General features: G+C 44.2%; 1 protein-coding gene across 1 annotated transcript; it reads right to left on the reverse strand.

Moving 5' to 3' along the window:
* Positions 1-10,051: 10,051 nt before the first annotated feature.
* On the reverse strand, positions 10,052-58,869 carry AUG2 (HAUS augmin-like complex subunit). The gene is made up of 6 exons (XM_087398503.1): positions 58,553-58,869; positions 58,238-58,372; positions 49,330-49,434; positions 41,338-41,406; positions 17,053-17,166; positions 10,052-10,934 (listed from the first exon to the last, which is right to left on the reverse strand). The coding sequence occupies exons 1-6, from the start codon at positions 58,685-58,687 to the stop codon at positions 10,560-10,562; spliced, it is 933 nt and encodes a 310-aa protein (XP_087254629.1). The 5' UTR covers positions 58,688-58,869; the 3' UTR covers positions 10,052-10,559.
* Between the last annotated feature and the right edge of the window lie 13,220 nt (positions 58,870-72,089).

Below are 72,089 nucleotides of genomic sequence, written 5' to 3' on the forward strand. Positions count from 1 at the left end.
CAGGTTTTGGAAAAGTAGAACAAGGTTATTGAGGAGAAGACTCAATAGTTTCAAGACGTATTAACCACTCGCAGCACTATGATACAAGATGTGAAAATTGGCTAAATAATTGGAAGAGTGATATTTCTTAGCCAATTAGACCAAATCATGGATCAGAATACATAATTTTGTACTCAAATTTTGATGCTCCAAAAGAAGGTGACTACCTTAGAAGTAGTGGAAAGTCAAATGAAATCTATTGATGATGATACAATTGAGGTGGAGGGAAGGCTTGTTAGCTCTCAAGAATGACGATATGCAACAACAACTGAATATATATATATATATATGAAAGATATGTGGCAATAGATTAAGGGTAAGTTGATCGAGACTTTGGCTCATCCTTTTGGAGATTATTTAAGCACTGAGGATTTAGTCAAAGTCACAATGAAGCAGGGGAAATTAAAAGCATTACAAAAAGAACTTTATGAGGTGAAGGTTACTAAATTTGTGCTTTGCTTTGCATCACTTTCAGAGCTGGGAGAGTCTTTTATATAGAACATGATCGAAAAACTTCACGAGAGCAATAGACTCTGAGTTGAAGTTGAAGTTTCTGATCCTACTGATCAATTATCTTGAAATATTTCACAATGCTTTAAATTCCCTCTGTGTTTTTAAACACAGCATGTCATCAGTTCAAGCTTAAATTCTACTTTTCTTCTTTTCCATAATTAGCATATTTTAAATAAATCTTGGTTATAGAAGCTTCTTTTGGGAAAATTGTAAACATCTATGTATGGGAGTAGTTTGGATCTTGGTATTATACCAAGGTCTTCACTCTATTAATCGCATAGTCTTAAAGTCTCACAGATGTTGACTCGTGAAGGGGGCTTACTTTTAGTCCATTGGAAGTCTATTAACCACACTCACTAGTGGGTTCAAGTTAGAAAATTTTCCAAAATTCCTATCCACCAGGTGTGCCATTGATACATAGTAAAATATATGCATATATGTTTAGCTCATAATCCAAATGCATATATAAATCTACGAGCATGATTTTTTAGTGAGCTTTTTGTCATAATCTTCTTACAAAAGTTAAAAAAAATTGTGAGGTTTTTTTACGTCCCCCTTCTACACATACAAATCCAAAGACATCTTATTGGTACATCTAATGAAATTTTGATAAATGTTGATATTACTTTTTTAAAACATAAATCTCAATGCACCATAACCATTACTAAGACTCCTAAGTAGTGTATAATGCTTTTAGAAACGAGGATTAAGATATAGATTAGCAACAAAATTCTCATTAAATTAAAAATTTCCCTTTAATAGGTTTGGTACACCCTTGATCCAGTACGGCTATGATTAGATCATCAACATATAGGGGTTGGTACACCCTTAATCCAATACGAGTATGATTAGATCATTAACATATAGGGGTTGGTACACCCTTAATCTAGTACGAGTATGATTAGATCATCAACATATATGATAATGAAGGCTATGGATGAGCTCTCTTAATGTGAGCTTAATGCAATGATGTATTCAATGAACTTGATGCCTCTAATGAAGACCTCAATGTTTCAATGCGAAATTATTACAAAATGGAATAAAAATCTAGTAATCATCAACCAAAACCTTTGGAGGCTGTAATTTCTTTGAAACAAATCAAAACTTTTTAAATATGCCTAATTTGGCATTTTTGACACCTTAAATGAGCTTAGAAGGACCAAAAGCCCTAAAATATCTCTAGGATTTAACGAGACACCAATTTTTGGGTGCATCTCTTCATTCCTCGAATGTATATTCATATGGATGCATATACATATTATGGTTAAGGAGAGAGGGAAGTTGTGTGTGTCAAAATATTATCTTGTTGTATGAGAGATCTAATGAAGGATGTTGTATCTAAATTTCATAATGAATGTATTTGCTATTTTGATCCTATGCTTTGCTCTATTCATAATAACAATTATGCAATCTATTTTCTTTTTGTTGCGCCTACATGCTACGATCGGTATTAAGTTTGTAATAGCAATGAGAGTAGTGAGGATTCTATGTTATATTGCAATCTTCATATTAGTTTGGGTGTCTAAATAAACCCTTAAACACACAAGAGTGCAAAAGAGCGCATCTTTCTACCAAGCATTGTGCACTCACACCGAATGCCGAGTACTAGGTACACCAATCAATCAAGGCATAAGGGAAAAAGACCATCAATAGCCATATTTGACAATGCCAAAGGAACCAACACAACTGTAGCCATTGGAATAAGAAGATGAAAAATACCTCCTTTGATGAGCTACCTTAGGAGGAGCTATGAGGACTTTGCTCACAATTTGGCACCTGGCACAAATTGTACTCCCATGTACATCCCCTTATTTTTCCATGATGGAGGGTTGATGGATCGTCTATGCTTGTCCATGCTTTGGCATCTCTTGGGTTCAAATACAACACCATAGGTTTGTATCCACCTGCCAAGCAACACTACATGCTTCTATGTAACTTGCACACATTAAATAGATGGCTATACTCTTCCACATTTACATGGAGAGAGAAGGGGATGGGAAAGCTATAATTATCAATAAACAAGCCATCAAGATTATTCTTCCATCTGCAATTACTTATCTAGCTACAAAGCACTTCAATGAATCCCAAACCTCGGGATATGCATGCATCAAATGCTCCCCCCTTGACTCTAGGCAACTATTCCATCCCTTTGAATTTTTCTAGCTTGTGTCCCATGGTCTACAACTTCACCTTTTTTTTGGTTACTCATTCCTTTCCTTCTTCCACACTTATCTTTTGTTTTTCTCCTTTTCCATTTCTCTTGCACTTTCCCTGCTTGTTTTTTAACCTCATCAGTGTAGGCTTTCTCCCCCATTAGTGCCACCTTTTGGCTTAAAAACTTTCAATGTTTGCAACTAGAGCAAAGGAGATTTTTTTGACTTGCATCAAAGCATCATACATGGTATTTCTTGATAGGGCTTGCGATTAGAAGAGGTGATCTATTGTTCAAAAAATATTGGATACAAATCTTACAAGGGTGTGTGGTGTGTCCCATCCCACACTCTTTCAAGACTTGGTGGTCATTGAACATCACTTCGGTACTTGGATATCCCCCTCCAATAATCTAGAGGAAATATATTGCCCCAAATATGGCTCTAGGATGTAGAACCACACAAGCAATGTGTGAGAAGGAACAAACCTTGCAAGAGTGTGTGGTGGGTCCCAATACTCACTTGCAAGGTTTGTTGCCCATCAAGCATCGCTCATGTGCATACAAAGACATCAAAAAAAATTTCCTATATGATTCCTTTTAGTGGTGAGGCTTATATTGAAGGTTCGAGTGTTGTGTCTTTTGATCTAGGTGGGTGCGTGGAGGTAGCTGCAAGTTCGAGCTCTGTCTATTTGTAGGTTGTTAGTGAGGTGGTTGGCAGTGATGTCTCTAGTGTAGAGGTTGCATGTGTGCTCCAAACTCTTGGATCAGTGATAACGATGGGTGACTTACCCTCTAAAAGGAGCCCCCATGCAAAGGTGGGATCTCCCCCTTGAAAAGACCTAGTCACCTCATCCATTCGATGTGATAGAAAAGCTCGTCTCTTCCAATGAGTCACTCGGTGTAGCATTTGCTATGCCTCAGTCCTCGTAAGACACCCCAAAACCTACTCCCATATGACATAGGATCGCATCTCTTGGCACTCATCATCGAACCATGGGTTTTAAGGTATCTTTCTTGTTGTGGAGCGTGAGGTAGGTCGGGATTTGGGGGAAGATCTGACTGCAGCATCCTGAACCACTAGAGTGTCTGAGGCATGGGCAAGGTCTGTATGGTCCCGAAGAGAGTCTGGTAATTGACGGGCCAAGTGACTCATGTATACCTTAACAAGGGCATGGTCAAAGTCAGTCAATGTAGAAGTAAGAAAACCTTTCAGAGCTAAAGGAATTTTTAAAGATATATGGCATTTGCTCAGTTGTAGAACAAAGCAAATCGGCTTCTTCTAAAAGTACTTTTATTCGATGGAGTGATGATGCGTCTCAATTTAGTTGGTACGAGCATGAAGCAAACATAGGGTTCTACCAAATATAGGCTGATCATGTTGTCACAGTATATGGGGGTGGAAGGTCCGATCACACGTATCAAACTCTGATAACAATTTTTGAAACCATAAAACCTCACAAGTTGTATTGGTGATTCTTGAATATGCCTTTATATAAGACAAAGCCATTGTGGTTGTGTCTTGCTTTGCCAAAACATAGCTACACATAGTAGAGAAAACATGATGGAACTAGTAGATCTCTTGCCATCAACAATGCCAGCGCAACTACAAAGGCCGAAAGCGGAAGCGTGGAGTTACTATCATACTTCAACTCATATTCCATAGCATCCTTCACATATCTGTGAACTCTAGGCTCCTATGAGGTGTGTCTTCCTCGGTTTATGCATCGAATAGATCAGAGTAGGTACTACATAACCAAGAGACAGTTTGCTAATGGTAGAACAAATGACGATTGAGGCACTTCTAAAAGACTCCAAGGGCATTGGAGTAGGCACAGCTACAATAGTAGGTTGATCATAGTAGCTATTGTTCTCATCGATTATAACATGTTTGGAAAGAAGAATTGCCTCGTAGTCAGGTCTCATTCTAGCCATTGATGAGAACACACCTTTTGTCTTAGCATCTAGCGTCCATCTCAACTGATTCGGAATATGAGCATAAGCAACCCAAAATTCCTAAGATGAGAAGTTATAGGTTATTTATCTGTAAAAGCCTCCTCAAGTGTAACATTCCATAAAGTAGTAGTTGGAGATCTATTCAGGAGATACACTACCGTGTTACATGCTTCAGCCCAATGACAATGTAAGAAAGCAATTCAAGAAAGGATTTGAAAATATGGAAGTATTCAAAGGCTTCAATTTTTCTTGCATAAAATAAATCTATGTCTATTTGTAGAAATCATTAGTTAAATAGAATATAATACCATTTTTTGTTAAATGATTGATGTGAATCTTTGTCCAAAATATTTGTAGGCACCGATCAAAGGACTATAGTCTAGCATTCAAAGTTTGGAAAGGGATGTTGATGTTGTTTGCCCATATAGGATGATTCACATACTTGATGATCATCCTGCAAAGGAGGTAGTCCAGTCATGATGTTGTCAATACAGCATGATTCACGGACTTGATGATGATTCTGCGAAGAGTCACTATGTTGTCCAAGCGAGGAACTCCAGAAAAAGAACAATGTCCAGCAAACCAATACAAGCATAACTGGAATTGATTTGTTCCAAGAGGGATGAATTGAGGTCAAAGATTGAGTTGTTAAAAAAATTGCTTCAATTAAATGCTCAAATCTTTGTGCCACAAAATGATGACTCCATGAATGTTTCCGTGAGATGATGACTACACGAATGTTGCTATGAGATGATTGTTTGATGTCCAACTTGAATAATTTTGGGTCCAAGATATAACTATAAATATTGAGGCTTTGTTGAAATGGAAGAGGAAATTGAGAAAACACATCCAGAATGGAAACTTGAAACACATGACGTTCGAAATGAAAGTTGCACAATGGGTTTGGTCTATGTCCAAAATTAGGAAAGGGAAATCTGGAAGGTCCAAAAGAAATGTCTAGAAGGAAGATTTGAAAAACAATGATTGAGAAGTATAGAATCTGAAGTTCAAGAGCTTTTTGGAGATCTAGAGCAAAACTTGTTTGAAATCTGCAGCTCGGTATTGATTTGGACACTGCAGTTGGGAAAGGATCAAAGAAACAATGTGGGAAGGGATATGGATTGTTGATGTAGGGTCCATTATCCATAATGGAATCCGAGATCAAGGATCTAGATTGTTGAAAATCTTGGTATCTAGATGTTGCCAAAGTCCAAGGAGTCTAGTATCCAAGAGTATTAACATGTCCATTGGGATCTAGGTGTGTTGTCGTGGAAGCCAAGATCCAAAGGCTCTATCATGAAAGTCGAGATGCTTTGATGTGGATCAAGGTTCAAGTGCACTGTGTCATTTATGAAACTCAACATGTTGACATGGCAACTGAATCTAAGCTGCCAAGGTATTGGTATCTCGATGCTAGAATTTGAGGTTGTGGAATGTTGGCATGCCACCTCAGAAGCACTGAGTGTTAGGGTCCACTAGACAGAGAACACTAAAATCCTACACTTTTTGAGGTCCCCCCACAAAGTGGAGGGACTCAAGAGGTTCCCCCACAAATTGTAGATACCCAAGAGTTCCCCCCAAAAAGTGGAGGGACTCTTATCCAAGAGATCTCCTACAAAAGAGGTCTCACCCTTGAGGTTCCTAAGAAATGTGGAGAGACCAACATGTATAAATCTCTCTCAATGGAATGAAACTCCCACTCTTTGGGGTTTAGTATTCAAGTTTACTATGTTGTTCATGTGCCTGATCTCCTTGGGTCCATGCTCCCTCAACACTATCGCGTGATAGCGTGCTCTAACCTTGCAATCGCCCATTACCCCCCCCGTTCCCCCTGTTGGCTTTTGTTTGGAAGCACACAATAGTTTGCAAGCACAAAAACAATTCTCCTCCAGTCTCTCAATCCCGAAGATACTACACTCACATGAAATGATGCATAAAATGATGATACAAACTGTAGCTCAATTGAATAGTATTGTAGGAAACTGAATATATTAAGGTGACTCTGAGTTGAGAACAATCTACCATACAAAACTCTGTTGTGACGACTAAAGGCAGCGCATCTCTACGGAGCTCGTTGCTGCCCTTTACAAAGACATGAATCTGATCTATAGACTCTATATTGACCTCGAACAGTTGCTCTCAAACATGACTAAGAACTGCCTCAAATCCTTACACCGACTCTCATGGACAAAAGGAAGGAGCTCTTTGCTATCCATAGATTTGTAGGAGTCATGCACTGCCTCTGGAACAATCCATGCACCGCCTCTGGAACAATCCATGCACCGCCTCTGGAACAAGCCATGCACTGCCTTGCCACGTTCAGAACAGCCACATGTAAGCCATGCATTAGATAACGCCTCGGCCAACCAATCACGAATGAGTCTATTACATGGGCCAATCATGTCCACACTACTACGTCAAGGAGTACAAGCACGTGCCATAAGAAAATCTCCATGAGGGTTTTTTTTTCCAATGATCTCCCAATGAGGCTTTTGCCAACACCTCCTCCTCCTCCTCTTCCTCCTCCTCCTCCCTTCTCCTCCATCCTTCTCCTCCTCCTCCTCCATCCTTCTCCTCCTCCCTTCTCTTCCCTCCACCTCCTCCTTCCTCCCTCGATCCTCCTTTTCAACCCTTTACCCCCTTGAAGTCATGAAGGAGACTAGCTCTCCACTCCTCAATCTTGGACTTCTCCTGAACCCTGCCACCCTCTCTGAACCCTAAAACTCCTAGTTAGCTCTCTCGCACGACACATGTGGGTACGAATTCAGCCACCTAGTGCACGCCCAATTTTCTTTGCAGTATGCTACTTCCCTAAAGATACATCATCGTACGCACATGAGGTTGCCACTGAGGATCATAGCCCGTACGAGATGATATTTGATGATATCTTGGAGTTGTCCAGACAGGGGGAAATCCTACTTTTGGGTGACTTCAATGTACAAGGGATAGACATATGTGCTTACTTGACTTTGAGGCTGATCACCTCAGAGTGCCGAAGATAGATCCCACAGAGCTTGGCATTATGAGGCGATCAGATGATGCACCAAGTGTTACTACATATAGTTGACATCTACTAGATATGGGAGCAATTCACAATCTGATTATATACATTAGTCTTCTTAGACGGCCATTGTCAGGGAGGCTCATCTACTTCCCACATGGAGGAGGATCCAATCAAGTGGAATACCTTTTGGGATCGCCAACTTTTGTGTCACATATACATGATATCACTATGCCCACCCCCCCTAGGTGTTGACCATTCCTATCTGACTTTCAACATCTCAACCCCCATGCTAGCCACTGGGCAAGGCCTACCAACCTCCACTCAACTCCATGTACAGGATCTGTTAGAACCTCTTGCAAGTTAAGGGAAAGAGCAATGGGATGATAGGTTGCTAGTTTCCATTTAGTTTCCAACCCATTTTGTCGTGATTTCTAGTTTTAGCCCATACTCATGTAGCATGGTGACTTCCAACTTTTTGCCTTTATTTCAAATTTTTTGCTTTGCTCTCCACCCTCGTGTGTAAGTGCAATTTAAAGAGGGGACTGAGATTACAAATTGTATGTAGTATAGGATTTATAATCCCTTATCCATTTCTTTGTATATAGTCCCATTTGTCGGTTCACTTCGTCAGTACAACGTATGGTATACTCCTACGTATTTCTCACTGTCCCACCAAATCCTAAACATTTTAGAGGTGTGTCTCCTTTACACCACTGATATAGTCAACCACAGACTCGTGAGCTTTTTGTCCTATTCCCTGCACTTCCTCCTCTTTAGCTCCTCTAGTTTCTTACGAGTGCCTAATTAAAGCTCCCAATTTCATCCAATGCAAGTAACACTAAGGGAAACTTAGCCATGAAATGGCTATCCTTCTCACCATGAGATCTTTCATATGAAGGATGATGATACAATGAATTTTTATGTCTCAAGTGAAGGGAAACTAAAGAAAATAACCTCATTCAAAGTTCAAGCCAAAATGGGAGTAATACTTTCCAAACAATAACAAGAAACTCTGTTTACCTCATGGTCTTTGGTACTCTCAATATGAAACTTCAATATCACATCTCATTTTCAAGAGACTCAAGGGAAACTATGAACCATGTAGAGATATGGGATTGGATAATCAATGACACCATATAATATTTGAGCATGCTTAATCCATCCATATTGGTTCGTGATGAGTGAAGAAGACTCTCTTCGAAGTTGAACCAAACTTATTTAGAGTTACTACACACAAAAAGTGTATCAATTCTTCTCAAGTCTTGGTACTGTAGCCTTTGGTTACCAAAAATCAAAGACCAAATACCTATCCTAGAAAGCCCTTGAGAACCTATTGGGGAAGTGCCTGTAGAAAAAGGACTTTCAATCCTCATCATATGAGCCATTTTGGGGAGCACATGTATTATTGATTTCAACATGTGGGAAGGATTTCCATGCTGCTATATGTGAAATCTATGTGGTGGAGGCAAGTTTGGCTTCAAGAGAGGGGAGGTCAAAAATCTACTAGGATGGTGTAGATTAGAATTTCAGAGCTCCTCCGGGTCATAAGGAGATTTAGATCTCATGGGATTGATGTGTTTGGGCAAAAAGATGTTCTGTAGATATAGGAAAAGCAAGGTATGTGTGGTTGGCTAGCGGAAAGGCTAAGCCTGAAATGGCTATGAATAAATGGCCAAATACAACCTTGGATTCTCCTATTGATTGAGTGGCACTCTATGCCAATGTCTTCTACCTTTATGTCATAGCATGATAGAACTTGAATCAGAGTCAATTACTCGGCCATTATTTTTTGCAGAAGCCTTCTAAAGAACTTTACCACGAAAGGAAAACTATGCACTAGTCCAAGAAAAAGACGAGGAATTAGGATCTTCTTAACCTAATAAAGCACATCATGATATGTATGAGTATGAGAGTGTGATATCCTTGGGAGTGCCACATTTCATCACCTTAATGATCTGCCATAGGTCGCAACGTATTTGGCCCATTCAGCACCTTAATGATCTGCCATAGGTCTGAAAGACATTCCCTACTCTCTACCCCTCAAAAAGAAAACTCACACATCTATCTGCGAAATATGGATAGCCTCTGTTGAGATTTTGCTGAGTTTTGTACGCTTAAACTAGTAGATCTTTGGCTTCACAGCTGCAATACAGAAATCAGTGCCAATGATCATTCACAACTTCATACCTCTAGCAGAATTTTTTTTGGATAACGTAGTGACAACTTCAAAAAACTGAGCGTTTTACTTTGGCTCAAATTTAGTCTAGAATGTAGACGTTAGAGTTAGTCATATACTGCGAAATTTCAAAAAGCGTATAAAGGTTCATTCATAATTTTGGCAACATAAACTTACCTAATCATAAGAATAATCTGTTTATGTAATCCAAACTTGAGTATTTTTCCTTTAAATTCCCAACCATGTATCCGTGTGCATCCAAAACCCATCGGGAACCAGTGTATTCTCTAATGTGAAGGACGAAATCTCACAATTGATGTATTCAATTAAGGTGGTCGGCTGAGATCTGAACCAAACATGTTGACACGAGACTGCACTGCATTGTATTTGGCAGTTGGAAGCAGGGCTGAATGCATGTCATCAAAGACGGAAATAGATACATGGATGGGTATAATTTCACACGAAGTGTGCATCACCAATATTACATTGAATTACTTCCATTCTGATGAGCTCCACATTAAAAGCCCCAAGATGATCTGTAATTAACTGTAGCACCTCAACAACTAGGCAGCCATCCTTACTTGGATCCCCCAAAACCACCTCATCTCATTTTATAAATGGTACATAATCCTGCAAGGAGGGATTTACAAATGCTTATTTAGCGTAAAAAGGAGCTCCAAATCTGACCTGTTTTGGAAACCAGGGGGCATTATTTGAGATCTCTATCCAGGCCACGAAAGACGCCTTTGCCTAATATCCTCTATAGACTCAGACTGCCCCAGATCAGAGAGAGAGCCACACCAGTCAGAACCTTCAACGGAAAGCTCCATTTGATCTGACCTCTTTCTACTGCGAATTATCAGGTCATCTGAGTTGGGTTCTTCTAGAACATAATTTCCTTGGTTCCAAGATGGTGGGGTAGCACAATCTGAATCTCCTCTATCTGAAGCCCATGACGTATCTTTAGCAGGTGTTGTAGGATACGTGGAGCGAACACGCATCTTTTGCAAGGATGCTACAGACTGACGCATCGCTGAAAGCCCCTCAAAATAGCGGGTACATGATGCAAGGGCCACTGGTATTGGTCGCAGTAGCTCCTAAAATCCAAACAGTGTCAAGGAAAACTGTTAAAAGCATATTAATGACGCTGTCTGTTCCATAAATGAGACAAGTCACAAGATGTCCCCTGTAATCGTCTCGTAACTCAAAACCCCACACACACACACCTGCCCCTAGGCAGCCCACATTCACGAATGGAAATTGCACATTTATATATCACTCCCTTGAGGGGGAGAGCTCATTCATGTTTGATAGAAACAAGAGATTATAAGAACTGATTATCATTCACTGAGCTGTGTCTGCATGAGTCATCAAAATTTAGGTGAGTCATGCAAATGGAACCATCAACAGTGTTGCACATCCTAAACAGGATTCTGGAAGAGATTCAAATTTCATATTCCTTTGCAAAGATACAATCAATATCCCAAGGGACTTTGACAAAACAACCGTTTCTTCAGTAAGGTGTGGCAACAGGTAGCTCACCCAGAATTTCGGGGATGCTGGTAACCAAACAACATGCAACTGAGAGTAACATAGTACAACCATATTCTACACAAAATGGAATATTCTTTGGAACGAGCCAGTTTCTGTACCCAAGACTAAACAAGCACAATTTTTCAATGTAATATCTCCCTATTACCAAACATTCAGTCAGGCATGGATCAAACTTTGGAATCAATTGAAAAAACCTCTTATTAGCGAAAAATGAAATCCTTTGTGGATGACTACAAGGTCAAATGCCCGCAATGCTAGCTTAATAAGAGCTAATGGCATGTTAACTCCACTTAGGTTCCCAATGAACAATAGAAAAGTGTATATATATGGATTTTGTAGTTGGACTACAGAGGAGCTCTTGCGGTTATCCATGCACAAAGTGTGGAGGCACTTCTTATATGGTGCCAGATTTGAGTATGTACTATGTATTAATCATCATCGCTGAGATCCACTTCCCTGAGGGATCTGAATTTTGCCATGTGGAGAGGAATCACCAATTGGGTAGGATTTCAAAAGTGATACACATTTCCATTGCGAAAACATCATCAAATTTATACATCAGTTGTGATGAGCTTTACAAAATTTGATTGTTTCTTTACAAAGACCTTGCAACAAGTCCAGGTTGGGAGCTCACTACACCCGCTAAAAATGTTAACCCATATAGATGCTGCGATGAGCACAACAGTACAACCACGTTCCAAAACAGACTGGATTTTTTTTTTTGTTTAGAAATGGTACAGTTTGTGTACCAGCGGTAAATGATATCTAGTGCTACGTGTTATTTGAAGCATGATATTCCTACTGCTGGACATCCAGGCACTACGATTGGCAAAAAAAAAAATCCTTCGTGGAGAATTACTTTTCCAAATGTCAACACTGCTAGCTTAAAAAGGCTGGAATGTCTTAGAGTTGGTGGCCCTTTACTCAAACCTAGATCAACAGAACATAGAAAGCACACATACACATGTTGGAAACATGAGTGATGACCTAACGATTTAGTTCATTAACCCACCCTTGGGGTCATTTGGTTAGCATTATTAATAGTTCCAATAGTACCAATAAAGTGGTAGTTAGACATTACGTGCTAAGGTAGGCCACCCATGACATTATGTCATTGACAGGTGGTTAGAGATGGCCCCTTGTCAAATGCCACTACATCACAGGTCTAACTCATGTGGCTTTGCTACATGTCACGCAGGAAACACTTACGAGGCTAGCCAATCAGAAGTCAATATTGAATGCATGCATGTCTCAGTGCATCTGCATTTTCTAGTGTATGCATCTCTCCCTTGCAAGCTTGTGAAGAGGGATTTCTGACCTTTAGCTCAGAACCGTTTGCAGATGTCCTGTGCAGCAGAGACCTGTTGGAGAAGACCTCTGTAATTGCAGATAAGAAATTTAAGAAGACCTATGCAGAAACCATAGTAGTGATTCTGCAAGCTGCAGCGATGACTATCTGCAAACTGGAATCTATATCAAGCCCATGTGCACGAAAAGTGTGGAGACGACTGGAAAATGGAGCAGTTTTAGGTAGGAGCAGGTCGAGAAGACCTGAAACAGCAAAGAAAGCAGCCTACAACCATGTGCAGATCACCCAGGGCTGCAAAAGTACCAGCGATGGCAATCTTCACTTGTAGCCCTCTATGTAGGATACAGTTTTCCTGCTGTTGTATGGGTGTGGATGCTCAGTTAGTAGCTCCACCCTTCCAGCTGGATTTGTATCTGGGTTTTTTCAGTCTCATAGACCCATCAGTCTTTAATAAACTTTCTTTCTTTCTTTCTTTCCAAGGCAAAGCTTGTTTCAGTGTCTCCATACTTTCTCTTCTTGACCAAGAAAATGAAAACCAATAGCCTAACTCAATACACTTCTTACCGCAAGTACCCATTGAGAAAGGCTGTTTGATATCCAACTGATGTACTTTCCAACCAAAATGAGCTGCCAATGAGACAAAATACCTAAAGGTGGTCATCTTAATATGGGGGCGGGCAAAGGTTTCATTATAGTCTATCTCCCTCTGCTAAGAATAGCCCTTGGCACACACCTTGCCTTGTAGTTGTCAATGGTACCATAAGATCTTTTAATCTTGTACACCCACTTTGTCCCAATAGCTTCTTTCCTATGGGCAAATCCACCAATTCTCATGTATTGTTCTTCATGATAAAATCCTACTCTACCTACATGAGCCTCATCCACTGCTCATTGTCTGGAGCATCCCCAAAAATGCTTAATTCTTCTGTATCATACAGTGAACTCATCCAATGTGAAATAACAAAGTTTGCTCTCCTTCAGCCGACCCTTGTCCTACTGGAGAGAGAAGCTGAAAGCCTTCTGTCTTGCAGAATCTGTAACAGCCATCTAGGGGCTATTCTAGCTTCCTGTGAAGCAGCCCTCTATTCTCTGACAACCTCTTGCACATCCTCATGTGTGATCTGATCTAAGCATCCAAAGGCTAAAGTGCATCAACATGTGCAGTGGTCTAAGTTTTCCGTAAAAATTACATCTCTACCTATAATAATCCTCCTTTTCTCAGGATTGTAAAGACGGTGAGCCATGATCTCACTGCTGTAGCCAACAAAATGCATTTGGTTGCCTTATCATTCAGCTTGCTTCTCAACTGACTACGCATATGTGCATACCCTGAGGTAGTCCACCTTGGGTTTTCTGTTGTACCAATCCTGAAAGGAAGTCACAGTTTTAAGGGACTTGGTTGGGCATCTACTCAAAACATGTGCTGCACGTATCATTTCCTCCAACCAAAATCTGTGTGGCAACCTCTTCCCTTTGATCATGCATCTGGCCATTTCCATCAGAGACTTGTTCTTCCTCTCAGCAACATCATTTTGCTGAGGTGTCTAAGGGGATGTACACTGATGTACAATCCCTCTTTCCTTCAAGAATTCTTTGAAGGCATCTAACATGTATTTCCCCCCGTCTATTCTCAAAGTGTGCACTTTGCATCCAGACTCATTCTCAACCATAGCTGCAAACTACTTGAACCACTAAAAGACATCAGATTTTTCTTTCAAAGGACACACCCATGAAACTCTTAAAAAATCATCTATGAACTTAACAAAATATAGATGCTGTCCTCATGGGACCACATCACTGTGTATGCGCTGCAATTTTCTATCAACTCTAACAGATTCATCTCTAGGAAAGGCATTCATGTGCATCTTTCCAAATATGCACCCTTCAGACATGTCTAGGAGTCATCTCCAACGAAGGCATATCATGTATCCCATGTCTCTGCAACAACTGCAAACTGCCATAGTTTAAACACATGGCCAAACCTTCTGTGCCCTAATTCTGCAACAAATCAAAATAAATAGTCTGCAGAACAAAAATAACTGAAAGCAGCAACCAACGGAAAATTCAACACCTGGATACCTTTCCCGCAACTGCAGTTTGGAAACTTTCACGGATCACAGCCGAACTCCACAAGCACAAAGCTTCAAATCTCAAAGTTGGACTGCTACTGGTCGATGTAGACCACGATCTCGAGCAAACGAGTTGCTGGAAATTACTGTTGAAGTCCTCAAACAAGCAAGGACAGACTTCCAGAAGCAAATCAGAAGGAGTCCACACCTCTAACGGAAGCTGCAGTAGGCCATTTTTGACTGCAGGGGCCCAAAAACTCCCTTCAAGTGGCTAGAAGCAAGTAGCCGTAGGTCATTTTTGTCCATCAGTAGGGGCCAAAAAACTCCTTTCTGGTGGCTAAAGCAAGCAACAAACTGTCCGAAGAAGCGGAGCGGCCTGTTGTATTCCAAGGCAAACGGGACACCCATGGGCTGTAGGAAGACCAAAACGTGCCACAAATGTCGTAAACCAACACGCAAAATCTGGGCGATGGCTTGTAGAAGCACCAGGAGGGCCGCAATAGGCTGAAAACCTGCGAGCTTGAGATGCAATTTTTTTATACCTGCGAGTAGTGCAACACAGATATCTCACACTAAGGCTGAATTTCGACCTACATTTTGATCGAAGGTTGTAGAGGACTGCAAGCGCTACATTTTTTGTTTCTACTTCGTCTTGATCCGTCAAAAGATATCGCCTCTGCAAGAAGTTACAACAATTGACCTACTGCAAGATGATGGTCGACAAGCCCTCTTTCTGACTTCTCTGTCCCTAGAAGGCAGCAGGCGATGCAACAAAGCTCCCTCGCAATAATAGCGGCAGGTAGCAATAGGATGGAAGGGTAGAAGCAGGATCTGCGAATCTGATACCACCGATAGGACACCTAGAGGAGAGGACTAAGAGCATGCATCTAACCACCCAACCACGCATTATACAGGCGCTCCAACTATTCTTGCCCACCACGCTAATCCGGGTCATCTAACATAGCTAATCCCCTGTGCACCACAAGTGTGGACACTACTTGAGTGCCACCACCGTGGGACCTCAAGCCTAGCAAGCCTAACTAAGATGATTCCCACTGAACCCCAACTAATGTGCAACTATTACGACCATGCTAACACAACTCGAGCCTTTACGACCGTAATCCCTTTATATATCCATTATCGGTCTTGCTCTCACCTTAATTCCCAGAATCACCGTTGTCGTAACACTAACCTTCCAAGGCTAGACTCCGCTGAACCTAGTCTCACACCTATCATTGTGTGGGAGTGTGGCTGACAAAGTGACCCACACCACCTTCCCTATCATAAAAGGAATGTATAGCTTTCTGCACCACTTGAATGTTCTTTGGGGAGAAAGGAGGAGAGAAAGAAATATTCATTGACATCTGCTGAAGGCCAAAAGACTACGAGACCAAGGAAAGAAAACTGAATACAACATGAGATTAGACCCCCCCATGGGGCAACTAGGAGTAGCATACCTCCCAAAAACACATGCATAGAACCTGCTTTAATTGATGCCATTAAAGCAGTTAACAAAAAGGAAATACTAAGGCATTTGATCCTGAAAACAGAAGGCAGCATCTGTAGTGAATTCACATGGATCCACATGCACTTTGAGAAGCATTGGATGAAATGAATATTAGTCTTTCTTGAAAAAGAAGGGTGCCTAAGTTAGGGGACAGTTCAAAAGCATCTCAAAGAGAGAGAATCCACATGGGATCCACATAAACTAGAGAGGAGTCTGGTAAACATGGGAGGACATGGGAGGAATCAAGTGGAATTATAGAGGAATAAGTGAAAAGAAATAAATCTCCTTAAAATTTCAATGGAATTCATTAAAGATGGAGAGGAAACAAAATGTCTCCAGATCCGAGGCCTAGCCTTCAACCTGATCACCCTAAACATAAACACAGGTGATCAATTATGCTCTCCAGGTTGACTATCAAAACATCTACACTCTCTGCCACCTTCTTTTTCTTTTTTCCACAGAGTCTCTGTCACCTAACCCAAAAACATTTTAGCAATTAAATTAAAGAGATATTTCACTCATGTTGTCCTTTGGTCTCCCTGAATGACTCCAAGAAATTTTGGTTTGCCTTGTATAGAACTCCAAATTCTGTTTCACAATGCTTTCATGTATTAACATTACTCTTAGGGGCGTAGGCCTATGCTCACAGCTCCATAATCCCAAAAATAATCACAGAAAAACAAGTCGCCCATTAAATCCACATGAAATCCCCTCAAAGAAAGGAACTCTGACCTCCAAAAAAATTTACCAGCATTACCAAAGGGTTTGTCACTCACCCCCCACACTGCAGGCGGGTGTTTGAATCCCTGAGTCCATTGAAAATCAGAAATAGCTGCATTTAAAGCCCCATAATCACCAGCTGCCTTGAGTAAAAGCTCTGAAAATTGTTTCTGAAGAAAAAATCAGAAAGCAAATACACAGTAAGAATGGTCTTGTTTGCAAGGCACAGCACAAAATGGCAAAAGATGTATTAACGAAATCTGGAGAACATGAAGCATGTGGACATCAAACAAGATGAAACTTGTTTAATGTTGACCAAAGTAGACATTAAGTACCAGTAATATTATCACAAAAGTGTGTGCCTTCAAGCTTTCATCATATCAGCATATTACTGTTAGTCACCCACTACTCAAGCAGTGAAAAGTCATTCCCATCAGCCAACATGGAACCTGTCATACTCAAGCTTTTTCCCTGTGCGGTGCCTTATTAATAAATACCATTGACAAAAAGAGACCCCAAAGCAGAGCAACCGGTTGTACAGAACAGAAGAAAGCAGACCAACCAGTTTTACAGAACAGAAGAAGTTAGTTACTTGATCACCAAAACCACCAATATTTTTTCCACCTATTTGTTTATCGAACATAAAACTATATCAGTTTTGCAGAACATGAGCAGTTTAGTTTCATAAGTACCAAAAACTCTTGTCCAACATTTGTGATACTCTGTATAACAGAACACTGTCACCACCATCTTATCTCCAAATTCTCACTTGAAGTGTACAAGCACAGTCTCAGTGGAAGAATAAAACAGCATAAATGAAACCACTGGAGTTATGTGCTTGCATAATGTGCAACCAAGCAAGACAACCGCTTCCCAAGACAGCCAATGTCAAGAGAAGTGCTACCTTTAAGTCGTTCACTCCCGTGAAGCGAAAGAACAGGAAGCTAAGGAGATGGAGTCACCAAGACATCAAGAGCCATCCCAATGGGCAGAGCGAAAGACAACCTTTCCAGATCGTACATGAGAACTTCAGAGTTTGGTACAATGGTTGACGACCCTGAGTCCAGCTCATGCTCCCAAGAGACTATGAGCTTAAGAAGGCCTAGCCAACCTGGTAGATATTTCCCTGATGGGACATCCAGCATTTCATGAGGCGGAGGGAACCCGCACTGGAAGGCCATGAGGATTGAGATGGAATCCTACTCACAACAATACTTCGGATCTAGTGGCAAGGCTGTATGGCAGAATGTTATAAGTATCAAATGGATCTTCAAGCTTAAGTACAAGTCCAACTAGGTGCGGAGGATCCATCAGGTATCCCCTTAGGGGCTGGTGGCTTGGCTGAGGGAGGGAAGGCACGCTTTCTCCATTGCATTGACCTCACTGTCCTATCTCATCGTGCAGGTCACTAGTCAGCACAATGAGGCCTCCTCTCCAACTCCATGGCGCATAGAGAAGGAGTTTAGGAGATGATTTCCAGCATCTAGGCTTGGCACATCTGGGTGGCCTGATGCATCCTTGTCATGGGGGAGCAGAAAACCCAACCTATGGTCCTCCTTGTTAGTATTTGCCTAGTATTTGCATGATATCATCCAAGGACTCTAGGAGACTGCCAAAAAGCATGAGCCTTTCTACAAGGCTTGGCCTATAGGTATTTTTTATATTCTAATTTATCACAGATCGAGGTATCAATTGGTTGTACTCCCCTTTGGCTGTTGGCACCCAAGATGTAGGAGTCCCCCCTTTGATGCATGCCTTGCCTCTAGCATAGACACTGTCATACGGTGTAGGCAACATACACAACACTTGACCTCTAGGCAATGCATAAACTCATCTAAAAAAGATTTCAATTGGATACATTCTTTGATTCTTTCTCAACAGAGATGTCAAATGTGAACTTGGCTTCTTCACTGAAGCAATTCTTCTCCATATGCCCGATTTTGTTACACTTGCAGCACCTTAGCTTTCCTTTGTTCCAGCAATTCTTGTCCTTGTGGCTCATCTTGCCACAGTCGTGCATCAAATCAAGTCCTTGTTGCTGTAGAACGTAGTCTCTGATGGTCGTACATACACAAGTTCATTCTTTTCCTTCATCTCACTTTCTTACTCTGACAATGCAGCTTCTACTTTGTGTACTTTCATCTTGGGAACATTTTTCGAAGTCATTACAACTCGTTCATACCCACTATCCCGTGAGTCTACACTATTTGGCAATACAGCACATGCTTTGTCTTTCCCCACAATAGCAAGATGAGTTTCAAGATCTTGAACATATTGAGTGGTGCAGTCATGCTCTCACTTACTTTCAACTCAAGCTTATAGACCTGCATTAACAAGTTGATCTTAGAGTTCTTGGCCTAAGATCCAAACAGTCGATCAAGCTCCATCAATGCCTCCTTTGCTTCCCTTATGCCAGAGATATAGTTAAGTACACCATTGTGCAACCAATTTGCAAATTATTTCAAGTGCCTTGTTATTACGCTTCTTCCATTCTGCATCCTTCTCCTTATCTTTGTCTCCAACACTAGGTTCACTTGCCTCAAATAGATCCCACAAATTTTTTCACATTAAATGATACATGGTTTTCATTTTCCAAGTATGGAAGCCTTCTCCATTCAACTTGGAGATGTTCAACACATCGACATCATTCATTTTGGGAAGGTCTTACCTCTTGGCGACTAGCTCAAGGGTAGTATCTATCCCATAGAAAAACATCGCCACACCCGACAAATGCATATTGCTACATAGGAACTCCAAAAAACCTTACTTCTTTTCATGATAGTAACAAGTCCTAGGTCTTACTTTCTTGATTCTACGCTTGACACTTACCTTGACACGATTGGAGGACTTACAATATGAGGGCATCTGTCACAATGCTTCAAAATAATAGTTATTAATGGATGGTCCAAAAAAAAAGAACTCACCTTCAAATGGCCAATAGAGAAAATATGAAGTCAATTCTAAAGTTGGTTAGCTTAAGAACCTAAAGAGTCCTTTTCCAAACCTTAGAAATCAAAACATTGCAAAGCAGGAGAAAAGATGATGCTGTTGCTGCAATTGATGCCAAGGGAGCAAAACTTGATAACTAGAGACAGAGTGCAGGTCTGCTTCGAAAGAACAGTATCAAAAATACGAACTAAATGAAGGCAACAGTTATGAAGAGGGTTGTCATAGCTGGATGCAGCAGGCCATATTCTTCAGATGAAGCTATATTGCACAAAAGGATGCAGTCAATCAAATGCACCTAATAAAGTTTTGGCTCCATGGAGCATCATTGTCCTATTCATGTGACATATATGTTGGTTGCACTGGATCCCTCACTTGCAGACCCTTGGAATATGTATGCAAAAGAGTAATGGGTCTTTGGGAGACCATATTGTTCACAGGACTAATGGCCTATACTGTAAGAAAAGTACCATTGTGCCCACCTGAGGTTGCAATAGAGAAAGTGCAAAGGTATCTTAAGATATTGAAGCTAGCACTGACAGTAGAACAGGGTTCCTCATGAGGTCCGTGTTGAAGTTGTGGATGTGGGTGTGCACAAGAGGTATCCTTTGAGTTTTCAAAGTATATTCTAAGCTTTAAAGTAAAGAATGGAATAGGCTTCTCTAACCCCAATATGTGCACTTTTTAATGGGTCTTTCAAGCATCAATTCAGTTCTCGGGTTACATGAAAGTCTTGGTGACAAGAATTTATCCTGCGAGAGGAGATGTATAATAAGTCACAATCTAGTGCTCAGCAACATTTTGTGGGTCCTAGCAATAGAAAGAGGTCAAACAAGCTTTGAAAATGAATATGATGGTGGTAGTGGTTGGCTTAAAGAAGATACAACACGAGCTTTAAGGTTGAGAAGAATGCTTGATGACTTTCTTTTTTTGCAAATTGCATTTCTTCATCTATAGACTAACATGCTAGCTAATTGGTTGATCAGTATACAGCAACCGTACACAAGCAAGAGATAGAGAACTATGCACAGACGTAGCCCCCAATAGCAGCAAAAGGATAGGTTTGCTTCAGAGCAGCGAAGGAGATGACCGCCTAAGACAAATGAGAGAGTGAATTTGCAGAAAACAATGGGACGAAGAGGCTTTGATACCGCATGTACAAATCTAAGGTGGATCAAATAAGAACAACATGACAAGAAGGGGAGTATGGACCACTGACCCGACTGATATCTTTCTATTAGAGAGTGCCTCCATATATAGGCAAAGAGACATTATCCATCTAGTATACATGTCACTATCACATTCATCTTATCTTCTCCATCCGACCATCACCTATTCCTCTTGCTCTCATCCATCGCATATTTTCCTCTCCTTACCACTCTTCTACTATAGCACTGTGTGCATACAATATGCCTTTAGCATCACATTTCCAACAAAGTTTTCTCAGCATATAGGGCTTTCTAGACAGCCACCTTTGTCTCGAAACATGACAGCTTTCCTAATTTTGCAGGAAAGCTGTAATGTTTTGAGACAAATATTCAGCTTCCACATTACAATATTCAGCTTCTATAGCGTGTCGCCCTGCTCGTAAGGTGTAATTCCAGCACCGTGTCTACAATGCTGAGCTGATTCAGTTGAATACTGCTCTTCACAAGAGTCGTCAAGCAAGATAGTGATTGTAACTTCCTCCTCCATTGCTATTTCAATTCATTTGCTGTGCAGTATTACCATCCACAAGCTCAATTTTGAGCACAAATTTGATGCCTGTTTAAGAAAGCAAAAACCAAATGTTGACCATCAATGTGATGCTTCTACAGGTCAAGAACTAAGCCTTGCATCTACCCATGTTCAATTAACGCTATTCTGAAATTGCACACAGGCAATTGCTGGAGCTGCCCACATAAAATAAGAGTAATAAGTGGAGTGCCCGCTTGCAGTGAAGAAGATATATCAAACTGCACAATCAGAAGCCCATGACGTCACCTAGCATAGGAAAGGTGGTATCTCAAGTTTAATATGCATTTTGCTATTATACCGTTGTTGATAGAGCGACGTAGCTCACGCTGTAGTCACTTCTAGGCTACTATGAAGCTGATGAACTCTCTCCACTAAGTATTGCTATCTATAACTCTTCTACAACATATCATTTAGTGGAAGCTTTGCCTTGCTCTACAATCTCAAAGGTATTGATCGCTTGCTTGAGTTCTTCATTGTCAAAGCTTGGATGAGATGCCCTATAAACCTGATTTCAATTTACCACAAGAGCCTGAATACAGATTCCAAAGGCTTTTCTCTTGTTCAATTGTGAACTTTAGATTATGCTTCAATCATGTTGGGTTTGAGTACGCTTAAAAAAGGTTTCGAGATGCAAGAAATGGTCATCTTCATCCTTTGATTGAAAGACTAATCCAAGAAGCTGCAAGTTCGTTGAAGAAAAAGTCATCATGTCATGTATTCCGCATATAGGTTCTCTGCCTTGGTTTTTACCTGAAATGAATGTATCCATTTATGATGTTTTGATGTGTGACCTTGGTGAGTCACGTGATTGCATAGGCAAGATAAATCATGGTCATTCAAGGAGGTCAAGAAGCACCATGAAGTTCATGATGATATATTGGCATGACCATAAAAAGCCTATGTTGAGGTGCACACGCTGAGGCATATATATTGGACGTTGGGGCCTTGGAGAGCCCATGTGGAGTTGCCGAGGTGTGACATGTGAGTGGCCACGAGAGTCACATATTGTGAGTATATGGTTGGGTGCACTGCCCGAATAAAAGTTTCAAAATCAATGTAACTTTCTATATGATAGGTGTGCTGACTAGAGGGCATATGTTGTGTAAGTTGCCTACACCCTATGACACTATATGTGCTAGAGGCAAGATAGGCACTCAGGGAGGGGAGGGGGAAGGGGGGGAGGGGAGCTACATCTTCAGTGACATAGCACTGGATAATATGCTAGGCTGGCACCAAGAGAGGAGTGTAACATGCAACGATAATCTGATCGTGTAATTCACAGCAAGACCTTCTTTAAACCTTTAGCGAGGAATTAGTGTTGTTTACCATAGAGAGATAAAGGAGATGAGGGTAGAGAGAAAGTAGAGTCGACAACCGACTGGGTCCTTGTACCCCCTGAGGGGCCCCTCCCTCAATCAGGTGAGAATTTGCTTTATACTTGGAGAACTGAGAAATACAAAGATCACTCTTCAAGAGAGCACGAAAAACGCACTTCTGAAGAGCTCATTGTGCACACGTATAGCAGACCCAAAGACCTGAGAGGCAACGCCGACCCATACGGAGACCTTGATGCTGTCCACACTGACGATGTAGGACGCTTCTGCAAGGCAAGGGAGAGGCTTGTGCTGTCCACTGGACTGCAGGGTTACTGCGTGAGTGAGAGAGTGAAAGCTAGGAGTGATAGATCCTATGAGACAGCTGAGAGAGGACTGAAATAAAGAGCTGAGAATGAGCTGTGTAAAACTGTAAAAGATAACTGAAAAGAGCTGCTGAAACAGACCCCAAACCTTACTCCATTCGCTGTCCCGACTCCCCGTCTGATGTGCTGCGTAACACCGTTCCCAGAGGGCTGAACTGATGCCAAGGGCTGAGGCTAGTCAGAGGCCACTGGGGGTGAGTGTCAGCCTGTTCAGAGGGGGCTGACGAGGAGCTGTAGGAGGCCAAAGTGCTGGAAGAACTGAATTACGTAGCTCGGGCCTGACTGTCCCTGGACAAGGGCTCACAAAGGGGTCACAGCATACGACAAAAACTCCTATAGGGAACTATTACGCACTTGTCGATGTAGCCACAATCTCACTTTGCACCTAAGTGCAGGGGTACATGTGACATTCCCTCCTTAACTTGGTGGTAGGTTCATTGCTTCCAAGTAGTCCGCCAATATCTGGGGAAACTCTTGGGAAAAATATTCGTCCAACCACACTGCTTCATGGGTACCTCGATCACGGAACTTGGTGTAAAACTCCTGGATCCTGCCACCTGACCCATGCTTGAATTTATGAAGAAGGATCTGTTCTGGCTACAAAACTTCGGCTTCATCAAGAACTTCAGGTTGTTGCTCATCGAAAATCTCTGAAAGAGGAGGTCCAAAATATGGCTTCAACCAAGCTACATGAAACACATTGTGCATAGTCCAACTGTCTGGAAGGCTTAACTTCATTGAGACATCGTTGATCTTCTGAATAATAGGGAATGCTCCGAAGCTCCTAAAGGACACCTTAGGGCATGGCATCACTTGCCCACCTGCTTCAATCTTTGCTTGATAATACGTAAATACACCCATTGCCCCTCTTTAAATTGGACATCTCGTCTGGATTTGTTAGCCTGGCCCGTATACAATGCTTGAGCTTTGGCGATGTGGCTTTTCATGGACTCCGTAATCTCTGCCATTGATTCGGTGGTTTTGTTGGCTTCAAGAGATGGAGACACCATCCGGGTGAGAAGTGAGGTAAACCGCCGTCCAAATGCCGCTTCATAAGGTGTGCAATTAATACTCGAAGAATAGGTATCGTTCAGAATGGCCTGCACAAGTGGAAGAAACTGCTCCCACTTTCCTTGAGCATCATGATAATATGCTTTAAAAATATCAAACGCCATACCATTATACTTTTCCGTCTCGCCGTTCGATTGCGGATGGAAAGCGCTGGACATCTGCAACTTAGTACCAAAATTATCAACAAAAATGGATCATCCCAAGAGGTGATCTTCATAACTAGTGCTGTCGTGGCCAACTGTTGCAAGTCATGGAAGGCCTGCAAAGCTTTGCCTATGACTTGAACTTTTTGTCCGCATGTCTTTACCCCCTTAAGTAAATCTGTAAGAGGGGCTGTGTATGTTGAGAAACCCTCCATGTGGGAGTCGTATGCTTGACACAAACCCACAAAGGATCGGATCTCCTCGGCCGTCGTGGGGACAGCCCAACTTGTGATAGCTTGGATCTTCTCAGGGTTCAATCGAATCCCTTGAGCACTAATGATGTAGTCCAAATACTGAATTTCCAGCAATCCGAATTCACTTTTCTTTGCGTTGAGATATAGCTGGTTATCGTAATAACTATAGGGCACATCGCACATCCTTAATATGCTGCTCGACTGTAGCGGAAAAGATAATGATATCATCGAGAAAGATAAAAAGGCACTTCCCAATATACTCTGCAAGTACCCGTGACATCATCTTGTTGAATGTTGGTGGTGCATTCTTCAGACCAAAGGGCATGACGACGAACTCGTAATGAGCTCGCTCTGTTCGGAAAGCTATCTTTGGGATGTCAACTTAAAAAATCCGGACTTGATGATAGCTACTCTTGAGATCAATCTTTGAGAAAAATTTTGCACCATTGAGTCGCTCCAAGATGTACTCGATGCGAGGCATAGGAAACTTGTTGCTTACTGTAAGCTTGTTGAGTACTCTATAGTCGACACATAGTCGTGCAAACTTATCCTTCTTTGCCACAAATAGAATGGATGCAGCAAAAGCCGAAGAAGAAGGTCTAATAAACCTTGCGCGCAGTAATTGAGACAATTGTTGTTTTAACTCCCCCTCCATAGACTTGGAAAGTCGATACGGAACTTACTTGGAGGTGTCGAGTAGATCAATACGATGATCTTCCGGTCAGTTGGAAGGAAGCTGGGGTGGTAGATCATCCCGGAGAATGATGTCTTAGAACTCTTGGAGTAGATCCACCATTGCTTGCCCCATCGAAGCAGTGGCTTGAACTGTTGTGATTTGGCACTGGAGGTAAGCAAGTGCACACATGGCACCCTTACAGGCGGTGTGACTTACTTGAATATGCGAGATTAACGGAATCCCTGGTATGCTCTAATCGCCGCGTATCACGGCAGGCTCAGGTAAACCTTCCACAATAGTGAAGGTGTCCTGCCGCCAATCAGGCGTCGGTACATGCTCACGGAACCACTGAATCTCAAGGATCATGTCGCATCCCATCAAAGGAGTCAAAATAAAATCCCGCGTAAACATGGCCTTCTGAACTGAAAAAGTGAAATGGTTGGCCTTATAAGTGATATGTGTGCGGAAGCCGGACGTGAACCCGTCCACTGCAAGCTCGTGAGGCACCAACTTGCACCCCAATGTCTTGGCCAGGTGAGGGGAGATGGCATCTTCTGAACTCCCCATATCGAGCAGGACAATAAACTGATGCATGTTAGCTGTGCCGTACGCTCGAATGAGCGTCTTCTTTTGATATGAGAAATCAGCCTTCTTACTACCTTGAAAGACCACCATTGTGTAGCTCTCCTCATGGTTCCATCATGTCTTCTTCTTGTGCCTTCTTAGCATTCGTGCCCCCATAGCTGCTGTTTTTCTTCACATTCATCTCTTCTTTAACAGAACTTACTATATATATACCTTTGTAAGATTAGAATAAATCCAATCGTACAAGTTCAGATTTTTCTTGTTCTAAGACACCTCGACTCGGACGGTCTCCTCTAAGTAGAGCAGTGATGGGCTGGACTTCTATCGTGTGTGCTCTGATCATCCTCTTGTCGCTAGCTCCATCACTCCGTGTTGTCTCTTCCCACTGATCCATGCTGCCCTCATGTCGGCTATCTCCTCCTCCTCTACCCCAATGTGTCATGGAGCTGACTCAAAAGGCATAGAAGTCGGTGACAAGTTACCATGCTCGATCTATCTCCTGTGATACTGTCACCTCTTGCTGTAAGGTCTCTCTATGTCACCGCATCTCTATCAAAAAGAGGCTAGCACAAACCTGGTCAAGAAAGTGCATCAGCCGAGAGAGTGACCCGAACCCATGTTCCCCTGAAAGAAATAGTGGTACCGTCCTCGAATCTCATAGTAGACTGGACAAGTACATTGAAAGTTCTCCTATGTCTTCACCTCTGCCAATGTGCATAGCTTGCAAATCGGTTGCTTTTCAAGTGTGCATGTGGCTTTCCCTGCCTCAAACCTCAACTAATGGGATAAGACCTGCATCTGTCCGATGCAATCCTAAGTGCGGGTGAGGCCTGTCTATCCTCCAAATACCGGAGCTTGATAATTACTTTATCCTCTGATACACTCTCAAGAAGTGATTGTGGTAGAAATGGACCTTGATGGGGAACTCATGGATCCCACCCCAAGTCCGTGTTGTATAGAGATAGAGTAGATCCAACTGTATGATATGGTCGAACTCATCTCACGGGATCTAGAGGGACGAGGCATCCAAGCTGTACTGAAAGGGGAAAGGTAGTCCATCTGAATACCCTGGCTATCAAACCATCTGGATATGCGTGCATACTAGGCTGCGCTAGCCCCCTCTCGGCTAGTCGTTTGGATGACTCTAATGCCAATCTTGGTAGCCTCCACCTGGGTAAGGCCCATACCCTCTGAAGATATGTCATTGTCTAGAAGATGGCATCAAGCTGAAGTGTTGTCATAGCGAACTCTGTCTGTATGATTTAATATGGGACCGAGGGTTCACTCCGAATCATCTTGGACAACCACATGGTCACCTATAGCCTCTCAAATCTTCGCCAATCAGTCACGCCGATAGGTCGCCTCCCAGAGGGGTGTTGCATACATGGCTATCGGTCTCACAATTGTGTCAAATAGCTATCCCTTCGTTGGGGGCTCCTGGATGTGTATTTGAAAGCATTGTCGCTTTAGTTGAGCCAGAGCCCCCTGCCCTTGTGTGAGTCGTGCTCTGGCTGCCCCTAGAGAGGTGTATGACTGCATAATCTCAACTTGCTCCCCTCTGTAGGTGAAGCTGTGTCGATGAAGTACTGGCCATGAGGTGTTGAAGATCATAATCTTGGTCTTACCAAGGGTGACTATTAGGTCTCTCTCTCTGCAAACACCTCTAGGGCCTCTAGGTGTCTCTTTAGCCTGCCGCTGAAGAGGAGATGTAAACTATGTCATCTGCGTGTAGCAGTATCTGTATCATCACATCAACAAGCAAGGATACCTCCCCTCCTAGGCGGTGAATGCAAGTCATGATCTCATCAATGTAGAGCCCAAAGAGTGTCAGTTCATACGTCATAGAGTGAGGTCACATACGTGTGCCACATGCATGGATCTGTGATGTGGATGGGTGGCTTTCCCTCAAAGAGGATCCCCCTTCCAATGGTGGGATCCCCTCCTCGAAAAGAACTCATCACCTCATCCATCCTATGTGTGAGGAAAGTCCGCCTCATACGACATGTCAAGCATCGTGATATCCGTTGTGCTTGGAGCGTCATAAGGTGTCAGCCCACTCACGTGTGAGGTGAGATCTCATCTCGCAGCACTCATCATCAAATCATGGATTCTGGGCATCTCTCCAACTAGGGGATGTGTTGTGGATTGAGTCCTAGGGAAAGAGCAGCTTGAACCATTGATACTAGAGTGCCTAAGACATGGGCGAGGTCTGCATCATCCTCAAGGGTGGCTGGTAGCTCATGGGACAAGTGGTGCGTAAAGACCGCATCAACGGCATGGTCAAAGTGTATATGAACACGGGTGGGAGCCAACAGGTCTCGTCTTGTGGCTGCTGTGGTGGTCGATATACTGAATGCCAGTCTCCAAATAGGAGTGATCGACGCCAAGTTGAGGAGGGGGGGGAAGGGACAGTGAGGTCATGTACATGTGACACAAAAGCTCGGGAGCCCATCAGGTAATCCACTGAGCTCATTCCCCCTCCATGTGGGAAATAGGTAAGCCCCCCTGATAACAGTTATCTGTAAAGGCCATTATATATGATCAAGTTATGCAATGCTCCCATCTCCAGTAGGTGTCGGCCATACACGGTGACTTGTGGTGCATCCTCTGAGTGCTTTGCTATCCCAAGCTCTGCTGGGTCTATCTCTACTACTCCAAGGGCATCACCTCCAAAGTCAAGCAGCCCAACCTTCTGCTCCCGTACGTGCATTGAAGTTGCCTAGGAGGATGATCTCCCCTGTCTGAAGAACGGCGTGATGTCTTCGTATATCGTCTCATATGGAACGTGGCCCTCTGTGGTGACCTCATGTGCATATGAAGATGTGCTCGAGGGAGCATAGCGTATTGCAATGGAGATCGGTCGTGTGACAAGTGCTTGAGCTCGTAAGAGCGGTCTCATATGTGATCTAAAGAGAACTGCCATTCCTCTAGAGCCTCCTTTGGCACTCTCTCCTCACCTCCCTCCTATGAGCCGACTCCCAAGTGTATCATGTCACTCTGGCCAGCCCTTTCTCTGGCTCTCACGTGTCTCCGTGTAGAAAATCACATCTCTATCGGAGTAGGCCTCTGAAAAGCCCCTTGGGTCAAACCAAACGGTATCGTTATAGTTCCACACTACTGTATTCAAACTATTCTCTACCCACACTCCATAGGCCCGACACCATCATGTGCTATCCATCTCCCCTTCTTCCCTTTTTGCCCTTTCTGCTCTCTCTCGAATCGTCACTTTTCCATCTCGATATGCAGCCCGCTTCCCCTCTTGTCTTGCTGCAATTACCCGTACCATCCCCTCCATCCGATGCTCTTGTTGCAAGAGTGTGAGATCATAAACCGGAAACATCCTAGTAGCCTTCAAGATTGCCCTGCCCTCATGCTCATGAGGCCACGTGGACCTATCCTCTGCTGTCCAGAATCTCACAATCAATGGCCAAGTTGGTGCATCAACCTTGCCCACTCTCCAAATTATCTATTTATTAATAACAAATTACACTATAAATAGCTTAGGCGTTTCTAGATGAAACCCTTGGCAAAATCACGAAATGATGCTGTTTGAAACCTACGGAATGTGTTTCTAGACACTTTTTGGTAAGACTAATACACGTTGATCACTAGCCACCTATACAAAAAAAGATAAATAGTTAGGAGTGTTAGGGCATGGTTCCCCCTAACCACAATTGGTGGTTGAGTTTAGGTTTGTGAATTTTAACCCAAGTTTGGATTAACCTAGGGTTTTAGGGTTTTGTCATGTTGACAGTCCCTCGTAGTACTTGCTTCAGACTTTGGATGCCTTTTGAGCTACTTTTGTTCAAGGAACATACAATAAACTATGCATTTTTGGGGCAGTTTTGATTCTACACAGGTGCTGTTCTGAAGCTGCCTAAGCAGACATCAAAACCATGTTTTGTTTCAAGCTTTCTAGCTTCATTTACAGCAAACATTTTCGGTACTTTTTCTGTTCAAATCAGAGAAGCACAACAATATTTTTAGACTCCTCAAACAGTCCATTCTTTCAGTTCTTAACTGCTACAGTCAGGGTGCATTTGCCTTGCCAGGCATTGGCTTATGAAACAGTGATTTTTTTAAGTCAGTATATTCATAGCATGTAAAATTTTGAGGGCTTTGTGTATTCATATTTAAGATGGATCGAATCAAAATCCTAGGCGTGTGTTATGGAGTTTTGGCCCAGGAGGATCAATTAGATGGCACCAATTCTTCCTTGTGGAGTTTTATGGTAAAGAACGTGCTGGTTGCAGCGATTCCATGGGCTTTTGATGCGCCCATCCAAGAGATGTAGTCATTGCTCATGGTACACCTCAGCGAGGAGGTACTCCCCATGATAGGCGGCAAGCTCAGGTGAGGCCAACTGCACCTGCTGTCCCTACTTAAGATAAGAGGGCATGGGATGCAAGAGATGCCCAGGCTTTGCCCCTCATTGCCTTGTCTATCAAGAGGTTCATCATACCTCATACCGCCTCCTGCAAAACTTCCAAGCAACTTGCAATACTTTGGAGAATACGCATCAGACCCTTAGGAATGAGGCCAAGACCTCTTATTTGAATTTGTAAAGACAACTTGACAATGTCAAGATGTAGAAAAGTGATTCAATGCCAAATCATTTGACTAAGATCCGGGATCTTAGAGAATAGTTGATGAACATTGATGAGGTTATATACCTTTGTAAGACTAGAATAAGTCCAATCATACAAATTTAGAATTTTTGTTGTTCTAAAGATCAAAAATCTACAAAGAGAAAATGAAAGAGAAGAAAAAAGAGGTAAACAAAAACTTTTATGAAAAACAAAAGGAAGACATACTTAGCAAGCAAAGCAACACTTAATGTCGTCATCACTGCCCAAGCATAAGCAGCTATACTGGGTTTCTAAAGACCCGCGGAGTCTCTTGGGCAAACCCAGTGCTTACTAAAATACATCAAATAAACAAAAGAGAATGAAAACAAGAAATAAAGAAGAAACGAAGCAGGTTATACTTGATAGTCAGCTTGTGTCTACAACTCTGAATTCTTTGCCAGAGTCTTATTTGTCTTTTCATTCTTCTTTAAATCTATCTATGAGCAGTAGTATAGTTCAACTCACTTTTCAGGTTATTACAAGAAGAACAGACAAGAAAAAATATGTATGTTAATGTGCATTATGGGGATCAAGCTTTGTTGGCTAAAGGCAAAAACAAGCCTCATTTTGGTGGCTCTCAGCGCAGGACTGATTCAACTCAGCCATCTAAAAAATTTCAGAAAATGCAGGTCAGCCTAGAAAGAAGGGTAAATGCCATTATTGCAAGAAGCCCAGACAGCACATCAATGAATGCAAGAAGAGGTTAGAGAAAGAAAGGAGAACAGAAGGAAGTTGGAATGACAGTTTCAGATTCCAATGCATCACACACAAACAAGAGTAGTGCTTCAGCAAATTTGTGGAGTTGGTCCTTTTTGGTATGCAATTATGAAGAAGTAACGTGACTAACAAGATATTATTGGAGCTTTTGAAGAGTTACGTTCATGATCACCCACACTTATGGGAGATGTACTTGTCGATGATGGAGTTTGCTTACAACAACACAATCCATTCATCCACAAGGCATCACCTAAGATCATCTATGGTAGGCCATTGCCTCTACCTGTTAAAGTATTTGCTGCTGATGAGTTTAATGGAGTCCAAAAATCAGCACATGATTACGTGAGGGAGCATGTTCTTTAGTCACAGAACACCAGAGGACGTCCACTAATACATGACGGAGGGAAGCTAAGTACAAAGAAGGTGGCAGTGTTTTATTGAGGTCTCTTTAGTCACAAAACACCAGAGGACGTCCACTAATACATGACGGAGGGAAGCTAAGTATAAAGAAGGTGGCAGTGTTTTATTGAGGTCTCTTAAAGGGACCATGTCATTTATGTTAAGCTTGCTTTACGATATTTTGGTCCTTTTCTGATTGAGCACAAAATAAATGATGTTTCATTTCATTTGTGTTTACCTCGACATTAGAAGATCCATATGCTTGCCATGTCAGCTTGTTGAAGCACACTGAGGGACCTACGCCGACAACTGGCACAGCCAGAGGTCATGATCAAGATGAAGTTATAGTACCAGAAAAAAACTTATAACATTGGGATAAGCATACCCAAGGAGCATGGTATAAGCGCAAGTATCTTCTGAAATTTCAGAATTGCATCACTATCGATAAGTGGGTACATCGACATTTCTTTCAGATTATTCTCATTTGATTCAGCTTTATGGTGGCACACTTTGTTTGAGTAGCCCCACTTAATAGTTCCAGTTGAGGACAATTGCTATAGAGATAGAGGGAATGTAACAGGCCTTCACTTTTTCCATGGACCCTTACGGACATTTATTCCATACCATTTCATTTTTAGCTGATTTATTTATTTCTTGGTCAGTTGCAACTAGATTTGCAGCCTCCCACTACAAATGTGTGAAAGAATCTCCATACAAGCACCTCATGCAAATGTTTCAAGTAGCAAGAACTGCTCTAGTGAGTTGCAATTTGAATGGCAACCTCTAGGTGTAATTCTCGTACCTGTTCATCACCTGCAGCCTGTACATGTTCTAGGCACATGTTCCAAACAGCCCATGCTGTAACAAGCTGAATTTTGCTACAGACTCCTGTTGCTTGACGTTTTAACAGTTATACCACTTTCCAAGTTCTTTGTGCACCTGTATTTGTAAGTTTCTACCAAGTTATTCCCAATTTCTACGCATGTTGGCATATAAAAGCAGGTTTCCTGTCAAAATCTAGAAGCCACGCACTTGTTTGCTCTGTTCCAGAAGCCTCCAACTGCTATTGCAAGTTGATCTGGAACCCTCATCTGTCAGTGTTCAGCCCTTTGGAAACCTTCTAGCATCCTCTACTACACAATTTCATGTTAGGACAGCTTCTTGGCACTTCTGGATCTTCTAGCATCCACTGGAGTGTTCTACTTGGATTTTAATGGAGAATTGGTATTTTTCTAGTTGATATCGATTGTGAATTTGAGATACTGACTGGACTGATGTACGAAGTGAGTGTCACATAGTCTACATATGGATACATGAGTTCTTCAGCTTCAGCCTAGCCTTTGGATGAGTTTTAGCATCCTGCAATAATGGCCATGGTTTTACATATTGTTTTGACTTCCCAAAACACCTAGCAAAGTATTGTTGTTGTACTTTCATTCTAACTTCCTCCTACATGATAAAGGATTGACAACATATATATTTTCCTCCTAAGATTCATTCTTGGTTCTGTCGTAAGCCCTGAATACTATTGTAGTGGAAATACAGCATTATTGAATAGAGATGCTTAGCTTTCACATGAAATGATCCTTGTTTGCACCCCAAGCAGCCTCATTGTTTCTATGTTCCTATCTCTTTTATGTTTTAAACTATGTGAATTATGGATGTTATTGAGTTTTAAATCTTTCAATAAGTGGTTACTAATTTCATGTGTTAATTGGCTCCTCTTGGGCTCTCTTGGTTCGATGACACTTGGTTGAGACATGCTCTCTGGATGATGTTCCCCATTCTCCTTATAGACCTGCAAATGCCTCAGTGGATACTTTCTGGGAGTCTTAGCAAGCATTTCAGTGTGGCACATATGGAGATGTAGATGCATAGAGGCACTTGACTGCTCCCAATGTCACACATTGGCCACTATTTGGATAGAAACTGTACACACTCTAATGGCCGTTTGGTAGACCATGCAAGGGTCTTCCCAAGCAGCTTCTGCCAAGAGTCCCATCTTTCTCAAAGAGTGAAGTGGCTCCTCTTTTTCTCACAGTCCACCATTTTCAGCCTCGGCCCGCAACCTTGGTGCTTTACTAGCTCTTCTTGATGATTAGGTTATTCACCCACTAATGGTATTTTGTTTTTCATGCTATGCATGATGAACTTAGCCATGAGTATTGCCCTTGGGGCTTTTTCCATGCTTATGAGAAGTATTATCATGTACTTTGCCATGAGTATTTCCCTTGGGGCTTTTTCCATGCTTAAGAGAAGTATCTTCATTGGAAAAAAAATAATGTGTTGATTAGATAAATACTACAAACTCTCTTCCGCTAAAGCATAACTTTGATACACATGCTCTAGGGCAGCCAATCAGATGATAGTATGCATATATGCATGTGTTTTGGTGCATTTTATTTGGGCACAATTGTGGCAGTGCTATATAGGACGGCACTGAAGCCATAGAATCTGTGAGAAGCCATGAGAAAACCAATTGATCCAGTGCAAACCCCCATCCTCGGGCTCCTATTTCATTACTAGTGATTTCTGACTAAGACCTGCTTGTAATCAAATCCTCGTTCACGTTATTCCTGTTCATTGCAGAAACTGAAAGCAGAGTCTGTGCAAGAGTTGCATATACAAAACATCAGAGATTTTCATGCACACCATCATGAGTAGAGAAAGGGGCATAGTTCCTTGTAGTTAGCCTCAGAGTCCAGACCCAGAGCAGCAAGCATAGCCTCAGCTGTGAGCAGCTTCATATCCCTTGAGTGGGAACCAATATGTACGCCTTCTTCATTGAGGGACTGGCAGTTGTACAAGGGGGTATCTTCTAGTAAAGATAGTAGTTAGCATAACCCTTATGTAGGATCGATAAACGAAAGAGCAGGTACAAGGTACAAGGGTCGAAGGATAGCAGCCGTCACGTCAACTAGTGTATTATGAAAAGAAAGTACATAGTACTTGTAGCTAGACCCTAGGACTAAGTGTCCTAGGTGTCACATAGGACTAAGTGTCCTATGTGGCATAAAAGGCACAAAATAAACTAAGTGCCTATAACTATGCCTACAAGGCACATACCAGGGCCCATAGGGCATCACTAGAACTAGGTGAAGATGGCCTACAAACCCCCCTCCATGGTATGGGCTGAAGTATTCTGGAAACGTCTCAGAATACCTGATATTTTCTGGTCATGGTGGCACATGTTCATCCCAAAAAGATATAGCCACCTATGAATGTACAAGGTATGTCAGATCATGTAACAAAGGGAACCAAGTGTAAAGCCTGTCGGAAGACTTCGAACTTGGGACGAGGAAGTGCCTTTGTAAACAGATCTGATATGTTGTCCTCTGTGGGAAGATAGGACAACTCTATGTCTCCTGCTGCCAACCGCTCTCGAACATAATGATAGTGAACTTCAATGTGCTTGGTATGCGTATGAAACACTAGGTTACGCGCAATGGCCAAAGCACTTTGGCTGTCAGTGTAGACCATAGTGAAGGATGTCTGGCGAATACCAAGATTTGTAAGTAACTGTCGAAGCTAGACACTCTCTATTGTAGCGGTGAAGGCTGCCCTGTACTCAGCCTCACAGCTAGATGTGGCAACTATTGGTTGCTTCTTGCTAAGCCAAGAGATACATGAATTGCCAAGCAAAAAACAATTGATGGTATGTGACACCCTAGTGTCGGAAAAACCTGCCCAGTCACTATCCGTGCAAGCATGCATGGTAAGTGAACTCTGATCAGCGTAGAAGAGAGCTAAATCCTGAGTGCCTCTAAGATATCTGAAAACTCTCTTCACTGCCTGCCAATGCTGTGAACTGGGCATGTGCATGAATATATTGAGCTAAGATACTGCATACTGTAAGTCAGGTCTGGTGTGACATAAGTAAATGAGACATCCAACAGCCTGCTAGTAAAGAGTGATATCACATGGTGGGCTCCCATCATGAGCTGAAAATTTGAAGCCAAGGTCCACTGGAGTAGAGATTGGCTTGCAATCCTCAAACTGAAAACGATCAAGGAGCTGTCCAATATACTTGGACTGTGACATCATGATACCCCCCTCAACATGAGCAAACTGAATGCCCAAATAATAGTGGAGCCGTCCCATGTCTCACATGTCAAAAACCTGCTGCAAATCAACCTATCTGGGCCCGTGATGAGCATATCATCCACATATAAAATCAGCACTAAAAAATCAGATCCACTCCCACGGACATAAAGAGTGGGTTCTGTGGGACTATTCTGAAAACCAAGGGATAGTAAGTGTGCATGAATTTTGGCATACCATGCCCTGGGTGCCTGCTTCAAACCATAAAGGGCTTTTCTAAGCCTGCATACCTTATTTTCAGAATTAACAACCTCAAAGCCAGGAGGTTGTGTGACATAGACTTCTTCCTGCAGATCCCCATGAAGAAAAGCAGTCTTGATGTCAAATTGGTGCACTTGCCAATGGTGATGGGCTGCAATGGCAATGACACGTCTAACGATAGTAATCCTGGATGTGGAAGCAAATGTCTCCTCAAAGTCAATGCCTTGTTGTTGGGCATACCCTTTTGCAACAAGACATGCTTTGTGTCGATCTATGCTGCCATCAGATTTCCTTTTTAATTTGTAGACCCACCTCGTACCAATGGCATGCTTGCCGGGAGGGAGATCTACTAATTCCCATGTGTCATTTTTGGCAATGGATTGTAACTCAGCTCTCATTGTATCCATACACTCTTTGCTGTCAAAAGCATCTTTATGGCACAGAGGCTCTTCATTGCAAGCTGTAGCAAGGAGTGCAAACTCAAGAAAGTGACCATGCATCTGTCTATTCCCTGATCTTGTCCGGGCAGCAAAAGGCTGATCTTGTTTGCTGTCCCTCAATGTATCAAGAAGCCATCTGGAAACTTGCCTTTACTGTCGATTGACAGCTCTTTCTTCAATCACTGCATCATGAATAATGGGATCATTTTGTGCTGGAAGAGAAACCTGCAAATCAGCATGGAGTACTGGCTGATCATTGCTTGTTGGGGGGCCTACAAGAGGCTCATGTTGCTGGTCAAAGTCCTCCTCTGAGGAAGGCAGAGGTAACCAAGAGTCAAAGGCATCAAACATGTCAACTTCTGGCTTAGCTTTGCAGTCCACAAGAGGAGAAGCCGAATGTTCAGCAAAGATTACATCTCTAGTGACAATAATCTTCCCAGTATTTGGTTGGTATAACCTATACCCTCTGCTCTCCCGGCTGTAATCAATAAATATGCATTTGATTGCCTTGTCATCAAGCTTATGTCTCAGCTGAGATGGTACATGAACATATGCAAGAGACCCAAAAACTCGCATGTGTGAAAGTGAAGGCTTCCTGCCTTTCCATGCTTCATAAGATGTAACAGTCTTCAATGCCCTTGTAGGTGATCTATTCAGCACATAGTTGGCACACATCACTGCATCAAGCCAAAATTTATTGGGCAAGGACTTGGCCTTAAGCATGCATCTGGCCATCTCCATAGTGGACCTGTTTTTCCTTTCAAGAATAGGATTATGCTAAGGAGTGTAAGGAGTAGTGCATGAGTAAGCAATGCCCCATGAAGACAAAAATGCATCAAACTCCTTTGACATATACTCTCCCCCCCTATCTGTGTTGAGGGTGACAAGCTTGCATCCTGATTCATTCTCAACCATATTCAGCCACCTCTGAAAGCATAAGAACACTTTAGATTTGGCTTTTCAAGGATATACCCAGCAATATCTTGTGAAGTCATCAATGAGAGTCATGAAATATTTGTACCCTCCAATGGAAGTTGTCTTCATTGGGCCACAGACATCACTGTGTACTAGCTGCAATTTCCTTTGTGAGAGTTTTGGACAATTCTTTTGAAAAGGAAACCGATGCATCTTACCCAAAAGACAACCTTCACACACATGTTTGGAAACTGTATGAGTTTGAGGTACATCATTTGCCATCTGCTGTGAATGTAGCTTTGCAAGAGCTCTATAATTGAGATGACCCATTCTCTCATGCCAAAGATGAGTTTCAGCAAGCTGTGAATCTGAAATAGCAAATGCTTCAATAGAGAATGCAGCTGAGTGATGATCAAGGTGATAAAGCCCCTTTTTCAAAGTGCCAGTGAGGACTAAGCATTGTCATCACGAAGATCATATACTAGGCATCTGTATCCATCAAAAATCACTCTGAAACCTGAAGTGGCAATTGCTGAAATTGAAATCAAGTTGACTTCAATTCCAGGCACAAAGAGAACATTTGTCAAAGTGACAGGATGGCTTGAAATGGATGTGAGCTGAACATCTCCAATTCCTTTTACAGCATAGGAGGCATTGTTAGCGCATGTGACAGTTCCCCCACGAGGTGCATCAACTAAGGAATGAAACAACTGTCTGCAAGATGTGACGTGCTTGGAAGCACCACTATCAAAATACCAAGACTGAGCATCATTAGCAGTAAAGAGTGCATCAACTTTAGAGTATTCAAATGAGCAATGGACAGCCCATGCCCAATCATCTTGGAGAGCATGTGCATGTGAAGCATCTGCTAGCTTGTGGGATTCAATTGCATGTGAGGCATTAACTGTCAATCCTGCTTTCTTTTTCTTCGAAGCAATGCGCTTCCTGCATTCTGAAATGTCATGTCTAGGCTTGCGACAATAGTTGCATCTTTTCTTCTTTGACTTATCTGCTGTATTTTTAGATGCATTGGAGGAATTGCCACTGCTATGCGCACATTTAGGCTTGCCCATAGGCTTGGAAGCCTTGCCTCTTCCTGTCTGCTGTGAAGCAAATGCATGATCAGGAATAATGGCTTGTCTATTAGCACGACTTTGCTCTTCCTGCAAAAGCAAAGTAACTAGCTAATCAAAAGAGTAGTGGTCTGGATTACCCATGGCCACTAACCGAAGGATGTAGCAAACCCTTGATATGAATCTGGCAATCCATTCAATGTGGTACTGACAAGCTGAGAATTTGGCACCACCTCATCAATATTGGCAAGTTGTTTCATGAGGTCCTTCACCTTTGTCAAATATGCATCCATAGAATCACCTTCATTCATACTGACTTCCTGCAACTGTCTTCTTAAAAATGCAACACGTGCCTCATTGCGAATCTGATAAAGAGAAACCAATTTGTCCCAAGCATCCTTTGCTGTCCTGCAAGACCGGATGTGTGGAATAATGATTCTCTTGCATGATAAAGCAATACAGGAATGTGCATTTGCATCTCTTGCATCCCATCTTGATTGTTCCTGAGTTGGGGGAGCAGTAGTAGAGGTGCTAGAAGATAAGGCATCAGGAGGAGTACCCTCTGCAGGGGGACCAGCAGTAGAGGCAACCACTATCATTGACTAGCCTCAGATCAACCCCAGAAACAATATTCAAAAATGCCTTGCAACAAGAATATGTTTCATGAGATAAGACCACATCGGATAGTTGGTGCCATCCAACTTATCATCTTCACGAAGAATGCCAAATAGATCATGATTGTTCCCAGCCATTGCAAATGTCATACCCTGAAAAAGACCTGAAAACCCAAAAGCCTCAAGGCTATCACTGCAAAGAGCTGGCTGTCCAAAAATGACAGCAAATATCTGCAAATAAATATTCTGCAAATTTCCAACCCAAATCAAAGGGCAAATGCAGATTTGACCCAAATGTGACTGTGTCAGGCAATGTTCACTGCAAAAACAGCAAATCTAGCAAAAGCCCCAAATTTAATGAGGGCAAATAGGCCAAAAAGAGGGCAAATGCAGAAAAGCCCCAAATTTTGCTGAGATTTTTGCAAATGTGACCCAATGTATAAAAATCTGACTCAATGTCCTGCAAAAGTGACTCAATGTTCTCCAATTTGACCCAATGTATTGCAATCAACCAAGAAATTGCAGACCAAATCCCAAAAGGTAGCCTCAAGGCTTGCAACTGCAAAATTAGGACTTGCTGTCCACAAGGTGACTGCAAAAATGCTACTGTCCCAACGTATAGACCTCAGGAGGTAGGCTTTCCAAACTATTGAAATACCTTGATACGACTTCAAACAGTAAAAGGAAGATAAGGAGAGCCAAAGCCCTCAAAAGCCCCAAATTTTGAGAATGTCCTGCAAATGATTTCACACGTGCCAAACTTGTACGGAACTCCCGAGACAAGTACGAGCTGCTGTGTACCGACGGTACAAGTGTCCAATGTACGATGTACGTACAACGTACAGAATGCAAGTACGGGACAAGTACTATGTACGGAGCACAATACGGAATCCAATGTACGGCACAAGTACAACGTACGGATGCTGTACGAAAAGTGTACGGCACAATACGGAATGGATATGCAACCTTCAATACGGAGCAGTTATGAAGCCTCCTGTACATAGCAGAGCATACGACTGTACGGAACGTGTACAACACAATACGATGTACAGAACACAGTACGGTTGTAAGAGAGATGTACGTCGTAGTACTGCTATACGGCCGTGCAAGTACGGTGGGTCTCCTGTGTGCACGCTATACGGCGGCGCAGGTACGACAGGTGTCCTGTGTACAGACGTCCAGATAGGCTAAGGGGAGCTGGTGCAAATCCAGAGGCAAGAGACAAGTCAAACCAAGCTTTGATACCACTGTAGGATCGATAAACGAAAGAGCAAGTACAAGGTACAAGGGCCGAAGGATAGCAGCCATCACATCAACTAGTGTATTATGAAAAGAAAGTACATAGTGCTTGTAGCTAGACCCTAGGACTAAGTGTCCTAGGTGTCACATAGGACTAAGTGTCCTATGCGGCATAAAAGGCACAAAATAAACTAAGTGCCTATAACTATGCCTACAAGGCACATACCAGGGCCCATAGGGCATCACTAGAACTAGGTGAAGATGGCCTACACCTTATGGACGGAATGAATTTATGTTGGTGTGTAGCATGCAGCTCTGTATAATATGCTGAATCTAAAAAATACGGAGCTGGGTTCTTACATGGTTTCTTTACCTTCAGGTCAGATTGCAGCATGTTCTTCAAAAAAAGGGTCGGAAAAAAGGTTATCAGAAAGGGGAGCCAGAGGATGATGAGATTGTAAAGTCTCAGATAGCTAAGCATCAAGCCTTACAAAAGGAAGTCAAAAATTCTCATTTTAGAGAATGTTGGCATTTCCATTGCAGCAATCTAGTGTCTGTGTGTGTGTGCGCACGTGCGCGTGCGCGCACGCAGTCATTCCTACCTGTGCATGTGTGTGGAGGGCACTTCAGTCTAAAAGGCAGCCACCTTATTTCGTAGTATTCCTCAATCCTAGGGTGACTTGTGTGTCATAAATCCTTCGCTTTGCATATTAATATCATGAAATCTTTCTGTAATTTTTTAGCAATGTTTTGCACATTTTACTGTTTAAATTTTCAAAAACAAGCATCCATTCATGTGATTAGTTGCATATACCCTCGATTACATTTTTACAAAACAACAGCACAATAGCTTATCAAACTCATAGAATCATCCTTACATCTCAAATCAAGAGGCAATGATACCTGATATTGTGTCTCCACGGGAATGCAATCTAGTGAGTATGGCTGCTGTAAGCGTGCTATAATGCGATCCTACACAAATTCATATCAAGACTCTTTACTTACACTGATCACATTGAAAAGTTTTATTTTGCACAGCTATCAAAATTGCCAAATTCCAAAAGAAATGGTAGAAAATCATAACACGGCAAACTCAAAAAGGTTTTGCTAAGTACAATCAAGTCAAAAAACAAAAAACCGTTTTCTTTTCTACGTTTAAACAAATACTTCCAACTTAGCATATCTCAGTAGCTCCAAAGCAAATACTTCCAACTTACCAAATCTTACTATTTCCAATTGTTATTCCTATAGACTTAGCCCATATCTTTCATCGATACCTTGAATGCCCTTCTAAAGTGGGTATTCTATTTTGCTTTAAGCTAGTGTATATAGATGCAGACAGAGCACATTGACATGTCATAGACTTTATGCATTTGAATCAGCTCTAGGACACAGTGGGGTGGAGAAGGAAGAGCTAGCTGATATGTGGGCAACCTAGATCACTGAGAGAGGGACGCAAAGACCACCTGCAGCACAGATAGCGACTAGAGCACACTCTATTGAGGTCCGGCCTATCACAGCTTTCCTTAGGGGAGACCACCCGAGACGAGGGGTCAATCTGAACATAGACCAGCGGGTTCAAAGATCGAGAGGACCATGCCCTCCCCTACCACCACAGCATGAGACAGCCCAACAGACGCAGATCCGATATATTTTTGCCGCTCACAGATGAGCCACCACGGTGTCGGGCTTCGGTTTTCAGGTCCCAACTCTCACCCTACTTCAGATAATATCTAATTTATACTTGATTTTGTTGGAATTATCGCCATAATTCATGGCAGTGACCAATGTAAATAAGTGGGTTAGGGGCACTTTTCCCTCATTAGAGATTTCCCCCTAACCACAGTTAGTATCCCTAACTACAGTTAGTGGTTAGTGGTTAGGATAGGGTTTTGCCACTTTGACAAAACCCAAGGCTTGTATGTTGTTTCTATCTCTTCAACGATAGTGTGTGTTCTTGCTCTCTTCAGCTCTCTGGCTCTCTTACACACACACACACACACACTCTCACAGTTGGTATCACAGCTCAGACCAGCTCCCGGACTAGCTCCATCCTTGCACCTCAGCTCCGTCCGTACGCTGCACATTTGTCGTACGGTTGTACGGCTCTGCCCACCTGCAGCTCGCCATTCGTCCAACAGCCTCCATACCTGTAATTCGTCGTACACCTGCTGTCAGCTCACCATACAACTCCGTCAACCGTCCGTGCAGCGCCATACAACTGTACGGCCTTGCTGCCGTACGTCCCCTACAGGTCTGTTGCCCATTCTCCGTACATCTGCTTCTGTCCATACAGCTGTACGGCAAATTTTCGTACAGCTCTCTCAAGCCTATTCAGCTCTGTCCGTACACTGTACAGCCAACTCAGCAATCTCTGCCGTACTGCAGCCGTACACATCACGCCTTCAACAAATGCTTGTCTGTAGAGTTGCCTACACCGATCGTTTGTTGCATGTGCGTTGACCGTACACTGCTCGTACGTTGTCAGCTCCCTAGCCCGTGTGCAGGTTTTATTCACAGGTGTTGTTACATGTGCTTTTGGGACAGGGGCATTTTAAATTTGGGCATTTTGCAAAATTTGGAGCTTTTGTAGGCAAATTGCAATTTTGGCACAATTTGGGGCTTTCAATAATTTTGCCCTCTTTTGGTTGCAATTTCCCTATAGAAATTGGGGCTTTTGTGATTGGCATGCAATTTTCCAGTGTACGAGGCGTTTGGACACTTTGCAAACAATTTTGGACTCAGGTTGAGTCACATTGCAGACTCTGCAGTGTTTTTTGGCATTTGCATGTTATTTGGATGCTTTTGAGCCTTTGATAGGCCGAGATAGCAAGCTGTCCTTTGGTTTTGGACACCTATTCTCCTGTATTTGGAGCTTTTTGATTTTTTGCAGGTGTTGCACAGGCACATTTGGCAGAGATTCAATTCAGTTTATGCTTTTGGGCTGTTGCATTTTGAGCCATTGATTGGCTGCTTTTTGAGCAGTGGCCAGTTTGCATCAATATCCCGGAAGGGATTTGTGTTGTACACCTTAATTCCCATGAAGGGAATTTTTTTGTTGGTATTTGCTGCATTTTCTTTGGCAGTTATGGCCCAGAACAATCCCAATGAAGTGTTTGGAGTCCTCACACATGAGGATAAGTTGGATGGTACCAACTACTCCCTATGGAGTTTTATGGTTCGCAATATCTTAGTTGGCAAACACTTATGGGACGATGTCAATGGAAATGAGCCACGGCCAGAGAATGTGGTTGCACCTGCCACTCCTCAACAAGGTGGAGAAATGGGTAGAAAGAAAAAGAGAAAGAAATTTTATTAGAGTCTTCGGAAGACCGATGGGTCTATGAGACTAAAAGAAAACCTAGTACAAATCACAATAAGGGTGGAGCTACTAAACGAGCATCATCACCCGTGCTGAGTCCTAAGTCTGATCATACATAATCAAACACATCTGGGTGTGACAATGAAAAGAAAAAAGACTAGAGCGAGAGCAGAATCCTCCGTATGTCACGTCGCCCTGGCTGGTGCATAGTCGATGATGACACTCCTGAGTGTGAGTATGTGATCCATAGTCCCATGGTCTCACCTGAAACCAGCCTGACCCTCTACTCTGAGCCCTCTCATCTCTGCAAACAAGTTGACCGACGCATCCAATACTGTTGCATAGATCTTGCACATCACATGTCCAATCATGATAGTCCTGTAGTTACTCGCATCCATGGGATTCCCTGCCTTGTGGATGGGGGTGATGGTATTGAGTGTCCAAGTGCGGGGGAAGCCAAGGCAAATAGCGTCGTTGAATAGCTTTGCTAGGATCGAGACGTTTGCTAGGATCGGGACTAACGTCTCGATCCCATATGCGATAAACTCAGTGCATAGCCCCTCGTGGTCCTTAGCTCGGCCATTATGCAGTTTCAATGTCGTGTCCTTGACTCCCCCTCTAGTCAACAACGTGCAAGTGGTGGGGCGAGGTGTATGTATGAGATCTGGAGTAGGCTGGTGTGGAACATCATAAAGATGGCATGCATATGTGTGCCAAACTCTCGTGTCGGTGAGAGGTGATGGAGACCCATGCTCAAGGAATCTCCGCCAAAATTCCTTCGAGTTGTTGCTGTACAAGATATTCAACAGCTCCTCATTTCGACGAAGAAATGCTTGCTTCTTTCGACATACGAGACGTCGATACTTGCGTACCGTGTCTCGTGTGTTCGGGAGGTGACACCTGGTGTCAAGTCAGAGTTGTCAACGAAAAAGCCTTGCACTCTGCATCGTACCAGTTGTTGCAAGGCACAGAACCAAGAGGTGGTGGTCTAGTGGACCGTGTGGTGTGGGGAAAGACTTGGAGGGCAGCCTCGTGGAGTGTGCGACTAATCAAGGCAGCACGGTCCTCTATGGGTGGCATTTTGATCGATGTAGGTTAGGAGTCTATTTAGGCGTCCGGAGTAGACAAGGGAGAGGTTGTGATCAAAGTGTATGTCGTGGTAGGTGCCGTGCGTCATATGTGGTGTGTGTGGTGTGGCTAAGCGTGAGGTGGCGATAGTAAAGAATAGGTATGTGTAATCAGCTCTTGGAGGGAGTGGTGCTACGGTGAAGTCGGTGATACGTGAGGTGAAGGTAGGGGATCCCATGATGTAATCTACTACACTCGTGCCCCCCCATGTGGGAAACAAGTAAAACCACCTGAGAAGGGCCATAGGTCAAGCCCGTTGTAGATTATGAGATCGTGCATCCTGCCCAGGTCAAGGAGCGCGTGTCCATATGGTGTAACAAGCCCGTGTCGGTTCCATGAGATCCTAGTCATACCTGCTCCGTCTAGGTCCATGTCTGGTAGCATGATAGAGTCGTCTCGGAAGTCCAGGAGTGGTGCCTGGCGCGTGCTCGTCCTGGCGTTGAAGTCCCCAACAAGGAGAACTTCCCCGCGAGCTGAAAGGTCCAGGATATCCGGATGTAAGGTGCATATGGCGATGTCTCACCCTCCTCTCGTGCAACTCTGGCGAAGTGGGATGTGTCTGGCTAGAAGTAGCATATTGCTATGGTTCTGACAGTAGTCTCGCAAGACTTATGCAGCAGACTTGAGGAGCCTTTCACGGATAAGGAGCTCTGGGAAGCCCTCAAGGCTCTCCCGACCCAAAAGTGCCTGGGAGGATGGCTTGACTCCGACCTTCTTCCAAAACTTCTGGGAGATCATCTCCACCCCTTTACGTTTAGCTTGCCAGGAGATTTTTGACACAGGCCTTCTCCCTCAGTGCTTGAGCAAGGGGTGGATTTATTTGATCCCGAAAGAGGGAGATAGGTCGAATATCCGACAGTGGAGGCCGATCACTTTGCTTGATACTGCATACAAGATCCTTGCCAAGGTCTTGAGTTTGCGGTTACGGCCCCATCTTACCAACATCATCCATGACACACAGAATGGGTTTGTCCAGGAGCGCAGCATCCTGGACAACATCTTCACGTTTTGGGAGGCAATGGGAGGAGTCACACCCACTGGCCATCCTTCTCTTGGACTTTGAGAAGGCCTACGATAGGGTGGATTGGTCTTTCCTAGAGGGCACTATGAGGAGATTGGGTTTCTCAGACAGATGGGTCAGAGGAGTTTCAGCGCTATATGCAGGGAGCTCTAATCAGATGCTTATCGGAGGACACATAATCGAGGCCTTTCCTCTCTCTCGCTCGGTCCGCCAGGGCTGCCCACTCGATCCCTTTCTCTTCTTGTTTGTGGCGGAGGCTTTGGGCTACTATTTGAGATCACAGGTGGCGGATCTCACAGGGTTGAGACTCCCAATCAGATAGGAGGAGGAGCTACTTGACTCAAAATTTACACATGACACAGCCTTGTATGTTGAGGGCACCACAGCGAGTCTCGAGAGAGTCAGAGGCGCCCTGGCTATTTACTGTGAGGCCTCGGGGGCACAGATCAACTGGACGAAATCTATAGGCTTCTTCACGGGCTTTGAGGAGACACAGGAGATCCGTGAGTGGGGCAGTGACTTTGGCTTCAGATGGATACCGCGGGGCCAGACAGCGAGATACCTCGGATGCCAAGTGGGTATTGACATTACAGCAGAGCAACAGATTGCCCCGGTCCTTGAGAGTGTTCGGCGCAAGCTTCTCTATTAGAGCTCGGCCAAACTCTCTCTAGCAGGTCGCGCTTTAGTGGCAAACCAGGTCCTTCTTGCCACGGCCTGGTATATTGCCTCCTACTGGTGCTTTCACAGAGGATGCATTGGGCAGCTCCGACGGTTGGTACGGAACTTCCTTTGGGCAGGTTCAGACGGCACGAGGAACACTGGGGCCCGAGTAGCTTGGCAGACGGTGATCATGCTGCAGGCACTGGGAGGCTTGGGTGTCATTGATCCGGAGATGCAAAGCAGAGTCCTTCTGGGCAAGTTGGTGGTTCGTGGCCTCACCCCAGGTGCAAAGCCTTGGAAGCTCCTCTTACAGCGAGGGCTCCTGAGGAACACCCCACGCACTTGGGGACAGTGGCAGCCTTCACATAGATGGATCTTCTCATAGGCCCCCCTTACGAGGAAGGGCTCCCCCCTGATGAGGAGTCTTCACAGGGTATGGCTGAGACTGGCAGGGGGTCTCATCCGTGCTCCGCCTAGATGCAGAGAGGAGTTTGAGCGCCAGCCCCTTATGTGGCACCCAGAGATCATAGATCAGGAGGGACGTATGCTCGGACAGCCGATTCCATTGGTTGGGCACAGTGGGACAATGGTCCAGCAGGGTCCTTTGACCGTTGGAGCAAACTACCTATGGAGACAGAGGCAAGACTGGACGCCCTAGCGCATCTGTGAGGGGCAAGGCAGCGGATGGGCGAGATTGACTTGGCCATTCCTGAGTCCTGGTGGGAAGGACTTCACGTTTGGAGAGACAGCATATGGTTGGGGCAGTTTTCCCGTACTGGTGTTCCCTTGAGGATGTTGATGCAGCACAGCAACACCCCCCCCGGCTTCTTCTGTGTAGGACCTGGAGGCCTACTTCAGCCACTCACTGAGAGTGACCCCGAGATGGATGGGAGTCTTGATGGGATACACTGGCAGATGATCAAAGTGGTAGGACGTTTGGGGAATGAGTGGCACATTGACCCTCCCAGTATCTTAGAGCACGACGCCTCTAGATGGCGCCTTTGGCTGTGGAAGGGAAGACCCCTGAGGGAGGTCCAGTGGGATCCAGGAGAGTGGTTCTGGCCCTCCAGGGGCGGCCTAGCTGAGCCGGTGGATGAGGTGCCCTTCTTTTCCTACACCACACGGATTGGCAGGAGGCTTCAGATGGACTCGTCGAGGTGGACCCCCTCAAGGGAGAGACATTGGGTGACCCAGAGAGTGCCCCGGGATGTGCGCTCCAGGTTTTGGACGCGGTTGTGATCTAGCTTGCGACCGAGGAAGATCTCATACTGCTTCTGGCTAGCCGACGACAGAGGCTTGCCCATCAGCCCGTGGTTGGAGCAGATGCGAGTGGAGGGGCAGTGCCGTTGTTGCTCCGATGGTGTCCTAGAGACTATCCCGCATTGCCTGTGGAGCTGTCGTAGCGCAACGAGGATCTGGATGGGAGCCCTCAGGATCATGTATGTAGTCTTCATAGAGACTACACTTGGAGGATGGTGGCTTGGTTGACAAGAGAGGACACGCATTTCAGATTGATGAGATCTCCCCAACCTACCAGATACAAGGTCAGAGCATCCAGAGGACTGCACTCCACGAGGCAATCCCCCCTGACAGCCTAGCTCCTCCTCCTCCTAGGGAGGACAGTGTTTGGGAGGTGGTAGCCAGCATCACAGCTTGGAATATTTGGGTGGCTCGCTGCAGTCTTGTGATGGGTAAGCACCCGGTTCCACCCTCGGCTACCCTAGTTGCCATCTAGCAGGATATCATTTACACTCTATGGTCCACCTGGGAGCGTGGGACTCCAAGCTCCAAGGCGACTATCAAGAGGCGTGCTCGTTTCTGCAAGGCTTGGCCTACAGGTGTTTTCTACATCTTCACTCCGCGAGGGATTCGCTGGCTGTATAGTCCCCCCACTTGGCTGTTAGCCCCAGTTCTAGAGATCCCCTAGGCAGTGAGCTGGGTTTCTCTGGCAGGTTCTTTCTTTCAGCCTTTTTCGGTTTTTTCCATACTCAGCACCTTCGGGGCTGCTATCTTGTATGAAATCGTTCAAGCATTAATAGAAGGTTCCTTTCTTTGGGGAAAAAAAAAGTAGGTTCTGGATCAGTGTGAGATCTGGAGGGTTGTTATATTTCCACTCCATATTTTGGTTAGGGGCACACAAGACCTCTCCTAGGTTAATCTCTCCCAATATGTCTTTCTTGAAGCTGCCTATGACGCAAAATCACAAGTTACAACTTGTTCTCAATATTTCAAACTTTCGCTACAAAAAAGAATAACATGACAAGCGTAGGCTTAACCGCATTTCAAAGACACAACTCAGATATCATAGGCAGCCTCTGCATCTCCACTGTCAACTTGAACCTGAGCTTAAAACCAGGACTTTGTCCAAGAACATGAGTCCAAGTATGGAAAAAACGGGTGCTTATTACGGCACTTCAAATTTCAAGACAATCCACCAGCTTGTAACTTGTTCTCACCAATTTAAACTTTCATGACAAAAAAGAAACTCAGAAAAGTCCAGGCTTATGCCCTTTATAAAAACACAACATAGCAAACAAATGGCACCCTTCCACATCTCCATCATCAATGGGATGTGGGCATTAAACTAGGGCAATGCCCCAAGTGCATGAGCAAGGGGAGCTTATTTTGCCAGTCCAAAAATTCGTCCAAGTCTCCAATTAAATATCTCTCAAAATCCAAGGAAACACATGCAACCAGCAAATGTCGAAAAAGAATATATTATGGATGAGATAACTGTGTATGTATACTTTCAACAGGACAATACCTTATTTTGAATTACATCTCTTAGTATTGCTGTAGTTCTGGATAAAGCCTGGCATTTCTTCTCCATTTCACTGACATGAGTTAGATGTGCAACACTCTGATCATCCTGAGTAAACAACAGAATTCACAGAATTTATATTCATAGGCCTTCTGCCCGAAAAGCAAACATCAAGCTATTTGAGAGCTTTACCAAACCAATAAAGCTAAAGAATTTTATCATTCCATGCTGCATTGAGCTACAAATTAAACCACTATTAAGGCTGTTGTGGCCAAAATCTACAAACATTTGCACTGATCAGGCCAGGACAAAAGCAGGGGCTCTAGACATCTTCAACATAAGTCGAGCACGTGTGCCCACCCTCTTCGCATGATGCTTTCAGTTTTGGTCTCATAGGCTTTTCAAACCTCCCAGAGACGTTCATAAACCTTTATTTCTTCCTTTTCTCAACTTATTTGATTTATATATACCTTTGTAAGACTATAGAATGTCCAACCATACAAATTAATATTTTTTTACTTTTTTTTTAAATTTGATTAATGCAAACACAACTAGAACAAAGGCTTTTTCAAGCCAATGACTGGGCAGACAGCCATCCTGCTTCTGCTTCAGAAGGTGTGGTCCCTTTCTCAATCTCTGAGGCACTAAAATGTTCAAAATTGGTGTAATGTGTGCTTGTAAGCCCCACATGAGGACATCGGATATGACATAGAACAGGACGATTTTGATACAACTCCATAGCCATTCCTAGGGAATAAAACGTTCACTAAAGAGGCATTGTCATTGTAATCACAAGGGGTCTAAATGGCTCTAAAAAATGGACACCTGGTTGGTAATTTTATACCAATTTTATTGCATATCACTTCCAACAATGGTCCACCAGATGGAAGGGAAGAAATGGCCTACATGGTTAGCCAAGTAGCCTCCTCCCCAATCGTCATAGCAGGGGCACATCATGACTCCTTTCCTCATTCAACTCAAGCCTTCCAAGGCAAGTTGAAGAGGAGAGAGACCTGCAATGAAGGAGAAGGGGGCAGATTTGGTGAAGGGCCAAAGATGGCAGAAAAGGGGGAGAGGGTAGGGGAGAGGAAGGAAGAGAGAAAGAAAGATATATTAACGTCCCGGGAGGCCTCGTGGGCCTATGGGACAAAAGTGCAGAAACAAAGTAAACTCATACAAGCCACTGTGGGCTGGAGCGAAGGGCTCGCTAGGGCCCTCGCTGAGTACTAGAAAATACATAAACTGAAATACTAGAAAACACATAAACTGTGAGAAAGAGAGAGAGAGAGAGAGAGAGAGAGAGAGAGAGAGAGAGAGAGAGAAAAGCGTGAGAGGAAGAGAAAGATAGAAAGAGATTGGGGAAGAGAGTGTAGGCAGCCTGTAGGAAGGAGGTGGGAGTAGATAGGATTAGATGTCACATCAAAAAGTGTACAATAAGGGGTGGATGGGGACTTATATAGTCCCTTGACATTTTCCACCTTAAAGGCCTCTAAAGGGCCTCTAAATTGGCCCTTTTTCTCCCTTCATTACAGCCATCCCTTCCCATAGAATTTTGACCTCAAAATTTCACATCCTGGCTGTCACAAAAAGTGCAGCAAACAGCAACTATTAATTAACCCGGTAGGAGATAGGGGTGGTCCTGAACAATGCTTTCTGGCCGCCATGAATTCTCATCCTCAGGGAGTCCCTGCCACTTGATGAGATACTCTATGTAGATCTTGTTTTAGAGTACATGGTCTCTGAAACCCATGATGCGCTCCGAGACATAGAGGATGTTACCCTACTCATCCATAGGTTGTAGCTCAGAAAGAACTTGGACATGCTGGCCTACATGCAGCTTCAGCAAGGACACATGGAAAACATTATGAATCTTGGAGGTACTGGGAAGCTCCAACTCATATGCCACCTCTCCAACTTTGCAGATGATCTTGTAGGGACCATAATATCTATAAGCAAGCTTCATGTTGGTGTTACCTTTCAGCAAGACATACCCATTCTTATGGAGGCGTAAATGCACATAATCTCCTTCTTCAAAAGACAAATACCTCCTGCGTTCATCCGCATACTTCTTCTGCTTGGCTTGGGCATCCTGCATATTCTTCTTAGCCAATGGCAGAAGGGCATCCATTCTTTCCAAGTCACTTCTTGCTTGCTGATTTTTTACAGCCATGTCCGAAATAAAAGGCGGCATCCCAACTTTGCATCCATGCATTGCTTCAAAAGGGCTCACAAAAGTGCCTCAAGTATTCCTCCATCCATTTGTTCACCCTTTCTGACTGTCCATCCCGACCAGGGTGGTAAGCAGTGCTCAGTGTGAGGAGAGTACACACTGCTGTGAATAACTCCTGCCAAAAGTGACCCATAAATATTGCATCTCTGTCACTGACAATTTCCTGAGGGAAGCCATGATGCTTAAAAACATGCTCAATAAATTGCCAAGCAACCTGTGATGCTGAATACCGGGTCTTAGTGGGTATGATGTGAGCCTGTTTTGTCATTCTATCCACCACCACATAAATGCTATCCCATCCCCTCTCTGTGATGAAATCCATAGCTATGTGAGTCCATTTGCCTTCTGGAATAGGTAATGGCTGTAAAAGACCTGCGGGTAGCTGGATGTTCACCTTATTTTGTTGGCAAGGCAGGTATTCAGTGACATATTTAACCACATCCCGCCACATGCCATCCTAGATGAAGCTCTGTTTGATCTTTTCATATGTCTTAGAGATACCCACATGTCCTGCCATAGGAGATGAGTGCATTTCGTGCAAAACCAAAAATCTATACTTGGAGTCCAGCACAAGATAAATTTTGTCCTTGCTGTAGAACAGCCCATTATGCAGCTTAAATTCAGTATGCCCTTCACTTAAAGACTCCTATAACTCCAAAAATATGGGAGCTGCCTTTGAATTCTGCATATATTCTTCTTGAATCCCATGAATATGGTGGAATGGCAGATAAACTACAAGCCCACATTCTAGACAAGGCATCGGCAACTACATTTTCTTTCCCCTTCCTATACTCAATGTCAAAATCATAGGACTGAACTGCAGTCAACCACCTCTTCTGCTTTATGGACAAATTGCGCTGCATAAGAAAGTACTTGAGCGTCTAAATTTAATATTTCCACCATACAGGTAGTGGTGCCATTTCTCGAAAGCATGTAGGATATCCAACATTTCCTGATCATAAACATGATAGTTCAATTCCTTGGCCTCAAATTTTCTGCTCTCCAAGGTGGACGGGCAGAAGGGATGTGGGGCATGTGTGTGGCACGTTACAATGCCCGAGATGCATACAACTGCAGTTACGTGGTGAGGAGGAGCCGGGTGGTACTGTCAGTGGGAGTTACGATGATGCACCCGACATAATGGCATCCTGGCACACAACATTGGCGACAGGGTTTGAGATGGAGGCGGGCAGTATGGCACCCAAGAAGCGATGGTTTGAGACAAGAACGGGCTCCGAGGCTGATGAGCAACACGGTCGAGCAGGGAGCGTGACTGGCATTAGAGAGAGGGGGGGTTAGAGAGTAAGGAGAGAGAGAGAGAGAGAGAGAGAGAGAGAGAGAGAGGGTAGGGAGAATGAGAGGGGGTAGAGAGAAGTTGCATGAGAGAGAAAGAACACGAGAATGGAGAGGGGTTTCGAGAGAGTGGTGGAGAGAATGGTAGTGGAACAGGAAGGAAGGGGTGTGAGAAAGGCGTTGGGGGATGAGAGAATGTAAGGGGGTAAGGAGAATGGAAAGGGAGAAGAGGAAGCGTGTGAATGGAAGTGGCCTTATTCAAGTCTCTATAGTCAACACACATGCGGTATGAGCCATCTTTTTTCTTTACCAGGAGTACTGGGTATGCAAAAGGAGAAGTGCTAGGATAGAGAAAATTCTTCTCTAGCAATTCTCGCACCTGTGTTGCCACTTCTCCCCGTTCTACCTTAGAAAGATAGTACAGGGCCTTATTAATTGGCTTGCTACCCGGCTCCAAGACTACGGCATGATCAACATCTCTCCTTGGGGACAACTGTGAAGGCATATCAACAAACACATCAGTAAATTCTAAGGGCAATCCCGTACGAGCGACGACGAGTGCAGTTATGGGTCACAAATGGCCCGCAATCCTGATGGTTCATCTGGTCTACGTTGTCCTTGCTTGACGTTGAACTACTTCTGCTTGTATGGAGTCCAGTAGAGAACACTGAGAATGAGAAGAGGGCACACGGAAAGAAGGCACAAGGCCCTACGAAGGAGCTCTGATACCAATGCAATGAAGGAGAAGGGGGCAGATTTGTGAAGGGCCAAAGATGGTAGAAAAGGGGGAGAGGAAGGAAGAGAGAGAGAAAGAGAGAGAGAGAGGGGTAGAGGGAGAGGAAGAGAGAGAAAAGGGTGAGAGGAAGAGAAAGATAGAGAGAGATTGGGTCTTCGAAAAGAAAGAAAGAAAGTCTATTAATGTCCACCGAAGACCAACAGGTCTATGGGACAGCATAGAACCAACTAATACATCAATTTAGGGACGGCACATGGCAGCTCCCATAGAGTGCAAAAGCATCTCTATTTATTTAGAGTAGCTACATCTAATGAATCATAAAAACATATAATCAGCCATACATCATTAAGACTGAGAGTCTTTTGGTTTGGATTTGAATTAATTGCCATGCCTTCACAATATATTGCCCATTTTCCATCCTTCCTTGCAGCTCTAACCTTGGCTAATTCAGTCACTTTGTTCTTCAGTTGAGCTCGTGTGAGCTCCTCAGCTATCCATACCTTTGTCCCTTTCAGCTTATGTGATTGTTAAAGAATCTTGGGTTCGCAGTACGTGACTTGAAAGTGATGATAGCATGTCCCTTGGAGTGTTTGATATTAGTTGCTGTCTCATCATCATCTTCTTCATCATCATCCTTCCATTCAATGTTGGGCATGGCTGCTTTGACCTGTGCTAAAGTTTCACTAAAAGAGTCCTCATCTTTGTACCACTTTTCAAGAAGTCCTCCTATCTGAATCTTCAACGAGTTTGCACATCTGGCTTCATGCTCCTTAATCTCTTGTTAGTTTTACTTGCCTTTTTCTCAACTTCCACACTTACCTCCTTCTTGATTGTTTGAGCTTCAGAGTGAATTAAGTCATTAACTGTGGAGACTAGTTGAGGAGTGGGTAGGGAAGCCTTACATGCCTTCATAACTTCATCTATGATTGCCTACTTGCCAGGCCCGTTGAAAAACTGAAGTTTAGCTGTCACACCTACCAATTGTATCTTTAAGTCACGAACCTCTTGCTGTAAGTAAAAGATCTGCTCATGGTGGCCAATGATAGGCAGATTTAAACCTCCTTTATAGTATGTATGTGCATACGGGGAAGGCGTCTTAGCTGCAACTATGGAGTACTGACTCAATTAGTTGGAGTCGATTGGGGGGGGGGGGATTTGGATTTCAAGGAGAGGCTAGGCCACTCCATAATGGCCATATCTGCAGGACCTCAAGCTAACTAACCCCCGAACTGGGCCAAGGGTCTCAGCCTAGTTCATGGTTAGTTCGCTGCTAGGAGGAGAGGCTAGGTGCGAGCTGAGAGGTAGGTGAGAAGTAGGAGCACCAGTGGAGACCTAGAGACGGCGGCTGCTAGGGTTTGTGCAGCGTGCAACGTGAGACCTCCTAGATGGTGGGCTGTTTCTGTGATGATCTCCTCAATGATGACCTAGAGAGGCGGCGGCGTTTAAGGTCTCTGTGCTCAGTGACGGCATCGACAACGAACTATTGCTGGCAGCTTCCTCCTCGAGCTTGACGACGACCTGCTTGAACGTGAACGAGGAACGACAGCTGAACGGGCTGAGCTGAGCAACAGATGTACGGGTTGAACAACATGATGAACGACGGCTGTACGACGGGGGCTGAGCTGAGCACAGAGAGAGAGAGAGAGAGAGAGAGAGAGATGTATTAATGTCCATGGGAGGCCTCGTGGGCCTATGGGACAAAGTACACAAAAAAGCGAACCCATACAAGCCTCAGTGGGCTGAAGCAAAGGGTGCGCTAGGGCCCTCGCTGAGTACTAATCTATGCTAACAAAATCATAATCATGAATAGAAATAGTCAACTGCAACTGCATAGTGGACCAGATCTATCTATTCAGTATCAAGTACAAATTGAAAAACAAGTCAGTCTCGAAGCTGAGACTCAGAAACAGAGTCAAAAACTGAAGCCTTGAACAGTGATGGCTCTCTAGTGAGCTACGAAGATATCTCGTATTTGTGTCTATTGAGCTATCTCGCGCTGCCGTGGGAGACGCGGTCTCCTCGTTCTTTGAACTCTCTGGGCTATGTCTAGAGTGACCCCTCGTCTCTGTCGGTCCCCCTCCTCGAGAGATCGCATCCCCATGCATACATGGCAGTTGGTCGCATCAGTGTGTCAAAAAGCCAGCCCTTCGCCGGTGGATCCTGGAAGTGCGCCTGGAAGCACTGCCGCTTTCGTCTAGCCAGAGCACTATGCCCTCGTGTGAGCCGTGCCTAGGCTGCATGGGTCATCGTGAAGATGGGTCCTGTGAAGACTACTCCCAAATATGTGTACGACTGCACTATCTCCACTTGCTCGCCACGATAAGTGAAACTAAGTTGACAAAGCATTGCTCGTGAGGTGTTGACCATAACATTGGTTTTCCCAAGGTTGACCGTCAGCTCTCTCTCTCTCTGCAGAACACCTCTAAGGCCTCCAGATCTCTCTGTAGCCTCTCCGCTGAAGGATATAAGGACTATATCATCAGCATATAACATCTATATGAGGAGATCACCCAGTAATGAACCCTCGCCCCCTAGGAGATCTATGAAGGATGTGTTAAGCAACTAGCAATCCCCAATTACTGGGGCAAACATACCAGTTTGCAGGCCAGCCAAAAGGTCAGCCAGCAAGGGTCTGGCCGACCAGCTGGCCGACCAGCTGGCAGGCCCACCGACCAGCTGGCCGACCAGCTAGGTCAGGCCTATAAAGGCACTAGCCCCCCACACTCACTGACAGGACAGGACCTGCAGCTGCTCCTCACCTCCTCCATCCTTTGCTGCAGCCCCTCCTGCTCCAGATCTGCCCCTTCTGCTCCAGATCTGCCCCCTCTGCTCCAGATCTGCTCCTCTGCTCCAGATCTGTCCCGCTGCTCCAGATCTGCCCCTTCTGCTCCAGATCTGCCCCTTCTACTTCCAGATCTGTCCCCTCTGCTCCAGATCTGCTCCTTTTTCATCATGTTGCTATTCCACATAGCCTGAAGGTTCCTTCCTCAGAGCAAGCTGGTTTTCAGCCATTTCCTAGGGCAGCTCCAGCCCTTCTTCATCTTCGTCATCATCGAGCTACACGGAGGACTGCGTTTCGCTCCCTCTGCTGCTATCTTTTCTATTGTTTCTCTACATGGAATCATCTTTCTGATTCACCTCAGCCACGGTCCTTGAGACACGACGGCTTGAGGTTCTTGTATTCAGTTTTTCATATTACCTACAGGCACTATGTTTTCTGAGTTCCGTTCTTCAGTTGTGTCGAAGTGTTGTCTATTTTTGATCGCTCCACTGCAAACCCTATCGTTTCTCTATATGGTATCAGAGCCATGGTGATCTAAAGACCCCAGATCTCTGGTGATCTAAAGATCCTGCTTCTTCAAGGAGGCCATAGGTACGGGGAGCATCACTCCTATGAACATATCAGTTTCCTCTTCATTCCGCTGCGCACTAAGGGAGAGAACTCCATCCCTCCCTCCCTTTCAGAACTCCATCTTCTCCATCCCTACCTCCCTTTCTTACCTCCATCTTCTACACCCATCCCTCCCTCCCTTTTCGGTTTCAGGCTTGACACTCCCCATTCCTTCGAACAAGGAGGTCATGATCCTTCACCTCTACCAGATCTCCATCGGCATCAACTTCCAGGATCTACAAGTTCTCCCTAGGCGGGACCCTTTCTCTTCAGATGTGTCTTGATGACTGTTGTTTCGAATTCTTCTACATTCATGGAGGCGGGGATAGACTCCTCTCTCCCGAGGTTCAAGATCGGGCACACACTGGATCACTCTTCAGCTCCGACCTCTTCCTTTGGTGAAATCCTACCATCTCTGGATTATCAGTGCTGCTACCGAAATGCAAGTTTTAGTATCCTGAAAGCTCCTGCGAGCCCTCCCCTCCAATGGGAGCTGAGAGCTGCAGACATTGCTCAAGGGCTTCACCCTTGGCTGTCTTTTGAGGCAGCAAGGTACAGGGATCAAGGCATGGTGACAAAGCCAACTTGAGCTCTATGGGAGCACGAAGGCTTAGGGATCTAGAAATGCCACCGAGGTTGCAGGACAACATATTTTGCTAAGGACAGAGGACTGCCTCTGGTGGGACTCTCGACCCATTTTCTATTGTGTCCATTGGACGGAAATATATCTTTTGTTGGTTCTATATCTCTCTTGGAGCATTGTCTATTTACTGGCTTGCACATGTATGTTGAGCACACAAAGTAAAGAAGTTCTTGATTCCACCATTAACACCACCTATGTGAGTTAGGCTTTTCTATCTATATTCCACTGCGTGTACCCTCTGTTATGGTTATTTCTACTACCACGAGGTCCATGATTGGGGGCCTGCCTTTAGCTTTGTCCTTTCTCTAATTGTAAATATTAGGGGGAGATGGTCTTTAGTTTTGTATTCATGTCACCTGCTGTGACACACGGCTTTTGGTGGAAACCATGTATGTTTATGGTCACATAGACCAACGTAGGACATACGGACAATAAGAAAAAATCTCTCTCTCTCTCTCTCTCTCTCTCTCTCTCTCTCTCTCTCTCTCTCTCTCTCTCTCTCTCACACACACACAGAAGAAAGAGCTAACTAGGAGATAAAGCGATACTGCAGATAGTATAATCAAATGCATATCTGCAAAACAGGCAGTTATCTGGAAGGTTAATTCTCGGTCTCACCTGCCGGCCCTGGAGCTCTACTTGCAGATTAGCAAGGTTCCGCTGCACGGAGGTAAGCTCTCTAAGTACGCGCACCAAAGAATCTGTTTTGTCCGATGTTCCTGGAGCAGGCACGGCATTTTGCATTGCATCTTCCTGAACTCCACAAGAAAGGAATGTGCATGACAGCGATTCAAAAGCTCGATCTGTCTGAAGCTTGTATGAGAAGAAATGACAATGCACTATGGTAGCCAGGAAGACCAAAACCAAACCATTGACTAGGATTACTACAATTTTGTTGTGAGGATCTGAAAATGTGGACTTAAAATGAGGTACCTGAGGAACAGAGAAGCCGAGATCGGCAGCGATAGCAAGCGCATCTGCCATGCCGCCCAAGCGACGAAGGGGCTTCTTCCCAACCCAGGCGGTATCTGCAGGGTTGACGTTGGGGTTGGCATTTGGAGCAGCCATAGCTGGTGATTTGTGATCTGCTCAACCTTCAAAGTCCCAGAAATCTCCAGCCTTTAAGGCCTTAACGACGTGTCTTAGTGAAACTTAGGCACTCTTCCCACTCGGCCGCCCGCCGCAGATGGACGGACACCCGCCGAACCGAGCTTCACACGTAGATGACTCACACCTGGGCAAATAACAAAAGTCGGGGGCGTCTTGAGAGTGCGTCTGACACCAGTTACACTTTCATAAAAAAAGTGTCCTAGTATCGAACCCGGGTCCCCCAAGCATACAGCCTAGCAATCCAATCCCTTCATCGTCTGAAACCACCCTAAGTAGTTTCTTGACACGTCAAGCTCCCTGCTATAATGAGAAAGGCCGGCAGGACGCTCTTTCCATCTTGAGAACAGCTTGTCAACAAGTCCGTTCCATCCATGAAAAGACCGCTTCGCGATTGATGACAGCTAGGGCAACCTCAGCGGCCGTCACAAATGAGAGAAGGCCTCCACCTATAGCATTCTATATAGCATCACATTACCATCCTTACCTCTCATCGTATTCATGTGCATGCATTCATGCGCTAAGGCCCTGGTTTACGTTGAGAAGAGGATAGGGATCAATTTGACAATTTCTACAAGCCAAACAATTTAAGAAAAAAATGCATGCTTGGATATGAGAGTTTTCAAAAGTGTTGCACATGGTTACTGGAATTCGTCGGACCTTATCTCTCTTTCTCCCTCTCACACACACACACACAAAAACAACAAGTTGTAGAAGAGACACATCTCTCTCTCTCTCTCTCTCTCTCTCTCTCTCCTATGTTCTATTGATGTTTTTTTGTCTTTCGTAGGCAGCAACTTTTAGAATAATTTTCTTGCATCCACTCCCAAATTCCAACAAAATGTTCTATCTAAGTCCTCTTAATCAATGGCTCATCGAAGGGAATCCTTGACTTACATTGGAGGTGGGCATCTAATGGGCCTTTATTGTGGTCGAAGTGCAAATTTGGTGAGCCTATGTGATATGCATCTCATTTTATAAAGGTTAATAATCAAGCAAGGGGGGCAGTCCTCCTCTGTCAAGTAGTGATCTTTAATAGGTTGGATGGGGTGATCCTAGTCTTGATGGTATGTTCCTTGGGTCTAGGGGCGGAGTCCTCCTGTACCAAATAGTGATCTTTAATACATTGGATGGGGTGATCCTAGTGTTGATGGTATGTTCCTTGGGTCTCTAGCAAGTTAATGCTAAGATGCAAAGTGAAGATGTGAGATGCACCTCGCCACCATCAAGCCCCAAGACATTGACTTGAGGGTATTCGCGGAGCTACAAATGAAGCTTTGTTTAACATGCATTGAGGCATTTCAAGCTTTAGAACCAAATGCTTGATAGTGCGAAAGAAAGCAAAGCATGTCATGGGTGGGAACAAGCGGCTAGGGGATCTGGCAACGTGACACTGGGGCACTAGGAGCCTCTCCAACAAGGTAAGTCAAATTGATTTTGAAAAGGATTTTAAATGTGTTGAAGTAGACATCTCTATAGACTTTGTCACTAAAAGGCTTTGGTAGAAAGGAGTGTGATAGGCAAAATAGAGAGGATGTGGGTTATGGCCAACATAATACATGAGTGAGCCAAGAGGTGAAAGAGAACATAGAAGCCTAAGCTTTCGGTTTTCTTTTCCCCAGAAAAAGGTAAATTCTATTAATGCTTGAAATACAAACAGCTTCCGAAAGAAGCTGTCGATGAAAGTACAAAAGAAAAAAACCCGGTCGCTAGGTATAAGAAAGCCACCTATTTTCATATCTCTTGGCTCACCACCTAGAGAGATTACGAAACAGGAGATAGCAACCAAGATGGTGGTCTATACATCCAGCGAATAACCTCGCAGAAAGGGTGTAGAAGATTCCTGCTAGCCATGTCTAGCAGGCACTCCCACCTTTCCGCAGTCGCTCTCAAACCTAGAATAGCGTGCTTCCAAATGGCGCGTAAAGTGAAGAGGATATCCTATCGGATGGCTACTAGGGTAGCTATTAAAGAAACTTGGCCTCCCATCACCCGACTGCACCAACAGACTCAGATGTTCCAAGCAATAATGATGGATGATGTCTCCAATACACTGTCTTTCGGTATAGGTGGTGGTCGTGCGCGGGATGGCTGAAGCACATCATGAACCTCCATCCAAAAGATCTGTTGTCCATGTATTCTATATGTCGGTGGCAAGGGTCAATCGTCGCGAAGGCATGTCCTCCCTACGTGAGCCAACAAGCTGCCATCCCGCAAGTGAAGTTCCTACTCATCCTCTGCGTGCTAGCCACAATCCTAAGGGATGCCAATCAAACCCATTATGCAATCAGGCAACCCTACAGGCAATGGGGAATCGTCTCTAGAACTCCGTCCATAACCCTTCCCTATCAAAGGAGCCTCGGAGAAGATCCACCTATAGGACTATCGCCAATTACCTCTGATGCGTGGAGTGTTCCCGACTTGCAAGCGAGAGTTTGGCGGAGCTCCAATACAATAGCTCATGCCGAACACTCTCCAGGACTAGGTTGAGCTGCTACTCTACCGAGATGTCTATGACAACCTAGCAACATAGGTACTTCATTGTCTCCCCTCTCGAGATCCACTGAAAGCCAAAATCAGCTCCCCAATCTTGAACCTCCTAGATCTCCTCTAGACCCATGAAGAAACCAACAGATTTGGTCCAATTTATGGGAGCTCCGGAAGCATCACTATAAATGGACAGGGCTCCTCTGAGCCTTGCTAGACTGGATGCTGAGCCGTCCACATAGAGGGTCGTGTCATTTGTAAACTTAGAGTCTAGGAGCTCCTCCTCCTGTTGGATCGGAAGCCTCATCCCCAAAAGGCCAAGTGCCTGAGAGTGCAGAAAGTACCCTAGGAGCTCTACTACAAAGAGAAATAGATAGGGGACCAAAGGACAACCTCACTGCACTGAACGTGCATGAGGAAAAGCCTCTCCACTATGGCCCTCAATAATCACCTAGCTAGAGTTGCCCGCATACAAAGTTGAAATCCCTATGATCCATCTCTCTAAGAAGCCGAGTCTCTGCATAGTATTCTCCAAAAAGGACCACTCCACCTTGTCATATGCCTTCTCGAAATTAAGAAGAAGAATAGCTAGAGGTCTAGACTCCATCCTGGACCCAGTCCACTCCCTCCTAGAAAGTGAAGATATTATCCAGTATGCTATGCTCCTGGACAAAACCGGGCTGCATCTCATGAAAATGGGGTCTCAGACGCAGACTCAAGACCTTGGCCAAGATCTTGTATGCCATGTCAAGAAGGGTGATCGACCTCCACTGATGAATGTCATACCTATCACCCCCCTTCAGAATCAGGCAGATCCAGCCTCAGCTCAAGGAAGGTGGAAGGAATCTGGAGTCAAAAATCTCTTGGTAGACTAACCTGAGTGAGGTGGAGATATACACCAAGAAGCATAAAAAAAAGTTCGGGGTTATAGGCCGTCCTCTCCTGGGCATTTCTGGGCTGGAATAGCCTGTAAGGCCTCCCACAGCTCCTCATCAGTGAAGGGCACCTCCAAGCACATGTTAAGGCTCTGTGAAACAACTAAGGGAACCTGCTCCCATACCGCCTCTCTAACCAAAAGAGTGGCGGGCGAGGCCTCTTCCAACTGAAAGAGCTGGTGATAGAAGGCCATGATCATCTTGAGGATCTCCTGAGGGAGGATCTGTATGCATATTTCCCTGCGAGTCCCCAAGTCACTGAAGTTGAATCCCACAGACCGAGGTCCTGTGGTCTAAAAAACTATCTGGTCATCCTACCGCCCTATTAGACCCGTCTAGCCCGAGAAGAGTGATAGGAGAACTCTACTCTACAGAGCTCCAAATCTGATAGCTCTAGTCGTGCACACTCCAAGCGGTCCCTGAGCCATTGTGACCCCAAATCCTACGCCTTGAGTCTCTCATTGGACGCTTGGTCATGACGAAGTGCTCGCTCCCGCTCCTGCAAAGCCACTCTCTGTCTAAAGCTTGGCACTATAGCTCTTGGTTGCTCCACTGAATCCTCTCAGCTACCCATGCTACCTGCCCCTCGCAGGGTCTTCCCTCAGGCTGTCTCTAGAGCTCTACTATCACATGTTGCACCTCCACCTCCTATAGAAGATCATATGGTATCTAGAACCCCTTTTGAGCGAGTCCGCAACGAAACTCCTCCAAATGATGGACTGCCAGAGAGTCGTCTGACATCGTGGTACCTGCTAGAATGCTGCTAAAGCTGCCTTGGAATAGAGCCCAGTTGTTGGTACAGAGACGAGACACACGAGGAGAGAGCAAGCATAAAAAGCTCAAATGATTGATTCAGAAGATGTGACTAAAGTCACATCATATACATGGATAAGGTTGTGCTTGCTAAGCACACCCTGCAGGTCACATGGAAGTGTGCTTGCCAAGCTCGGGGGAAAAAACCTCCACTAGTCGGAGTAAAAAGTGCCCCGGGCCTACACCTAAGGTGTCACTCTACACTCCCAACACATAGGTGCTAACAAACCCCCCTGGAGTGAAGTGGTGACAGTGTACAAGGCAATTGTGATATCAATCACCAAAAAGAAGTAAGTTCAGAAGCTTGTGAAAGCCTTCGAACTTCTCACGAGACAATGCTTTGGTGAATATATATGCCACATTGTCATGTGTAGGCACATAGATCATGCTGATTTCTGAGGCAGACAATCTCTCTCTGACATAATGATAATGAACCTCAATATGCTTTGTGCGAGAATGGAAGACGGGATTCTTCGCAACTGCCAAAGCACTCTGACTATCTGTAAAAATAGAGGTAGCAGACTCCTGTCTCATACCCAAATCAGCAAATAATTGCCTGAGCCAAACACACTCAACGGTGGTTGTGAAAGCTGCCCTGTACTTAGCTTCACAACTGGAAGTGGCCACGGAGGGTTGCTTCTTACTCAACCAAGAGATGCATGACTGCCCAAAGTAGAAGCAAAAACCTGAAGTGGACACTCTTGTGTCAAAGCATCCTGCCCAATCGGAGTCACAGAAAGCATGCAGCTATGGATCAGCTCCCTTGGGAAAGAATAAACCAAGGTGCATAGTACCGTGCAAATAGCGAAACACCCGCTTAATAGCCTACCAATGCTTGGTTCCTGGGCAATGCATGAATCTGCTCAATAAGGAGACCCCAAACTGAATATCTGGTCATGTATTGCATAAATAAATCAAACAGCCCACAGCCTGCTGGTACAATGTCTGATCAAAAGCATCCCTAGAATCTTCAATGCTGAATTTCATTCTAGTCTCCATAGGAGTTGCAACTGGCTTGCAATCTTAGAAAGAGAACTGTTGAAGCAACTTCTGGATGTACTTAGTTTGTATCAGAACAATACCATCATCCCGCTGTATAAACTGAATGCCCAAATAAAAATGCAAAGGGCCTAGATCACTCATCTCAAATGAGGATTGTAATTCAGCCTTGAAGGCTGCAATATTTTGCTCATTGGGGCCTGTGAGCAGCATGTCATCAACATATAAAACAATGACAAAAAAAACATCCCGAGTCCTTTTAACATAGAGGGTACTCTCAGTTGGACTGTTGCTGAATCCCTGGGCAACCAAATATGTGTGTATCTTTTCATACCAAGCTCTAGGTGCCTGCTTAAGGCCATACAGAGCTTTGCGAAGCCTGCACACCAAGTGTTCCTGTCCATCCTGCACAAATCCACGAGGCTGTGTAACATAAACCTCCTCATGCAAGTCTCCATGTAGGAACGCTGTTTTGATGTCCAACTGATGTACTTGCCATCCATGATGGGCTGCCATGGCGATCATGCATCTGATAGTGGTCATGCGAGAGGTAGGGGCAAAGGTTTCATCAAAATCAATACCCTTTTGCTGAGCATACCCTTTCGCAACGAGTCTTGCTTTGAAACAGTCTACTGAACCATCAGCCTTCCGCTTAATCTTGTAGACCCACTTAGTACCAATGGCCTTTTTGCCTAGAGGCAATTCAGTTAAGTGCCATGTTTCATTTTGCATGATGGAATCATATTCTGAATGCATGGCTGCCATCCAATTACTGTCCTCTGCAGCATCCTCAAATGTCAGAGGTTCTTCATCACTGCATGTGCTCTGAAAGGCATAATCAGTAAACAACCCAGATGCATGATGAGATTTTGCATGAGTCCTCGCAGGTAAAGGAGTATGTAACCTGCTGTCCCGTAATGTTTCAATCAGCCACCTGGGCACCCGTTTGGATGCAATTGCACATAATTTTTCAAAATGCACAAATCCCAAGGCAAATATCTCAAGACCAATAAGGCATGTACCTTCTGTTCAGACTTCTCTGATTCTGCCCTGAATGACTATGTACCTGAAAATAAAGAGAAATACCCCGAGGCACACGGGCCAAAACCACCAGAACGTACCAAAAAGCCACAAAAATGAGAGGTAAGTTCCACTCTCCGACCTGCAACAACCAGCTTTCGATAGCTTCACAGGCGAATGAGCTTGAACAGCAGGAGCGGATGGACACGAATCGCCTATCGCATAGCATCCACGACAAGATGGTAGGGGTGGTCGCCAGCAAGAGCGCAGGTCACAGGCTCCACGTTTCCACGATAGAGCTACGGCCAGTTAAGGCACAGGCATAGGTAGCCCGTCCTGTGCAAAGGCAGTAGTCGCCTAGCTTCACGTCGCACAAGAGCGGCAGCCTCCCAACAATGTGTCCACAAGCGTTGGCACAAGGCTAAGGCGATGGCGCAATGCAGCAGATAAGGCACAGGCGTAGGCAGCGTGTCTTCACAACGGCACAGTGCAGGGAGCTCTCCACAAGAAGAGGCTTCACACGTAGTTGTCGAGCTAGAGCAGAGAAGGTCATCGGGGAAGATCAGGTGGAGATGGCACAAGTCACGTGGCAACGGCGCTTCCACGTAGGTGTCGGCTACCACAGGCAGGGCGACGGCCTATTGAGGCACAGGCATAGGCAGCAGTGCACAACAGCAGCTACGGTAGCAGGAGCAGACGACGACTTTCACAGGGGTGACTGCTTGTTGAGGCAAAAGCGTAGTCAGCCCGTTCTGAAGCAAAATAGCCAGGTAGCTCCACGCACACACTTCTGTGCGAATAGCAGCAGGTCGCCCAGCAGAGAGCAGCACCATGAGCAAGGTGACGAGGGATGGCGGCTGGAAGCTTCACGTAGCGTCGATCAAAGGCAACGCTCTGATACCAATTGTTGGTGCAGAGACGAGACACACGAGGAGAGAGCAAGCACAGAAAGCTCAAATGATTGATTCAGAAGATGTGACTAAAGTCACATCATATACATGGATAAGGTTGTGCTTGCTAAGCACACCCTGCAGGTCACATGGAAGTGTGCCTGCCAAGCTCGGGGGAAAAAACCTCCACTGGTCGGAGTAAAAAGTGCCCCGGGCCTACACCTAAGGTGTCACCCTACACTCCCAACACATAAGTGCTAACACCAGTCTCCTATATAGAATCTATCTAGGCGCTCCAGTAGCCCATCATGGCACCGCTGACCAAAGGAGAACTGTAGGCTCTATCCAGAAGCCTGGTAAACTCCAGCTCATGCCACGAATCCCTACCACTAATCATAAAGATGCATTGCTCCCAGGTACTCCTCTCCTTAGGTGGCATCTCTACAAAAGAGGCTCCTCCCTGGTTACCCTCAAACTCTAGGTTGTTGAAGTTACTTCCAACAATCCACGAGTCCACCATTAGGAGACTATCTATGAGCCACCGCGAGAAAGCTGGGCGGTGTTGCCTGCAAGCGGGTGTGTACACATTCACAATACCAATCTGGGTCTCTCCTTCCTAGAGGCCCATCCACACTACGTGGCCTAGGATGAGCTTGCCCTATGCAAAAATCTCCAAGGCCATATAGAGATGCATAACCCTCCACTCCTGCTGACTGTGGGGGACCAAACCTTGGCCCCTCCTAGGAAGGAGACGGTGTTGACATGTGATGTCTGATGCTGCTGAAAGTATGTGTTCCTAAATAAAAAGGAAGTCAATTGGTCCACGTACTAGAGCCTGCTAGAAGTTCAAATCAGATATTGCGGCTAGCTACATGCACGGTCCATGCACATTCCAGCTCACCAACGTCAAGCTCATGGAGATGAGTTGGCAGTGAACAAGGCTTGACTATGAGTGGGAGCCTGCTTTAGGAAACTGGACTTCAGTGACTTCATTGGAGGTTTGGAGGGCGAGTAATCTGTATCTGTATGTTGACGAGCCAAGGTAGCCACTAGTTCAATCCCTACCCTCCATGCCCAATACAACATGAAGGAAACATCTACGCCAAAAATATCGGTGCACTTATGAAGCATATAGTAGTGGAATTATGTGAGTATGACCTCCACTGGCAAGTGGATCATTGCTACTACCAAGCCTATGCAAGGCTTCATTGGGGAGAAGCCGAGCTGGAAATATGTAGAAGCACCATGCGTGAGCTGCCAAAGGTCCATGCCTTGAGGCCCCAGCCATGCATCCGTCATCTGGTATACCTGGTGGCTCCATCATAGTGTCAAAAAGCTATGGAGTCCACTTCTCCACCCCTATAGATGCAAACTGGAGGATCCATCAGGGTGGGTCTGGGATCCAACTGCATTGATGTCCCCTTTTGGGGTTGCAGGATGAGGATGGTCAATTCCAAGGGCATGGGGTATGAATCGGAATCTCCAAATAGTTCCAAGGTCCCAACCGCCAGAACTCTCTTGGTAGAGGCCTTCCAACACGCATGTGGAGACCTGAGGACTGAACCTCGGGACCCCTCTCCTTGGTGGTATGAGAAGAAGAAGCTAAATCCTATCTACCCAAAGATCTGACCTACTGCTGGTGGGGAGAGGTTGCCGCAGCAACCTTTCCCATAAGCACAACTGATGGGTCCACTACAAAATCTATAGGGGTGCATGAGCAAGAGGCCCCCGACAAGGTTGTTACTACCTGAGGAGTTGGGGGGGGGGGCGTGTGGTGAGGGTAATCACCATAGGAGGAGTAGGTGGGAGAGGTGGAGATCAGGAGGGCACAAAGAGGGACTGCTGAGTGGGGGTCGGCGGGTCTCAGGGGGTGGGGGGTTGTGCAGGATTTTGCCACTGCCAAAGTAGAAGGTCGCCTACAATGATGGCACATGTAGCCTCTGAAGCTCCTCCTTCGAACGTTGCGGATGGTGGGTCAAAGGGGTTGTGGGCACTGATGCTTAGGGAGCTTCAAATGCTTGCTCCTACTAGAAGTATTGTTTGCCTCCGATGGGGCTTGAAGAATGTTTTGAAGTCTCGACGACCCTCTCTTTGGGTCCCGTGATACACCTACTTTGGGGTCTCCAACCTGGTCTCCCTATGACTATGCCACTGTCTGTGTGTGTCTCTTATGATTGGCATGCTGTTGTTGGTTCTTTCTACCCCTTCCCTACTTTGGTCCATCTTCCCTCTAAGGGTTCTGTGACTCTGGCTGCTACCACTGAGCCTACTGTGTCTGCCTGGGTTGTCTCCATGTCCCATCCTCTCGAGTGTCACTATGTTGTCCCTATGTCCCCTGTGTGGGGGGATGGGCCTTGCTCGAACCCCTCGTACAATCGCTGGCAAGGTGCGACATAACCACAACCAACCTTCTCAAGAGTAGCAAGTCAAATGAAGAAGAACAAGGGAAAGAATGCAATAGCTAAAGACCAAGGCAAAGCAAAGAGACTCTCAATCACAATACTTCAAAATTGAACAGTAAATGTTGATCTGAAGGCCCACATCTAGCTATTGGAAGCCTAAGGCAATGAAGCCTTGAATAGGTTCCAGTGTCTAGTTCCTTCAAAACCATCACACCAAGAAGACATCCATAAGCAAAAGGCATAGCCAAGGTTGGGGAAAATAGTGGAATAAAGGCAATCAAAAATATTTCTAGCCAAAATTGAGTGATTCTTCTCCATGCAATAAAAACATCTTGGGGTGGAGAGGTTTGAACCCTTTTCTACTCCACCAAAAAGATCAATTCTAGCTTTATATGGATGGCTTTGTTGGACTTTGGACCTACCTTTATCATCGACCCTAAAGCAATCCCTAATTGGAAAGAGATGATAATCTAGAGGAGCAATTACTCTCATTACAAATATGCCCTTTTGGCTCTTGGTACTCTTCCAAGCAAGAGATATTTAGATTGGGAATTGATCCCTATGGCGCAAGGCCATTCTCTAAGAGGGAAGAGTCATGGGGCAAGGTCATTCTCTAAGAGGGAAGAGTCATGGGCCATAAGGAGGCCAAGTCTAAGTGTGGACTAATTAACAATGACAAAAGAAATTAGATCCTCTTCCAAAAGATCATGTAGGGTTGGCTAGATTAAAGGGATGATAAGTCAATACTTCCATAGAAGATGACTATAAGTGGTCATGGAGCCATCTTAAGAAGGGTAGAATTGGTGCAAATATCAATCTTGCTAAGAGGCTTTAAATCACACAAGAGGAACTATGGGAATCAATGCAATGTAGCTAGACCATGGGTGGTCGGCATACATGATGGCAAAAAGAGATGCGAAAAAACACATGGCAACAATGCAAGCTAGTATGAATGATATGTGATAGAGTGATTAGAGCTGTAGAAGGATTGTCGCATGCAAACCAAAACAATGTAGATTGAAGCTGAGCAAAGAATAGATAGACACAGAGTATGAGACAATTGACCCCCAATAAAGGACCAGTTGGAGATGTGTGCATGGACCAGCTAAAAGGACTGATGACATGCAACAACTAGCCAACCAAGGAGATCCGACATACATGGGAGTGAAGGTACTAGCAACTAGTTGAGGGGACTAGAGGACTGTAGCAGCAGAGTTTGGCACACCCCAGTAGACAGACATCCATCTGTAGTAGTAGACCAAAGTAGCTGCATAGATAGAGCAGTAAGAGATAGTGCATAGGGTGCTCAAAATGAAAGGCTGGTGGTGGTTTTGGGAGAACATGGAGGGGTGAGCACATTTTTCTCAAACTTGATATCTAGTGATGAGGCAATAATGGTAATGAAAGGAGGGTACTCTAGGATTGGAGTTAATGCCTGTTGATGGAGGCAACCGGGCACTCAAATTCTGCTCGCAAATTTGTAACTGATTAGCTAATACTATTTTTTGTCTGTTTGGATTGCTTGTAGGAGAGTCAATTGGTTGGGTGGAGCATTGTTGCTGCTCTAGTGAGATGGAAGTGGTTCGGTGCATTGTTGTGGTTCACCATGGATTCTATGGCTTCTAGGAGTCTGGTGTGCTTTGCTCTAAGGTATGGTTGTTCTTTCTTCTCTTAGATCTTGGTGAGTTGGTGAAGAGAATATTTGACACATTCTTTGTTTGAATCTGTAGTATTCCACTATGGAGTTGTTCTTTGTGCATAGACATGGGATGCACCCATGCACATATGCTATGGAGAGTGTGCCATAACTTCCAAGCCCTTCGTATGGAACCAGTAGATGAGCTCACGTACCATTTCCTTTTGGATGCTTTTCTTGTGAGGTTGCCCATAGGAGGAGGTGTATGGAGAGAAACATGTCAGATAAGATAGTGGAGGTGTGAGACATGATGATGAGGTGGACAAGAATGCGAGCACACCCATTTGCTGACTAGTGAGCACCTTTAGTTTGATATTGTGGTGACGTATGATATTGGATATTTTAATGTTCAGTTTGATATTGTGGTGACGTATGATATTGGATATTGGATATTTTAATGTTCAGTTTGATATTGTGGTGACGTATGATATTGGATATTTTAATGTCCTTATCTTTGCTTCATATTATTAGATGCATAAAAATTTGGTGTTCTTTTTTTCAAATGCATGCGCCTACTCTTCAAGTTTTTCAAGGAACTTGGTTTAGAAGGCAATCGTATCAGTTTGATGATGAGGTGGATAAGAATGCGAGCATGAACCCATTTGATGACTAGTAAGCACCTTCAGTTTGATATTGTGGTGACATCTGATATTGGATATTTTCATGTTCTTGTCATTGCTTCATATTATCAGATGCATGAAAATTTGATGCTCTTTTTTTTTAATGCACGTGCCTACTCTTCAAGTTTTTCAAGGAACTTGGTTTATGCGTTGTAGTTTGAATGCACTATTTTGTTTTTCTGGCAAAGTGTTTTGCCATCATATGTAGAAACGGCAACGCGCATGGTTGTTGATCCACAATTTGAGGAGTCCCTAAGAAGGCATTCTGAGAGATGCAGCATCGATATTGATGATAAGTGTGATTGTACTTGATTGGACGTGGAGTGCATGGGTAGCGCCACTTTGAAGGACATGGATGAGCTCAAGAAGTTAGGCTCCTACAACCTAGGGAAATTTCCACTATCTCTTCTATGTATATGTGTATGGTCAAAGAACATTTTTTTTAAAACACTTAAGTGAAAGAGTTGCTTTTGTATTTTATTTTTCCCTTGTGGTATTGCTACCATTTGGGTAGCAACTTCAAAGTATGGATCTATTGTTCTACATACTGGTATTTAGGAACTCTAGTTCCATTTCAATCATGGTTGGGATATTGGATGCAGTTATTGTGGGACTCATGTACATGTTGGCTAGTATCTACTATGATCTAGAGATGAAGACTGTTACTTCAAAGTCTAAATCTATTGTTCTACATACTGGTATGTAGGAACTCTAGTTCCATTTCAGTCATGGTTGGGATACATGTTCGTTGGATGCAGTTATAGTTGGACTCTTGTACATGTTGCCTAGTATCTACTATGTTCTGGAGATGATGACTATTTTTCTTGAATAGTTCTAAAAAATTTCCCAGCTCCATGTGGGAGTGGTGAAAAGTGAAGTTCTCATGGTTCCATTTATTTTGGCATGGGTTTATGCTCTTGCTTTTGGTATGCAGTCCTGAAAATTCGTAATTAGTAAAGCTCTCATGTTTAGAGCAAGGAGGTGGTTCTAGACGACTGTTTTGCTTTCAAGTTAAGGTTGTCTTCCTGTGGAAGGAATTTCCAAAATCTCTAGCCTTCTAGGTATGGATTTGTATTATAAATTTATATGTGGAAACTTGCAGGCAAAAAGGATGGAACTACCATGATGCCTTTTTTCCTTTTTATGGTTTACACAGAATAGTGCTTTAAGATCACTTAAAAGTACTTTTGTAGCACTTACAAAAAGAATATTGAATAGCACTTCAGGACCACTTACAAGTACTTTTATACCACTTAATAATACTTCTGGACCACTTATTAGTACTTCAACTCCATTAAATAGTACTACAGAACCACTTAATAGAACTTTTGGACCACTAAAAGGATAAAGAACACAAGTGGACCCCTAAAAAGTGCTTATAAACCATCCATCTGCATTTTGCCACATAGGAGGCACAACCATCCATCTACATTACTAAAAGATAGAGCGCAAGTAGATGCACAAAGACAAAATTTTCATTCCAAAGTGGAGGTTACAGAAG

Source organism: Dipteris shenzhenensis, chromosome 27, assembly GCF_047967505.1.
Source record: "Dipteris shenzhenensis isolate YYH24624 ecotype China chromosome 27, Dip_SZ_1.0, whole genome shotgun sequence".
Lineage (NCBI taxonomy): Eukaryota > Viridiplantae > Streptophyta > Polypodiopsida > Gleicheniales > Dipteridaceae > Dipteris > Dipteris shenzhenensis.

Excerpts from the sequence above, each read along its gene's own strand:
- AUG2 (XM_087398503.1), bottom strand. The coding sequence starts at position 58,687 with ATGGCTGCTCCAAATGCCAACCCCAACGTCAACCCTGCAGATACCGCC. Across the intron at positions 49,435-58,237 it reads TAGAGCTCCAGGGCCGGCAG|GATGATCAGAGTGTTGCACA; the intron begins GTGAGACCGAGA and ends TTGTTTACTCAG. Across the intron at positions 41,407-49,329 it reads GAGATGTAATTCAAAATAAG|GATCGCATTATAGCACGCTT; the intron begins GTATTGTCCTGT and ends GAATTTGTGTAG.